The sequence below is a fragment of the Apis laboriosa genome, unplaced genomic scaffold (assembly GCF_014066325.1).
Source record: "Apis laboriosa isolate Shangri-la unplaced genomic scaffold, ASM1406632v1 scaffold15_cov152, whole genome shotgun sequence".
In the NCBI taxonomy this organism is placed as follows: domain Eukaryota; kingdom Metazoa; phylum Arthropoda; class Insecta; order Hymenoptera; family Apidae; genus Apis; species Apis laboriosa.
This window is the reverse complement of record NW_025222086.1, coordinates 48,948-121,036: the sequence shown is the minus strand read 5'-3', so window position 1 is coordinate 121,036 and position 72,089 is coordinate 48,948. Positions and strand designations below refer to the sequence as shown.

The 72,089-nt window shown below is 38.5% G+C and overlaps 1 protein-coding gene across 1 annotated transcript; it reads left to right on the top strand.

The window, feature by feature from the left end:
* Window positions 1–18,415: 18,415 nt before the first annotated feature.
* LOC122710884 (B-cell lymphoma/leukemia 11B) lies at window positions 18,416–60,097 on the top strand. The gene is made up of 3 exons (XM_043929093.1): window positions 18,416–19,633; window positions 42,769–43,221; window positions 55,799–60,097. The coding sequence occupies exons 1-3, from the start codon at window positions 19,597–19,599 to the stop codon at window positions 57,970–57,972; spliced, it is 2,664 nt and encodes an 887-aa protein (XP_043785028.1). The 5' UTR covers window positions 18,416–19,596; the 3' UTR covers window positions 57,973–60,097.
* The last annotated feature ends 11,992 nt before the right edge of the window (window positions 60,098–72,089 follow it).

The window sequence follows — 72,089 nt, the reverse complement described above, 5'->3', positions numbered from 1 at the left end:
AGAAAGCTATAATTATACAGCGTGGAAAAACAAAAATATCTGAAAATTTTCCAAATTTTTAAAACAGATTAAAATACTTTAAATTCCAAGTCTCTTTTAAATAGAATTAAAAATTGCTTCGCACTGGTTCAAAAACGAGCCAATCTAATTTCTCGGGAACACTTCGAAGAATCTGAAAAAATTTACAAACTTCAATTATTATACATTTAAAACATTAAGAAAGACATTTTAACTAAAAGGGGAGAGTCGTACAAATTCCCTTTTATTTTGAATATCCCACGATCATTCAACCACCCCCACACGATATAACAATTCGTCATGAAAATAACGAAGACGCGAGCCAGCCCACTCGCCAGACGAAATTCCAGTTCAAAGATAGAATTGTCCAGATGCTGGTCCTCGTTTCGCCCGATCGGTCGAGAAACGCCACGGGCTAAACGCGACACGATTTATTCTTCTCTGCAGAGAAGGAGGGGGGGGGGGCTTCCTTTTGGCCATCCGCAATGCGCAGGAGGAAAAAAAAAAAAAAAAAAAAAGGAAAGAAAGAAAGAAAGAAAAAAGGGAAGAAATAGCGATCACCTCCGGAAAATTGGTCTCGTCCTTGGATTCTCGAACTTGGGCAACCGATAATCATCGGGATCGTGGTGTGGAATTGGCGAAATGTGTTGCGACCTTTCTCTATTCTCCACCTTTCTCCCTGAATGGGAAACATGCTCGTCATCCCGAGGAAACGTTTGCCGTGTTTCCTTTCTGTCGATGAATCGTCCATCATAGGCAAATATGACAAGCGGGCAGCGCCCCCTACAAAGAAGATCGGGGACCGTGAAAAATCTAGCAGGGCTGACGGTGCAGATTCGGACCTCGCAATCTGGGCCTTGATGCAACGCGATTTCGAAGAAAGAAGAGTGGAACTTTTGCTCAATGGACGGGATTGGTTTGTGGAAACTATGGTGGTGGATCAGTATGGGAATCGGTCCAAGCTACGCTCGACTTCTGTGTAACCGAATTTCTCGCTCTCGTTCGGGTTACCAAGGTGATCGTTCATATGGTTGTGGCGAGTATTTGGTATGATGCTTTGATGTTTTTCAAAATTTGGATACTAGAAGATTTATTTTGGATCATATCTGTAATGAACTAGATTTAACATTTTTATATAATTTTCACTTAATTTTCAATAGTGTAGGTGTCAGAGGAAACTTATTAATAAGGACAAAGTAAAGACAAAGTTAATGAGTATGTGATTCTACATTTTGTTAAAATTCGTTCCAATCCTAGGAAATACCGTAATGCAAATAAGAAAATATAAGAAACAAATCTTCCATTGTGCGACAAAACTTACGGAAAAATTTGTAAATACTTATTCAAATAAATGGACATATACGAGAAAGAAATACGTACGCAAGGATAAATTTACTTACTTATTTAATAAACTTACCAAGTAAATCGGATTAAAATCATCGAACGCGAAGGTCCATCCAGAAGCGACTTCAGTATCCAAGATTTCGGTCGGATTCACCGAGGAGGAAATTATTTTTTTCCATTTTGCCGGCTATTTTTGCGCCCGAGTGTTGCGCCCGAGGAGTGACTGACCTCTGGCCAGTTTCGCGGTGCCACGTTGATCGCCTATTTTTAAGCCGGCGAAAAATGCATAGTCTCCCTTTCGAAAGAAACACAGCCGAGAAAAGTGTGCGAGCACGAAGAGGAGCGAGGGAGGAGGAGAAAGATGGGACAGCGGAGTTGAAAACAGAGAGAATCGTCGTCGCCGTCGTCGTCGTCGTCGTCGTCGTAGTCGTCGTAGTCGATGCTCGGTGGAAAAATTTATTTCGAAACGGCCACATGTCACGGTCAAGAAAAGCGGCCTCTTCTTCCTCCCCCTCCCCCCTTCTCGAATTCTTCAACGTTACCCAGAAATCGTTTATTTATTCACCAGTGTGAAATATGTAGCCGCGGTTGGAGAGGCCGTGACGACGACCACGACGACGAGACATCGGTGACGCGGATTTCACGGGGCAACGAACAAATTTCGTGAACGAAATTCAACAAACGGTGTTAACAAACGGCACGATGGAATCTGATTATCACCAACCGAAACGACATCGATCTATTTTCGACCGCGTTCCTCGACGTCTACAGGACGTTTGAGTCAATGTGTTGTTACGAGGACGTGTATTATTACTGAATCGGAGAGAGCGACATTGGTGGGGCGAGGTTTTTGTTTTGCTTTTCGAAGAATTGATCCTTCGCGTTACTTCGCGTTATTATTACGTCTCAATTGTTTATTGATATAATATATCATTGTGTAGTTCTGAATTCCATATTTTGTTTTCGTCGAGGTTTTCGTAATTTGGAATAAGATATTCGAATAAAATAAATAAAATAAAATAATATTGGAATAAAATAATGCGAAGATAGGATGGTAAAGAGAAGTTATTTTAATTTTTTGAAGCTGTGTTTAATAAGAACGTGTTTTTTATGAGCAATGTGTCTAGGTAGCAGGCTCGATGAGTAATACGTTTTGACCTGAAAAATGTTCTATTATCTGTTAAATTTCTATTGTGTTGAGCAAAGTTTCAATAATATCCGTGATATTATTATCTAAAAATGAAAATTCTTTGATAAAAACTTACCGAATAATTAATTCCTTTGTCCTATTTATGGTCTTAATATGTCCTAATTTATAAAAAAAAAATTAATGACAATCTAACTTTTTAATTAGAATAAGTAAAATAATTTCATTTACAACGAAATTTGCGCATTATTGCAAAACTTTCCAAAAGACACTTTCGTGATCCTCAAAGTCGTTGATTTCACCAACAAAGAACGATTCCACCGTCGTTCCAAAAGATAGCAGCGATCTATTTTCGACCACTTCCTTCGCCACTAGAAGGACACGATTTTCTAACGAACGAAACTCGAACGAAGGCCTCGAACGAAGTTTCAAAATGTCGTGGTTTCCAGTCGGAAATCATCATTCCTGGAATTTATTTCGCACACATTTCGTAAAATAAAGGCCAAGAGTCAAAAAGTTAAAAGAGGATTATTGACCGGTTTCGATTTCCGGAAACACTAAAAACAGAAATACTGACCTACCTGTTCGGATCTAGGATGCCTCTTACCGGTGGCTCGCCAATTTAAAAGTAATTTTCTCGAATCCCTCCGAAGAAAAAAGAATGGAAGCTCTTCCCACGGTTGGTCAGCTGGCCTGCGTCCAGAAGAAGCGACGATCCTCGTTCCGTTCGTCTCCCTTTATCATTTCTCCTTTCCCCCAACTGTGTTTTTTTACGAATTTCGATTTTTCTACCTGAGATCCATTCGTCGGGTCATCCGAGTCCCCACTTACTGGGTCCTTTACAGTTACGCGAGGAGATTCGAGGAGACAGATAAGACGAAGAAAAAGCTTTATTATTCTCTTCACGGGATGACGCTAGACCCTGATGCTTGGCCGATGTCGTGGACAGTTACGGTTCTGTGGACAATTTTCCAAATTAGTGGAAAATAATTTGAGATTGTTGCACGATGATTCGGTTAATAATAATATTACCGAATCATGACTCTTCCTCTTTCATTTTTAGATAATACGACGATAAATTATCAGTCGATGATATTATTATCTAAAAATGAAAATTCTTCGATAAAAACTTATCAAATAATTAGTGTCTTTGTCCTATTTATGGTCCTAATATGTCCTAATTTAATAAATTTAATAATTTAATTAATAGTTTAATAAATCGATGAAAGTTTCGAGTAGATGATATCTCTCTTAAAAATTTTTTTAAAAATATATTTGAATGAAAGAAATATCATTTGAAACTTATTTCTTATAATTACGATAAATGTAATTTCTGATGATACGATAAATTGATAAAATTTATTATCCGAATTTATCCGCACATTGTTATTAGTGCTGTTAAAAATAATAAGAAACTTTTCGTGCAAATATTTATCCTGTCTGATCTGACGAAACGCGCACATACCGTGAAACGCTTAGCATAATGTTCTACGGTTAATTTAAATTCATCAGCTCCCATAATTTGAACGTAGCGGGTTTCGATAAACACTCTATCGGTATATCTCCTTCCAGGCTAAATTTCAATTAGCTTTTAAACTATCAACCGTGCAGTATCATCACGTAATTCCTGTTACGATGAATTAAATGAATGTTCGTAAAATAAAATTGAAATCTTTCAACGAAATTTTTTAATTTTTTAATTTTAGTCATTTGGAGATTAAAAGGGACGATCTTGCTCAATCCTGTTCAAAAATTGATAACGAGAATCAAAGGGTAGGTCGAGCAATTAGAGCGTCGTTTCGATGTCGGCAGAGATGCCAAGCAAAACGATTTCTCGCCTTGCGTTCTTATCGTGCCAACTACGACACATTGGCGTACCACTCTCCTGATCTAAATTTCGAGATATCTTCTATCAGAGAGGAGATAAGATTTTTCCTGTTTTGTAGTTTTCTAAATTCTTCTCTTTTAACTTGTCAACGCAATGTTTCCTTTGTAATTATTGTTCAATAAATCATAATTGGAAAAAAAGGGAATTCCAGAATTTGCTTAATATCTTTCCTTAGCCTTTTCTTTTTAGGTAAGATCAATAATGTTAGAAATGTTTTAGAAGAAACATGAAAAATAAGAAAGAAAAGATTATACGATCTCCTCAAATTTTCAAATTATATGGATTCTATATCACAAAGATTAGAAAATCTTTTTTAACTTTCAAATTCTATTCATTTTCTTTCGAAATAGTTATAATCGAATAAAAATAATTATGAAATTATCCATAATATCTATAATATGAATGCATAAAAAATTTCATAGATCCTCTAATCAAAACGAAACGTCTTCCCTCGATCTTCCAAAAGTTTCAAATTTCATAAGCCTATAGAATAACATAAAACTAATCCATTATCCTTAAATTTCTAAAAGTTCGAATAAAACGAGACGAATTATGCAAACAAATCAAATTATGCAACGAATCATCCTATCGTGTTCCGTATTTCGAATCATCGAATCTCAAAACCATTCAAAAAAATGCAATAATTAAGACGAAACAAAAGAAAATTGCAAAAACAAAAAACCAAAAAAAAAAGATAAATATATCTATACATCACGCGCAGCTGAACACAGTCAATTTCCCCAAGATCGATCAGAATAAGATCACACGATCCTCTGGATCCTAGATCAACGAGCCTCCACATCGGGGAAAGAGAGAATCGAGCGTCACAGATCCGATCGTAAAAATCGATCGAAGGGATGAATGGCCGAAATTCGATCAAAGGACGAATCTGTTCGTGTCTAGGATCGGCTCTCTCTCACGAGAAATTTTCAAGAACACACGTGGTCCATCGCCCCCGGCCCGTACCCCTCCCTTTTTTCCTCTCCAGATCGCTTTTTATAAATTTCTCTCTCTCTCTCTCTCTCTCTTTCTCCCTCTATCTCCTTTTCTCTCTCTCTCTCTCTTCTCCTTTTTTCCTCCTTTTTTTTTACCACGGGGCCCTAGGATTTTTTTCTTACCCCTTGGCCGGCCATCTGCCGCTACGGAAGGGGCGGCCAAGATGCAGGATCCGCAAAAGAGGGGTTAGGGGGGGGGGGAAGGAAGAAGGATGCGCGGCGTATAGGATATCGGGCGTGTAAAAGGAGCGACGTAGATGGAAGAATGATAGAACGGAGGAGATGAGTCCAGAGAGAAGAAGCTTGGGTAACGGCTTAAGTCCCAGTTTCGGGCACACAGGGAACCGATCGGGTGGCTTCCACCCGATTCTGGGGGGAGAAGAATGTCGTCGTGGGACGTTGGAAGTCACGTAATATTGGATCGTTCAATAACCGTGGTATGACGGCGATAAGGGTAGTTCTTTGTGAAATTACGGGTGTTGGCGTGTATTAGGATCCCGTTGCTACCGGGGATATGAATTTTAAAATTTCGTTAAGCGCCCGAGAATTGATTTTTACAATGGTTTCTCCCATGCTTCCACAATATTTTAAACTGTATATCATATGAAAATTTTGTTTATGCTGTCTCTCCCTTCCATTGTGCTCCTGTATACGTCTCGATGAAAATGGATTTTGAAATTATCCAAGTATGCTCGGATCGATATCAATTTTTCCCGGGATTTTCTTTCGAAAATACTCTTTCTATCGCATCATGTAACACACGATAATACTTTCCATTTAGAAATAAATATACCTTTCACACGTACATTTCTATCGATCGTCAATATTGATTTTATATCGCATTGTAAATTCTTAATTTACATCGAATGAACAAAAATTTTATTATATAAAGTCAATAATCGAGATGGCAGAATACTACTACCAAACCCATAAACCGAATAAACCACTCTCCATTCCTCCACAAAATCCGCTACCGGCGAGACCATAACACCGTTAGGTTCCCAAAAGGTGGTCGTTTCTAAATAAACGGTATCGGGGAGCTGGTTCTCACGGGGGCTCGCGAGCGTGGATTTTCCTAAAAAGCTGAGGGAAAACACCTCATCCGGCCTAGTATTTTAATTTTTTTTTTCTTCTTCTTCTTTACGTCCATCCCTCCACCATACTCTCGCTTTTTTCTCTCTTCACCTCAACCTCTCTCGCGTGTTCCGTTGCCGGAGAATCTGTGCCACTCCGGGTACCGTAAACCCCTCCCTTCTTTCACCCTCGAGACCTGCCCCCTCCTCCGTCGTTTTTTTTTTTCTTTACGCCGCACAAGGTGTTTCCGTCCTCGCGTCGAACTTCCTCGAACCCCACGATCCGTGCGTAGTAAAAAAAAAAAAAAGAAAAAAAAAAAACAGGCAAGGGGGCCCCCCCATCACGGAAGTCGCACGTTCGTGTATACGCGCATTTCGGATTCCGATCGAAGAAATCCACCTAGCGAGTCGATGCCAACCCCTGGAGCCACATTTTTTTTTCTCCCTACCCCTCCTGATTCACCCTCCATCCCTGACTGCAACATGCTAGATGCGACCTAGGCTCTGTGAACCGGGGTGAGAACTTTTTTATAAGAAGCTGGACATGGGAAAAAATGCGAGACTGACTGCACTCTGTGGATGGATCACGTCCACAGTGGACCGCAAGGGTAGATGGAGAATAATGAAGATAGAGGAACAGGAAAGGGTTGAAGAAGATGAATTCGTATAATGGAAATTTTAAATTAGATTGGAATTCGATGAATTTAGTGGTAATTTTCTTTCTTAAGTATTCTGGATTTTTTGATAAAAAACCAACCAAGTTATAAGTTGATTAAATTATTGGTACGTATGAATTGTTAAAAGAATAATGAAAGAAAATTACAGGTAAGAGTGAGATATGTAAGACACGAATATAGGAGATCTGTATAATAAACAAAAGAATTTTTGGAACCATCTAGTATGAAGAAAAATCTGATTTCGCGCTGTCCCAATGATGATTTAGAGGATCGATGAATCATCGATATTCGCTTCGCCGAATAATTCGCGGAAGTCGAGAAACCCGGAAGTAGAGGACGTTAATCATCCAGTCGCAGAATTTGCATGGTCCTCGAAAATTTTTCGCCAGATTTCGTGCCAAGGAAAACACGGAAAACCAGCCCTTCTCTCCTCCCTCATCCTCGGTCAGATGGAAACGGTGTCCAGGTTTCAAATGAGACGTTCCCCCGATTTTTCGACGGTTCAACGACCCCCGGAAGACAAGGCGTCAGGACAAGGAGGACAGTGGTGCAGGATAGAACAGCTGCAACTTTCCAGCGTAAATTAATGATCGGCCCTGCTGCAAATTTTAAGGAAACCGACCTTTAAATAGCCGGTTACGAAAATCTCGACGAAAATATCTTGGAAACCGAGGGGAGAGACGATCAGCCGGTCCCACTCGTGTCACGATTTTCCTTGCCCAAGAAAAATCATTGGGTTGGTGCGAGGAGAGAAGAGGAGCGTTGCTTATCCGGACGCAGGACCACGGCTAACCCTTGCGAGAAGGATGGTCCAAACACCCTTGGCAAGGGGTCTGTCTCGATGGTTATATTTGGTATCTGGCTCCGCTCCTCTCGGGCACACATGCCGCATTGGCGTAGCCAAAGGTCGAAAGTAGCGGTCAATGTATTTTCCAATCCCTGTTTTTGAGTTAATAGCTTCGTGGAATTTTTTTACATCGGTTCGGGACGATATATTAAATTTCTTCTTGTCTGTGTAATAATTTCAAATATTTCTTCTGAATTTTTTACGACAAATATCTACTTATTAATAATTTTAATACAATACATACATCCTTGTCTAGAAATTTTGGAATACTTATTATATTTAATAAAAAATAAGTAATAATTAATAAATATAAAAATTCTTATATTAAATAACATGTATAGGTAATGATGTATTTGAAAAATTCGAATTTAAATCAAGTATTTAAACTTTCATTAAAAAATTTCTTTAAAAATGAAAAGTTTTCTGATGATTTTTTAACCATACATTCATATAATTTTTCTTGAATTTAAGTGCAATTTCAAAGTATATTAGTTGAAATTTAATAAGTTTAATTCCTAAATTTATTACTCTCCAAAAATTTCTCTCTTCTTTTTACAAGAAATCCTCAATAACCATCGTCCAATCATACCAAAGGCACACTAAACAGACGTCCCTACACCATCTCTCTCTCTCTCGCTCTCTCTCTCTCTCCGTTATCAGAAGCGGAACTACATCTCACAATAAGACCAGTGTCGACAAAGATGTCCAAGCAAACTCAAGCCAGCGTGATATCAAAGCGTGCCGGAAGACGAACCCCTTTGACCCCTACACCGAGCCCCCTTCGCACCTGCAAAAGATTATACCAAGACGTTTTACCTTTGATCGAACATAAATTCGAAGAAAACATTAAGCCAAGGATGCGAAATACGTTTGAGATATATACCACAACTCCTAATTCATTAATTCTACCATCAAAAAAAAAAAGAAAAAGAAAAAAATAACTTTCAAAAGCAACGCTCTCAATTTTTACTCTCAAACGTACTTAACACCCTATCTACGTACTCTAACCAAGCGTAGGGAGAAAGAATTTCGTATCTAACTTACGTACAAGAGGCAGACAGGAAGCCTGCCTGCAGTGCGGTTTCAACCGACCTCTTGACCATCTCTGGTCACCGATATACCAACGCGACGCGCAGCCGCTTTGGGGACGCGTTCGCTTTTATCTTCGTTCCTCCGTGTCCCTCTTTTCCCGTCCGTTTTACGACGGACGCACGAGAAGGATGCACGGCGCGGATACCGCGCGGGAAGAAGCGAGAGAGAAGCGATAAACTCCCACGAAGAGCTGGACCGCGGGCGAAACGAAAAGCTCACCGAAACATTCGTCCTCCTCCTCGTCGTCTTCTTGGTCGAGCGAGGCACATGTGCACGTCGCCGAGTCGCCAGACAGATCTTTTTTGTCCCGAAGTAAAAATAATCTTTAAAACCCCGAACAGGATGCGTTGTTAGGCTAAGGGGGAGGGAGAAGGAGAAGGATGGAGAGAGAGGCATCGGGCATCGTCACCAAGATGGTCCACGCGGCGTTTTTTCACCCTTTGGACGCTCGTCGCCCTGTAACGGGTGTCCGAAATTAACGCGAGGACCCCAACGTTTAATCCTATGTATGCACGTACGTATGTATGTTGCTCTGTTTCTCTCTCTCTCTCTCTCTCTCTCTCGCTCTCTCTCTCGCTCTCTCTCTCGCTCTCTCTCGAAGAGAAGAAGCTTGAACGCATCTGTCGGAAGTGAAGATTTGATGCTCGAGAGGTTTGGGGATTTTGGTGAGTATTCTTGGTGGAGAATGAGGAATAATGGCTTTGAGACGCCATGATGGTGATAATGTGCAATGATGAGCGTAGGATGGATAATTTTGAGTACGGATATGATGTATTGAAATCCATATTTTGGGGATTTTTATTCTAAAATGGATGGAAATTGAATTGGAGTGTTGAAATAACTGAATTGTTGATGAATTGTTTGGTTATGTTGAATTTGTCGAAACTTGTATAAGGAAATTGATATTTGGATATTTCAATGTTGGAGAATAGTTAATTAAATTATACGTTGTTTTTTAATAAGAAATTGATAAAATCGATGAAAATGAAAGGAACAAATATTATTCATCGATCTCAATCATTGAATTCTAAATGGTATATATACTTTGGTGAAATTGGACATACATTATATGCAATAGTTTTATAATTTTCAGCCAAAGAAAATAAAATTAAGATAATCGTGAAGTCGATATACTATTTTTGGCCAACCAGAGTCGAGTTTCAATTATATTTGACCGAATTCTTCATCTGATATCGATTTTCCTCCTAAATTATTATATTTAAAGAATATAATCAGAATAACATGTACAAAAAGTGAAATTAAATAACGATCGAATATATATCCGATATTTAGATACAATTTAGATGAAATTAGAAATGCTAATAAAAAAAGTTTCTTCTTTTCCAGACATTTAAAAAAATCTTACTTTAATTATTGTTCGAAAATTTATATTGATAGAAAAGTGTTTTATGTTTGCAAAGATTAAAAAACGTCACTAGATATAAACTTATATAGATTTGAAAATTGATAACAGAATCCTCTAGACAAAGACAGAGATATAGATATCACTTCATTATATTTATCACATCTTTAAGAAAAAGTATACGTGTATTAATTTTCTTAATAAAATTTTCAAATTTATCGTGTATATCACACGACAATATTAATACTCGTCGCGATTTAAATCTTAATCTTAATCTTTTACCGCTTCATTTGAATTGCTTGGTCACTAATTCTTTTTCTTTCTTTCTTTTTTTTTCTTTTTTATTGAAGAGAATCGAAGCGGACTACAAGTGGGTTACTGCACGTTGTAAATTGTACGGCGATCATGAGACGTATTCTTGATTCCACGTTATCGCAGCCTGCTGTTTGACTTAACTAGGCGGTCGTGCTGCTAAATGGCACACGTGTCCACACATGGCGCAAGCGGCTCTCGACGCTTGTATAACGTACGAAATAAAGAAATCGAGCGAATAGATTCTTATACGAGTATCAACGAATTTGAAATTGTTATTGTAGTATCCAATTAAGAATTAGAAAACAATTTTGTATAATCGAAGTATCTTAGAATAATATTATTCATTGCGAAATTATCAATTTTTTTTTCTTCTTATTATCACTCTTATCTTCTCAAGATTATAAATACATTTAAAAAAATCCTTTGAACTGTTCCGAGAAGCTAAATTGATCAATTTTGGAAAAAGTTATTATTTTAACCATTTAAATATTTAATTTTTCAAAATTTAAAAGAACATGGTTCAATCGATTTAAAAAATTATCGCACGATTAAATAGAAATAATAATATCTTTTGAATTTTTCACAATTTCTAGAAGCTTAAAATATTTAAAAAAATTTAAGAAGATAACGCAAATAACATGGCCCCAAATTTACTTTACTGCTACTTGTTTTAAAATGAAATAAGGTACTAGGTACTGCAGGGTCAACGTTTATAGTATCACTTATTAAATATATAGCGATATTTATGATACTTTTAGACAACAATGTTGCACGACATGGAAATATTTTGCTCGACCAATTTCCAAGATATTCATCCATCGGTAGTTATACTTTTACCTAGCTCCTCCTGAAATCTAAACTCTTTCTACAGGTCAAAGACCGAGCGATTCCCCGGTTTCCCTCAGCTTTAATTACAGCGTGCATCCATTTCTTACCTCTCTACCTGTTCACGCGCTTCAAACTTACGCTACTAATTCAGAATCAAAACCATTCTATCCTAATAAAGAATAATTTTCGCTAACGAGAGAAAATTATTTCTGTCTCTTTTTCAAACAACCGTACACTCATATAATTTCTTCAAAACTTATCATATATTATGCACAAAATTCTGAATTCTTTCCCTCTTTTTAAAAAGTAAAAAAAAAAAATTCCAATTTCATCAAAACCATTCTATTCTAATAAAGAATAATTTTCGCTAACGAGAGAAATTTCTATCTCTTTTTCAAACAACTGTACGCTCATATAATTTTTTCAAAACTTATCATATATTATGTACAAAATTCTGAATTCTTTCCCTTTTTTTAAAAAATAAAAAAAAAAATCCCAATTTCATCAAAACCATTCTATTCTAATAATAAATAATTCTAATAAAGAATAATTCTAATAAATAATTTTAATAAAGAATAATTTTCGCTAACGAGAGAAATTTCTGTCTCTTTTTCAAACAACCGTACGCTCATATAATTTTTTCAAAACTTATCATACATTATGCACAAAATTCTGAATTCTTTCCCTCTTTTTAAAAAATAAAAAAAAAAAAATCTCAATTTTCGTAAAATTTATTTTACTTCTATTCCACGTATAATATTAAACAAACACATTTCCTTTTAAACAATTAGCCCATCAAGATCGATAATCCAAAATTATAATTATACATACTTGTTTACCGAATACACAATTTCTCATAAAATATTCCCGTATCCTCCTATTATGCAACAACACAACAAGTTACACGCGACGATTAATATTGTAGAAAATAAAACTCAGCGAAACTAACCAACGAAACATTTCAATCAACCTCGATACACGCGAGAACGTGTATTCCACGAGCATGGAATAAGCTAACGCTGACGTTAGGAAGCGTCAGAGAGGCGGAGTGACCGTATAAGACCACCTTCCTGTGCCCAGAGAGTCGTAGAAACCCACGGCGGTTAAAAGACGGCGGCGGAAAAATCGTCTGAACCTGCGGACGTTTGAAACACAGTGCCCCACGCGGTAATGAATGTGGGAGTTTCACACGGGTCAACGGATCGCTGCGTTTTCTAGGGATAAAACACACGCGAACGAAGATGCACTTGGAATTTCTCCTCGTTGCTCGTTGCTCGAGCTATATAGCGTGCACGTCCGTAATAAACAGGCTTGATAACTTATGCATTCCGAATAGAATACGATACGATCTATCTGGCACTGCAATAAATACGAGAAGCGAGGAGGAATGGATAGCCAGCCACCGCTTCGTCTAAACTCGTCCACATTTTACAAATTTTACGCGCTGCCCCCGAAAACGTTCACGTTCGATGAAGAAGAGATTGTTCGCGGGGGGGGGGGGCGGGGGGAGAGGAGAGGGAGAGAAGGAAATTAACCGGACACGCGGTTTACATCTTCCTTGCGTGAAAGTCGAATGTTTAAGAGGAGAGTTGGATTTTAATGGAGGAACGTTGTTGTAGGAGGATGACTTTTGGGATTTGTTGGGTGAGAAAACGGTGTCTCGGGGCACAGGAAGTGGTGCAATATGCGGGAAATTTATGATAGTATCGCGGTATGTAAGATCTTGCTTGGCTTGGGATATGGTGGATCGTGGATTGATTTCCAGATTGGTATTGGTCAGAGGTGGATATTTTCGTTGAAAGGAATTTTTAATGAATGGAATCTTGTTGTGGAAAATGAGATGGTGTTTAGAAATCTTATGGAGAAGTATAGAAACGAATTACAACAATGATGAAATTATTCCAAGTACATACGTTTGACGAGAATTCGTAAGAATACGGTTCAAGAAGTGTGCCCAAACACAAGATTGTCCGAGATATCTCAAACAGGTCCGTGTTTCTGGGACACTGTCCAGGACTCCAGACTTCTGTGTCACAGGAGCCACAACAGATAATTTCTCGGGTTAGTTAAAAGTCACTTCAGATCCTTCGCTGTCCAGGACAGCCCCTAAGCCTGGGAAACATCGACGTTCATTGCCCTGCCTCTTTCTCGTTTCCCAGTCGAAAATCTTTCACGAAATTAAAGGGCGCAATGCGAGCGAAACACTAACTGATACTGCCTCGAATCGTTGCTATCGTTTTCACTGAGAAACTGTCGAGATTTTTGTAATTAAAAAGATATTAATGTTGAATGGATCTTTGTAAAATGATATTTGAAAAATCGAGAAAAATGTATTTTGTCATTGATGAATGCTGCCATTTGTTTACTTTTAGCAGAGTTTGAATATTAGAGGCAAGAGAATGTTGATCTTTGATAATTGTGTTTAAACTACGGATAGACGTATACTTGGAATTTTATACATGTTATATTATGCGGAATATTATAATATATACGTTGGAATATAACGTTGAATGTATTTTTGCATTCCATCATGCTATAACAATTTTACAATATTTTTGCATAATATATAACATAGAAAACTATTCTGTTTCTAAATATCCTCGTATACTTATTCATTATTGGATGCGAATAAATATAATAAATTTCCTCTAATTCCCACAATTATAAAAAAAGAATATAAAATACCCTATTTAATTAATTGATTTACTTAATATCAATATTACGTACATTATATAACAATTAATTAAACTTTATTAATAATTGGAATTAGAAAATCCCATTGATATAACACTAACCTACTAAAAACACGATTTTTTTCAACTTGAAAGGAAAAAAAAGAAGAATACGAAGTAATCAAAAAAGCATTGTAAGCGTTAAATAATAATCAAGCATCCTCCTGAATTCTAATAATAATATCAGTCGATCAAAATTTCATCGTACACCTTCCTCCACCATTTCGATTATCAATTCACCGTTAAAATACAGAACGCCTCGCTCCATCCCTCTCCATCCTCGACACCGCCGACTCGCCCCGTCCTTCTCTAGACTGTCTTTCCGCCGCAGGATCTCGATCCTCGGACGAATAATCCCGTCGAAAGATCCGCGTCGCGGATATCGATCCCACCGCGGATGAAGGGTTTAGTCACGGAATAATTAATGTGAGAGAGCAGGTACCTCCTTGCGTACACTCGTCTACTCCACTTTCTCTGCGACTCGACGCGTGCATACGTGTTTACGGCAAGTTCGAAGGGGACCGGCCGTGCATCGGTAATCGCGGCCAGGATCCGCGAACGACCGATGGATACGAGCTGATCGTCATTGTTTCCCGCGTGAAACGATGATCCTTAGAACGACGTTGCATTACGTGGTGGTGTTACTCCCGTCATTTTTTCATAGAGGTTTATGAAACAGTTTAGGTTTATGAAATTTGAATCTGGGAGTTTCTTCTTTCCCAAGTTATTAATTAATTATAATGATGCTTCTTTTTTTTTTTTTTTGGCTTGTATAAAATTAAATATTTTATGTTTTATGTTTTAAGTGAGTCGTAGTAATTGATTGATTGGGATAGTATATTAGTGATAGTGAATTGTTCGATATTCAAATTTTTCGAATACTATTGATTCAGAATAATTGTTCTGAAAAATCCATTCAAAATACAAGACTATCGAAGAATACTTGATATTCCAAAGTGGAAGACGTATTAGAACATCGATATGCTTTTTTTCTAATCAATCCAACGAAGATGTTCCATCATCGAGTATCAAAATCACTATGTGATATATATTTAATTCAAAGTTAGAAACAAATCTACCAAACCCTCCACGTTTCGAAACTTTTCAAACCCGTTTCTATAATGCAACGGTGAAAATCAGTTTGTTGTACTCCATATCGAACTCCAACTGTTGCACAAAAGCGCGAACAGTTTGACGGGGCCGAAAACACGAAGAGAAGGAAAGGAGCGGAGCGAATAAAATGAGAAATTCGATTAAAAGGAGATATATGCGATGACCGTCAGAAGAGGGATACTCGAAATCTTGGCGTGGAAATTTAGCACGAGGTACGAGTAACGCGAGTATAACAAATGTGACACCGATCGTCAACAAAAGGCTGGCGCCGCTCCAACTCGGCATTAACACGCGTGGAAATTACTCTGGTAATTTAAACGCTTGGCCAGTGTTAATCGCATCGTTTCCTCGGCGACTAACGGCCAGCCAAGAAATTTCCGAAACCATCTTCGCCGGCTCTATCCAATTTACCCGAGCCATCGACCAACAAGAGTCTTCAAAACAAACCTACGCCGAGAACGGACGAAGAAGGCGTAGAACAAAAAGAGCAGATGAGAAATAATGGAGGAAAACCCGAAGAGTAAATTGTTAATTCGCGTTTTTAGAACTTTCTCATCGATGTGATTCCATGCAATTTCGAAAATATTAATTTCAAATCCAAGATATATCGAATATTCGATGAAAATTCATTTGCAGATGACTCAAAGTTTCCATTTAATTATTGATGCAGAAAAAGTCATTTTTTTTTTTAACAGAATAACTTTTAGTAGAATCTTTATTATAAATGCATTTTCGAATTATGAATTTTCAGTTTGATACTCTGAAATTAACAATTAATTATTCTATTCCTTTCATCGTCAAGTGATAGTAATTATTAGTGATTATTTTATTTAACGATGTGTACAATTTTAAATTTACTGTATCGTATTGCTTACGTGTGATTAAGCAAATAATACTTTCGAGTGATGGCACTCACATAAATGTACATATCAATGTTTGTTTTCTATATATATATATATATAAGAATATTATTTAACAGATTGTACAGATAAAAATAAAACTGAAAATTCATTTTCAAATTTCAGAAGAATCGCCTTCCTTTATATACCTGTATCTTATATATCTTTATATATCATCTGGTATCGATATATTATCGAATTTATCTCGTTAAATTTAATCCTATATCTACATCTCTAATTTCACAGAAAGAAATCGAAAACGAACTTCATAATACAATCTCAACCGCTTCTAACAAACCAGTATATAAATACAACGATACACCTTACACGTGCGTATCAACAGATGAATATTACTTTGTCCCATTTTACCCCCGTATTGTAACCGATTAAAAAAAATATACACACATATATATATATATATATCTATACATTACTTCTCGATAATAATAATCCTCAAATCCTATCAATCGAAACGTGTCCGAAACGAACGTTAACCCAATAATCTTTTCCCCCGACCCCCTTCCGAGTCGAATCTCTCTCGAAAAACGGAGAAATAAAAAGAACGGCAACCAAGGAAAAAAGAGGGAAAGGGAAGAAGAAGAAGAAGAAGAAGAAGAAAAAAAAAATACTCGTCATCCACCCTGAAACGGTGCGTAGCCGCGCGAGGATCCCGCGTACCGTCGCGAAACTGTCGGGTCCGTCCGCTCGAGAGACCTCGCGGCCCCCCTATCCAGACAGAGACGAACGATCTCTCGCGGCGGACACAGAGGGGAACGGGAACGCGCTCGAGAAGGAGCGGTCTCGTCGCGGTGGGACAGAGAGAAGACTCACGCGCACCAGTTATATACACACTAGTCTATCCCGCGCGCGTGTAACTGCACGCCTAGACAGGGACAGAACGAATGAGCGAGGAAGAGAGAGGAGGGAGGAGAAGGGAAAGAGAGAGAGAGAGAGAGAGAGAGAAAGAGAGAGAGAGAGAGAGAGAGAGAGAGAAAGAGAGAGAGTCGAGCGAACAGATGCCGACCAAGATCGGACGAAGAGAGAAAGAGAGAGAGAAAGAGAGAGAGGGAGATAGGGAGAAAGAGGGAGAGAGAGAGAGAGAGAGAGAGAGAGATAGGGAGAGAGAGAGAGAGGGAGAGGGAGAGAGTCGGCGCGCGAGGGAGAGGCAGCGTGCACGGCCAGTGAGGTAGGACAGAGAGAGGGGGATCGGCGTTACCCCCACCACAGGGGTGAAAACTACCCCGAGAGCGCGTGGGGTGTCCGGCCTCGGCGCCGAGGCGAACCGAGCGCGTCCGAAGTGAGCGCAGTGCCCGACACACCAGGTCCCGCACGGCACGACTAGGCGCACCGTCCGGCACAGTCCACTCAGAGATACGACCCATGCTGGACCATCGTCGCTCTGGTCCACGCCGGCATCAGGCATCCAGCATCCGCGCGTCAGGCCACCGCACGCTAACACACCCGAACGAGGACGTATCCGGGCAGGACACGCGCCATCCCGGGAGGTGCGGCACGTTGTCGCTCGTCGTCTCGTGCAACACCGGAAGGACGAGGGACCAACTTTGTCATCCTGTTCCGTACGAAGATCGGTACACGTCCGGGATGGTACTGAATGCTCGGGTAAAGAAGACTTGTTGTCGTGAAGGGAGACGATAGAAGTTTCGTTGGTTCGCGTGTGACGTCTCGCGCGCGCCCTTTTTTTTTTTTTTGTTTTCCTCTTTTTGGTTGGTTAACTCGAGGAGAGGAGAGGAAGGAAAAGGAGAAAAGAAAAGGAAAAGAGAGAAAAATAAAAAGGAAAAGATAGAAAGAGGAACACGGTGTGTGTGTGTGTGTGTGTGCGTGTGTGTGTGCGCGCCACGGGAAGCGTGTTCCCCGCGAGCCCCGTCAGTCTGGTGGAGGACAGTTGCCGCGTCGAAGTTAGAGCGTAATTGTTTCTTTTTGTTTTACCTTTCCTTTTTTTTTTTTTTTTTTTTTTTTTTGTTTGTTTCTTTCTCGTTCCCGCCTCTCTTACAATATACACGCTTATTCCGGTGATGAGAACAGGTGATGAGAGGAGAGGTGATGATAAGAGTATGATCGCGAGTTCGTGTGACATTGTGTGACTGTCGCGAGCAACGCGCGACGGGTCACAGCTGGCCGCGACACTTTGTTGCGGCGACCCCGCTCGTCGCCGATACGACGCGTCAAACTCCTCCAAAGGTGAAACTTTAACGTGATCGAGAGAAAGGGGATCGTCTCGGTGGTTGTTTCGGTTGGGGAAGAATCGGTCGAGCAACGGGATCCGACGAGACACTCGTTCGGATCACCGGTGGTTCAGCGGCCGGCGAAACGATCGAGGCCCAGCACCTGTGCACGCGGACAATCCCCAACTACGTGTGTCTACGTTTTCCCTCTGTCCTCGAAGTGTCAACATATATACATACATACGTACACCTTTTGGCTCGACTCGATTCGCTCTGTGTGCCGTTTACACGTCGAGGTGTGCTCGCCTCGTATATGTGCCCGTTGACGTGTGTCGTCGTATCGTCTGGGACTCGCGAACGCGCGGTGCTGAACACCAGCAGAGGAACACGATGAGGACGAACATTAGTTGACGAAGAGGTGCGTCCCGGCCGACTGTCAGTTCCGTCGTCGTCGCGGCCAGGTGCACCAGACGATCGGACGGCAGGTAAACAGGAGGATCGTGATAAACCGGAATCCTGTCGAGATAAACGATCCGAATTAGATAGAAGGGGGGGAAAAAAAAAAAAATAAGTGCATCGAGGGGGGTTCGCAGGCGAGGGTCGATCGACCTCGAGATTTGAGAAAAGGAAAGAAAGAAAGAAGGAAAGAAGGGAAGAAAGAAAGAAAGAAGAAAGAAAACTCGAGAAAAATCGGAAGTAAGTGGAAAAGTTGTTCGAGGTGAAACGAAACAGGTGAAACGTCGGATGGACTCGTTTAAACGAACCGACACCGCGGGGCGGAGGTGAGGGGGAGGAGGACAGAAGGCGTTGACGATCGTCGAATTAACCGTGCTCGAAGGAGGAAATTCCTTCAAGCGTGGTCCTCGCCTCCCCCTTTTCGACCACCCCCCTTGGAAAACGTGCCAAAAACGTTCGAAGGAATATACGCGAGAGAGGAGGATTCGTCGTGACGAATACAAATACAGGGCATTTCGACCACGGAACGAAACCTTCCGTCCTGGACGTTCGAAGAAGGGAATACGTTGATCGGAGGCGAGGATAAATCGTGCGACCCGCCACGAAGAAGATCGACGAACGTCACCATGAGGATCAAAATGCCCGCGGTCAGGATCGCGCAAGGTGAGTGGACACGAAACAAGAGAAAATAATACGGAACGTTCCTCGACGGCCGTCGCTTCATCTTTCCGTGAGATTATTTTTGGATTTTGCATGGCTAGGAAATGCGATCGAATCTAAAAATCTCCGAGCGAACATCTCTCTCGTGATTGGAAAATTTTTCTCTTCTACTCTTCGTTTTCTCTAGAAATTTATTCTTGGAACATTCGCGAGAGTCGATTTCCCTTTTCTCGAAATAGAAATCTTCTCTGCTTTGTTTTTATTTTATAGATTCATTTTTGAAAGAATCACTTTGAAGAAGATTAAGATTCGGTTTTCCTTGGGACTAAAAATCTTCTCTTTTCGTTTTTTTTTCAATTTCGTTCTTCAAAAGGATCGGTTTCGCGTGTTAATTTTGTTTTAATTTTTGGAAACACTCGATTTTTCGAATATTTCCGATTCGAAAGCGGAGATGTTCTATTTTTCCTTCGTTTACCGTTAGACACTTTGTCCATTTTAAGGTCAAAGATGTAACGTTTCTCTGAGTGAACTCTGAAACGAAGATTCTTATTAATCAGTGAACAAATAAAATTTTCAATCATACTTTTGCCATAGAAAAATTCAATTTCTCGCATAATTTTACAAAGTAACGGCGTTTAACTTTCCTTCTTCATCTTCGAAATTACGCTCCAAGCGTAATAATCTCTTTCTAAGCTATACGATAACTGTCTTAGAATTCCCATTAAAGTAAAGGTTCACGGAAACTCTCGAGGAATCGATCAACAAATCTCAGCTGTTCGAGCCGATTGCAAACGGGAAGAAGGAAATTTAAACGTTACAATTCTCACCCTTCTCACCCATCTCGAACCTAAAATCTAAAACTCGAAACTCCATCCTCGCGCGTCTCATGATTCTCGATTCTTGAAAAACCTTCTTGAAAATTAATTTCCAATCTCTAATTTTTAATTCACTCGTCTCACCGGTCGAAGCGCGACCTGTCGCCTTCGGTGGCAAGGGCAAACTAAAAGCAGCTGCGAAAAGAAGGAAAGAAAGAAAGAAAGGAAAAAAAAAAAGTCTAGCCGGGGGGTGAAAAAGGAAGAAAGAAATGGGTGGCGGTCGCGTGGCCACGGCTAAGAAAAATAAAAGACGCGCGTCGTGGACGTCTGGAGGGACTCGAGAGGGGGAAAGGGGGGACGCGCGATGGGCGAGTAGGAGAAAGAGACGTGGAACGAAGAACGTGGTGAAAGAAAGAGAAAGGGAAGGGAAGGAATGAATGAACGGAGCGGGCGGGGGTGGTGGCGGGAAATGCGGGGTAGCAGGCCAACGTCTTCCGAGAACTCGTCGCCGGCTGAATTTTTAATTAGTCCCCGTCACCCCCACCTACGTGAGCTGCAAGCCGCGGCTCGGGGTGGAAAAAGAAAGGTGCGGAGAGAAGAAAGAGAGGAGAAAGGAGTCGTGTTGGCCAAGGCGGAGGTGGAGAAAGAACAGGCCAAGGGAGGGTGGGGTGGACAAGGAGGGGCGGCATTGTCATGCGCGCGTTTTTCACAGACTTTTCCACCCCCGTTCCACCTCTCTCTCTCTCTCTCTTTCTCTCTCTTTCTCTCTTTCTCTCTCCTTCCAGACACCCCCTCGGTCGGTACACACCCTGCCCCGCGTCGCCACGAGCCGGCTGCACCCCCTCGCCCCCACGGAGAGAGAGAACGGGAGCGGCGGTGGCGGTGGCGGCGGCGGCGACGGCGGCGGCTCCGTTTTCTTAATTACAACTGCGATATTCTTTAGTTCGCGCGATGACGCCGCCGCGAAAAGATACCGGAATATTTCTCCACCGATTAACCCCGTGGTTACCTCTTCCGGAATCCTTGCTCTCCATCCTTACCGAGTATCGATCGTTGGAATGTGGGATTCGATCGGGCGGACGCGATCGCGACCACGCGAGGGGCGAGGGTTGGGTGGACAGGTGTCATCGCGCGTTTCATTTCGTTATCTATATGCTACGAAATCGCGCCACTTTGGCCTCGAGGACGTTAAGAGTCTCGAGGTTTTTCGGGGAGGGTGGGCGATGTCGGTGTTCCTCGTCTGGTGACCTGGGCCGAGTGTCGAAAAGTGGCCACCGCGTATATACGTATATATACGCGCATAAGAAGAGGTGGAGCGAGGAAGGCTACGTACGCATGTCTGGTATGGGATTGTGAAATCGTTGGATGGGCGACGACACGCTACTGTTCGCTGTTTCAGCGTGTGCGACTCGAGCTACGATTGGTTTCCAGAGAGAGAGAGATACTCGTGCTCGAAGGTGGCAATGTATCGTGTGATCGATCATCATCGGACATGCACGAGTTTTAATTCGATTCGTTTTAACACGTACGAGACGAGATTTCGTACATTTGCGAGGTGATACGATGTAACATGTGGTTGATTCAGGAACATGCACGAGTCGCGTGACGACACATCTCGTCCAAGGAAATTCGAGAATCGACCGTTGCGATTTTAGACATCGCGTGCATTCCGAGAGGTGAGTTCCGATCGATTAAATCTGGAAATGGTTTGCCGTGTCGTGACAGGTTACCTTGTCCAAATGTCAAAGGCTGTTATCAATCGTGATAATTCACTTTGTTTATCATCGTTTCGATGTTCCCCCCCTGGCTCGACTCTTTTTTTTTTTTTAAATTTTATCATCTCTTGGCCTTGAGCCTCGATCTAACGGACGATTCGATCACAGGACTTTGGTCGAGGATCGCGAGCAGACCTTTGAATTTCTGTTTGCAAATGCGGATTATCCTACCGCCGCTTCGAAGTACGACTCCTGTTTACATCGCGATTATCCGCCTTCCAGCCTGTCCTACATATGTGTAATCAAGTAAATAGATCACGCGTTAGCCTGGCCGTCGATAGGTAAATAGGTTGTATGTACAATTACTTCTCGATTCGACACCACGATTCCTGCGATAATCTCTCTTCGAGATTTTCTATCGATCGATCTTCGAAATAATTTCGTTTTGAAATAAAATTTTTACACGATGATGTGTAAAATATTTTCAAATCGATACTTAAAATTGTTGAATCACGAATGAAATTATTCAATTATTATGGATCTTTGAAAATTTACTCGAGAATATATTATATTAAAGAACGTTTATTTTGATTCTCGACGATGATGCCTAAAATAACTTTGAAAATTAAATAATTTGATTGAGATTTATAAGCATAGAATCGTCGTTGCAAATGAAATTGTTGAATTATTTATCTCTAATTTAAATTTTGAAAATTTTATTCCATAATGAAATATTCTTTTTTCATTCGAAAATTAGATATTACAAATAATTTTAACAACGACGTTGAACGATAATTCGATTTGAATATATATTTCATCTTCTTATCACAAAAGAATTAATAAAACACTTGCTCATCAAATTAACCGATATATTCTAGATAATTGCATATATTTGTAAAAATTCAGTTTTCCATATTAATTCTCTAAAACAAGAATTTTCGTTTAAATAAGCCATCTTTCTCGAATTTCCACTTTTGTGATACAGTAAATCTCTGACTTATAATTTCAAGTGTTGTTTCGTTAAACTTATTATTCGCAACTAACTTTATCAATAAAAATTACGAGCTATTTATTATTTACATAGAATTAATTTCTTTTCTTTACTTCTTTACTTCTCTCTCATCCCTTTTCGTATCCTTTTATTCCTTTTCCATCTTTTTATCCAAGAGAAACTTTAAATTCGATTTTTCCGAGTTCCACTATAAAATTAATTACCTCACGAAGTATAATTCGTTAAAAAGTTTCTTTTCCAAACTTCTCCATAATGATTTATATTTCAAACGAATAATCGGTCGATCATCAAGATCAACAAGTGGAAATGTTCGATGTTGGATCAAAAAAAAAAAAAAAAAAAAAAAAAAAAAAAAAAAAAAACAATTTATCAGCAAATCGATTTCGGGAACACCGTTTCATTTTCGAAGTCACATTGTTTGTACGTAGCCATTTCTTTTCCTCTCTCCTCGAGCAAATTTCTTGACACGTTGGCGATCGACGATTAAAGCGTGAATGTTGCGCGCGACCCGTTATCGGAATAAGCAAATTCCCAATTAAGATACGAATCGTATATCGAGCGTTGTACGGGTGCTGTGACGCTTGTGTTCCGAGGAGCAGAGGCAGCTGTTGTTCGAATACACGAGACACAGTAAGATCGAGACGAAATATCAGCGACAACCAAAGGAAAATTCGCTCAACCAACGAATCGCCAGCATTGCTAATAAATTATCACTTCCCTGTGGACTCGTATCGTTTATGCGTGCAGGTAGAGACGATAAAAAAGAAATGAAAGAGAAATGTTGAAAATATTGCTCGTTTCGTTATGTGTGTATATAAAATTAATTTCTCACTCTCTCGAGGATTATGGTTCGTGAAAATATACTTTGCAAGGACACGAATTCTTTTTATTTTATTCGATCGAAGAAAATGGAATTACGCTGCAATAGGAATCGTTTATTTTTGGAGCAGAATTTCATTTTGTGAAATGAAAATCCCTTCGAAAGAATTTTTATTTTTATCGATAAAGTTTTCAAATATTTCGATTGGACATACGATTTTATAAATCGAAGTAAAAGTTTCTAATGTAATAAATATCTCGGAATATTTTTTCAGAAGAACAGTAAAAAAAAAAAAAAAAAAAAATCATGGATATAAAGTTGATCCAAGTTAGTGCGAAAAATATGTTTATAACAATTTGAAATTTAGAGCCAATATCAATACTCAAATCAGAGAATATAAAAGAAAGCTGTTCCTCGTATCATCAGCCTTCGATAATGAATACCTCAAAATGTTGTGTGTGTAATTTACACCATTATGATTCTTAACAAGCCAATATCATCTTAAGATATCCACGTATTGATATACATAAGACAATATTCCAAATATTCAAAAAAGTATTGACAATAAATTGATTTTTACTTTAAATAAATATTGCGTTTTATTGGATGGATAAACCTACTTTTTTAAATTACTTTTGCATTCGAAACAAGAGGATATTATTTGGACTAATTATGGATTGTATAAGTTGTTCATTTAATATTGATAAAATTTAAATAAGTGAAAATCAAGATTATTGCAATTAATCCTCCCACTCAAATTACAATATGTACAAATATATTCAATAATTCTGTATATGCTTAAAACGCAAGTTATGCTTGTTAACAAACCTACATAAACAATAACGAGGTACTACTGGCACGTAAACGCTTAATGAATATGGCGTTCTTAGATGGAAACAGTAAATCTCTCTCTAGCTTTCTCGCTCTAAACATATCGTGTTATTATGATATCGTGCAAATATTATCTTTTATCTTTTATCGGAATAAACGAAGTTAATTATAATATATTTATATGTTTGATTAAAAATAAATTAATAAATTTATAATTTAACATTGCTATAGTTTCTTTAATTCGAGAGGAAACGAATATTTCATATTTCATGAAACGAAAAAATTAAAAATAATTCTCTATTTATCGAAGAATTATTTCCTGTTCCTTAATCGAAAGATTAATGGGAACGTCATCTTGAAATTCTATTATCTTAGAAAAATCTCTATCTAAAATAAACGTCAAAATATTTTTTGCTATCTAATTAATCTAAAAATGAAATTTTCTTTGAAAATATACTGATTAGAAATAAGATATTACCGACTAGAAACGTTCACTGCTTAAATTCCAAAAAATCCTATAAAAATCTTTTTAATTAAAATATCTACCAAAGTAAATAAAGTTAAAATTATTCATAACATTATTTCCAAAAATCTAAAACATTTCTTAAAAAATCTATCTACACCTATCTCAAACCTTTTAAGATCACTATCCATTAAATCTTACAATTTAAAAAAAAAAAAAACGTTGCCTTGAAATTCTGCTACCTCAGATCCTGATAAAATAAATCAAATTACTCTCAACACCCATAAAATTAACAATTCGTGTGAATTTCAATCGTAAGATTAACATAACGAAAATCGATGCTACCGTACGTCACAAACCACCACGTCATCGTAATCACGAAGGTACTGGCGAGCTCTGGGTAAAAGTTGCTCGTAGGGCACGACGAGTCGCAACCGTTTCTCTCGGGCGAAAGCAATTTTATCACCGGCTCGAAAGCGTGACTCGTTAATTGACGCAATTACGCCCGCATAGCAGGACACCTCCTCGTCCTGCGATGCTCGCCGCCTCGCTCGAGCTCGATATCGGGCCCGAAGCACTCTCTCGAGGATGTTATTTAGCAAACAAAGTGAGTTTTACGCGCCCCTGTCGGCACGTGCACGGCATATGCGCGTTTTCTATACCGTGCGCGTTAAATATTGTCTTTGATGCGGCCCGTCGGAAGCCCTTCTCCTTCCACCTCCTACCTTCCTCCTCCTTCGTCGTCCTTCTCCCTCCTCTAATCTACTCCTCTCTCTCTCTCTCTCTCTCTCTCTTTCTCTCTGTCTCTCCTCCCGACCAAGTTCCAGCAGCCGCCTCGAGCTGGGCAAAAAAACTACTTTGATTTGATTTCTCAGATTAACCTTTCGGCGCGTGGCCGAACCCTTTCCCTCCTTGCTACCTCCTCTCGACTGGTTCTTCTGGATCCTCATTCTCTCTCTGTCTCTCTGTCTCTTTTTCTTTCTCTCGTGATTCTATACGGTCGTTTAGGAATGGTATCTGCTCGCACGTGGCCAGGTAAGAAGTCTTCTCTCGCGAACTGCGCGCCAAGGGAACGCGCGGAGGGCGACTTTTGATCCCAGAAGCACGCGAGCTACGCAAAAAGTCTGTGTAACACGAGTCCCGCTAATGGCGATATCTTTTATGGACCGTGAGGAAAAGTTGTGCCGCGGCATCGTGATATCTGCGGAGGAGAGAGGAGAGTTATTCGTGACTCGGGGAAGTTCTCGCGACGGTTTTAAAGATTCGAGAGGGGATATGTTTGGAGATGGAGAGGAGGAAATTTAGTCGAATCGAGTTTCTACATCTTGTGATTTAACGGAATAAATTAACATTTCTTTCTTACTATTGGCAACGTGACACTTTAGAGTAAATTGAATCATTTGATTTCTAAACTGCTTGATTGATAACGGTTGATTTTCTTAATTTTATGTATTTTAATGTTTTATGAATTATATTTATGAAAAGTTATACAGCAACTCAGATCTGTTATGTTATTATTTAATTAAAAAATGGTTTGAATTTAAAAGGAGGAATTTTCAGATGTTTTGGAATAGAGTCTATTAAATAAATTTAATATAAAAATGATATCATGATATCACGTTGAAAATACGAATCATCTATGAATAAAAAGATATCATATTTTCATTTAAACTTTAAATTGACGTTTAATAAATTCTATTACTATTTATTCGATTTAACCACTGCATTCGCAATAATAATGTTTGTAAAATTATTTCCATCCACATTTCAATAATTTTAATTTTGATAAATTAGTATTGGATGAATTAAAGGGATTTTTAGTTAGATTTTAATTGGTGGAACGTGGAAATAATAGAATGTTTATGGAGGAATCGATGAGAGGGACGCGGGTGGAATAGATGGCGCCACCTGTCGCTACTGTCGGATGTCGCATTGACGTCCGCTACTGGATGGCGAAGATGCTCGCTGTCAATGAGCTCTGTACTACATGGAAAGTTTTAATCCTAGGGTAATCATCGAGGGGAGTACGGTTTGGTTAACTGTTAACTTGGTTCTTCGAGTGGAAGATAGTCGAGAAATGGAATCGAGTACGGGACGGTTGCGTACCTTTTGGTACGATGCAAATGAGCCGTGCAACGATCGTGTCATTTCGATTTTGCATTGATAATGCAAGTCGATCGTTCATATACGCGTTTAACTTCTGTTCTGTGTTGCATCGAGAAAAGAAGCAAAATGTGGAATCAATACAAATTAAAGAAATGTGTCTGAAAAAACAGTGTGATGAAAATATTTGTGTTACACGAAGATATTTAAAATTTTTTAAATTTATTACAGAAATCGTGTCTTAAGAATATCGTGTTGTAAGAAGACTCGCATCAATTTTTGCATCATTTTATATTGAAAGCATTAACTTAATAAATTCAATAGTTTTATATCTACAACATAATGCGAAATTTCTTTTGGATTTTAAAAAGCATTTTATTTTATTTTATTTTTATAAATTATTAATAATGAAAATATACAAGAAATTTTGCATATGCTTAATAAGAAAAGCGAAAATATTTTAATTTATTGAAATAACGAATAAATTATTAAAAATTTGAAATCCTTTTGATGCAACATTGCTGCGAATCTTATCATCCAAATTTAAACTACGAATGCTGAACTCTTTCAATACGTATTGTGTTTTATATATGTAAATTCGATAAAATATTTAAAACATTACTTTTTATATGGATTATGGAAGAAATAATGAACAAAAATTAATAAAAACGAACGATACAGATATTAATTGCGATATAAATCTGCTAAATTGTAAGGAAATATTCAATTTTCCAATAAGATCAAAAATGACATCCATAAATAATGATATAAAATTCATATAAAAATCAAAAACATTCAGATTTTGATATCTTATATAAAATAAAATAGGACTGATAAGATAATTTGAAATATTATTGTTTCATTATACTTTTCATTATTTCTGGACATATTTAATATCAAAATCGCACCGTTTATTAAAGAAAAATAAAAATGGTGGACAGTATTATTACGTAATTATTCACCAACTTTTTGTATCTCGCATCAGCTGATGGTTCAAAAGCATTTTGATCCCCTTAAAAAATATATTTTAATATTTGTAAATTTCATCTTTAGAATTAAACATCTTTAAAATCTATCTATCCTTTAGTTCTCGAAACTTGATTTCCAAATCCTTTTGAAAAGATTTTTATTTTTAATTGTTTAGAATATTTCGAACAATTCCATATTGAAATAGAGATTTTCCAATAGACATTCCAATTTCAATCCAATTGTCCGTGAAAAATGAATCTTTCCATGAATCACTTGTCTACGAAGAGTTAATTATTCCACCAATTTCAATGATCTTGATATACGTGTCCATATTTTTAAGGCCAACATATTTTTAATTTCTCTTGTAAATCCAGTTCGAAGGGTAATTAAATCCATTACGAGAAAAAAAACGGCCATTCGAAGGAGTAGAAATTAATTAGCCATCCAGGAGGGTTTCCTTAAATTCTTCTTCCCCCTATCAACAGACGAAGTCGATATCGAGATTCTCGCTATCTTTCCCAAACGTGGCTGTATATCGTCCGTCCAATCTGCCGTTCGGCAATTTCAGCTGAAATACGATGTCGTCGGGTTCGTTCGCGAAGCTCGACGACCTGGGTTATTGGCCTCCCCGACAGTGAATCCCTCAAAACGGGGTTAAGACCGCGAAATCGTGTAGTACAGATCGCCTCGAGTTCTCGCCTTTCGAATCGTGGATGGATTATCGATCGATTTTTCAGAATAGATATTTGAGAAAGAAGGGATTAATGATAGCACAAGAGATTGATAATATAGATTGCGAGGTTTGAGTTGATTCTTTCCTTTTCTTGCGTTAATTTCGATGATTTAAAGTACGTTTAAATTAATAATAATTTATTGCTCAATTTTTAATTTTCTTCTTCGTCCCTTTTCTTTCTCTCTCTCTCTCTCTCTCTCTCTCTCTCTCTCTCTCTCTCTCTCTTGTTTCTTTTAAATTTTTCTTACGGGATGGAATGCTTTCGAAAATAGTAAATATCATTATCGATACAAATATATTTATTCATTTCAAAATATACTAATTATCTTTCCATTAATCGAACACACCATCTTAAATAATCTCCCCAATTCCCTTTCAGAAAACGTACGTCTCTCAACAAGAAATCACAACAGAAATAAGAGAGGGTCCGAATAAAGGGTACCGAGGTACACACAGCTCGACTTTCGTCCAATAATGGACTTACAAGCACTTCGAAATAGGCTTTTTCAAAATATCTGTCTGCTTTCTCGAAGAAATCACCTTATTATTTGTCCCTCGCCACCAGTAAAAAAAGAAAAAGAGGGGGGGAAAAAAAAGAAGAATCCGGAAAGAATAAGACCATCTGACCCACGAATTCAAAGTTGTCCGAGTACGGAATAATAATGGCGAGGTGCCATAGGAAAATTTATGTTGTTTGCAGTGTCGGTTTCCTGGTTCCATTGTCCGGCATTGTCCGAGTCCCTCCTCCCAAGGTGCGAACACCCTTCGATAATCTGCTCGCATTATTATGCTCTTTGTCGGCTGGTTCACTTGTCGAAGAAAGAGGGGACGTCTACCTGACCAAGGGTCACTTCGAAGCGCCTTGCCTCCCTGGCAAGGTGCGTTTCCACCCCTCGTGGACCATCCTGGACGATGTCACCTCGATTGTCAGAGTGCAACAAGGGTCACAACCTGTCTCCTCACGATCGAAACTCACCCTTCTCTGTCAACTTGATCCTGTACGTCGATCAGTGTTGAAGGTCAAGTAGCCTGGCCCTTTTTTTTTTGTGCGCTTGACCTTATGGGAGAGGAGACGACGAGTGTGGTGTGGACGGTCGATCATACAGATCCTCTGGATAATTATTTGCTTGTTTAGAAAGTGTGCACTGGATGGATGTTGCCTCTTGTTAAAGAGGAGAGTCGAGAAAGAGTCAGATGGAACCACTTTCCTCGAGGAATTTTCTCTGAGCGATTATCTGTTAGATCTGATAGTCAATAATCATGCTGCTGTTCATTATCTTGAAGTTTTGAACGGGTATAATAAAAGAAAGTTGTGAAGATATATCTCTTGTGATTTAAATAAATGGACTTGACATACCGCTTGATATTTCCGTTTTACTTGTCTTGATTCTTGAATTGATTCTTGAATTGTTTAACAGGCGTGAATGCTCGTGGTATTTTTAAACAATTTTGTATGGTAAAAATATTGTATAAATGTAGCCATGGAAATGTATATAAACGTTCAAAAATATGTGAAAATACTTGGATTATTGGAATGTTATTTTTATAATTGTAAAAACCTATTTATGTAGTTTTATTGTGTCAAAACTAACATGCTTTTAGCTCACATGTTTTTTTTATTTACAAATAGTGATCCAATAGTATCACAAATAGTATCCTCTTCTCATCTGATCCAATAGCATTCCATCTTTAAGAGCTAGATGGATCGATTTGAAATGAGTTATATAAGACAGTACTTAATAATTTTGGATTATGGATCATTAAAAATACTTTCATTTTTCCTACGAAGACCTAATTGTTGACGTCGAGCAGACACTTTAAAAGTCAGACGATTTTTCAGTAGCCAAATTTTCGTTCCAAGAATCAATTTCACGTCCAATTAAAAAACATTACATTAAGTCCATCCATTTTCGCGTGTCGATCTCTTCATTTTCTCCGTGTCGATCACCCGTTATAGTTCAATATTCCAGGAGAACGCGCACGTATGTAAACCACGTGGCGCGTACACACGCCGGTTAGACCCATTTATAAATAGGAGCGCCAAGTTCAGGGGAACAGGGTGGAGTCACGTTTTTAGATTTTCCACCGGTTATGACTCGAGTCGTCACAAGCTTGGAACGCAGCGAGACGGTTACTCGTTTGGGAAGTTGGACAACCCGAACATAGCCACTTGACAGCGTGTGATTAAATAGACGAGTGCAGAACTGTGCGAGACGTAATATAGATGAGACAAATTACGTCTGTGCGATTTGCCATTTATCACGATTCATAAGTCTTCGTGTTTTCGTATTTGTGATAATTTGTGCAGATTTGCATCCAATATCTTTAATGTGATTAAGATTTAACAACGATTAATTTTGATTAGGTTGATTAATTTTAGAAACAGAAGAATGATCAATGATTTGATCAATGGTGATTTCATAAATGTTTGTTGAAGTGTTTATTGAGACAGAGTGGATATCGTTTCTAGCATTAGGGGAAGTTGTTTTGGAAGATGGTTTGGAAATAACTTTATTGTTCTTCCACGCGTTATATCCATTCTATTCTCATAAATCTATTCTTATAAATATTGATTTAGAAACACGCTTTTGTAAGTTCTATTTAAGGGAGGTTTTGGAACATCGTAGAACATCAATGCACGCGAAAGATTCAATGTGATTATTGAATATCGAGATAGATATACGTTTCGGCTCTTCGTATCGAGTGGTTAATAAAGACAATTGTGTCTTGCTCTGGAAAATAATGGTTCTCTTTTTAAGCGTTTATTCTTAACAACGAGGATTATAAATATTCGCCATTATGGGTAGATACACGTAGACATATCAATCTTCTTTTCAATTAAATATAATTTAAGAATTATATATTTTATAATAAAGTAGATATGATTGAAATTGTTCGTTAATTTATAAATATATATATATATATATATATTTCCTTTTTTCTAAATTTTGTCATACGAATCTCCAGATTTTTTTCTTCTTCTTCTTTCTCTATTCTTCGAAAGTAGGCCATGTTAAAACACTTAAACGTATCCATTCAACGCATTAACAAAAACGTGTCTTAGCCGAACAATCGTCCATCCGCTTACGTAAATCTCACCTCTCGACTTCCTGTCCTTCGTCAAGCGGACACGGGAAAAGGAAATAACGATTCGAGACGCGGTTTTCGTTAACTAGCAGGATATTTGGTCGATCCACATCAATTCTAATATACGATGATTTTAAATATCGATCTATTAACTCCAGACGAGAGGACAATAAACATTCTTTCCTTTATCATTAAATATCATTATCGTTATCATAAACCGATATGCACAGTAGCATACTTTTCGCGCTCACATGAGATCCCAATTCGTTCCCAAAAGAAAAAACACGGCGACAGAGAAATCCTTCTCGACAATGGGACAACACGAGCGAAAGAAGGAGCGATTCGAAGTCATGTCCGGCCATTGAATCGGTCTATCCGGAAGTCGAATAAGAAGACGTGGAACCGGCTCTCGATGGTCGGCTCCTGTATCGACCAGTGGCGTGCCCGTTTTCGCGTGCCGCTTTCCAATTGGCCGGCCACGACAAAATTGCCCAGCAGGATGGTTTTTTTCTCGCGAAAAAATCAGGGCCTCTGTTCGAACCGGTAGAGTGGGATCGGGTTCGAGATAATTCATGGAGCGCCGTTGGGCTGGACCAATTGCGTGGCCGATCCGCGGGGGGGCTAGAGAGCGGACCAGGTGAGGAGGGAAAAAAAAGGAATCCGGGGGTCAGGTTTTTTTTTTTTTCAATCTTCAACTCGTCGTGATTGGAAGCCTGTTCTTGATACAGATGGGACGTAGACTGATTGCTCTTTGAGATATTCCAATGATCAGAGATCGTAGTTTCTCGATGATTCTTCTTCAATTTCATGATTTAATCGAATACAATTCTTCCACGATGTAACTCGTTGAGAATAATTTAAAGATTTTTAAAATAATGTAATCTCTTCGATTAATTTTATTATTCGCATTAAATTGTTCTAATATTCGTTAATAATAATATTTTTTTTATACGAAAATCTTGAGAAAGATTTAATATCATCTTTCTTAGGCCCATGAATATTCATAATTTTCACTTTGCCGGTCAAGAAATATGCTGAGTGCCTTTCCTTGTTCCAAACTTTACCTTTTATTTAAAATATGATGTATGATGTACTTCGTGTAACAGCAATGATTATTGTATCATAAGCTTGATTCATGATTGTCAGAATTCTTTATTTTATATTCAATTTAATAAAATCTTAACTTCCTCTATAACATAAATTCTTTGAATTTTTATCGAATACAGAATATAACTTCCGAATATAAGATCATTCCAAGCTTATGATGTATCCTCTTGATAATAATTATAATTACCATATATCTATTACATAATACCATATATCTATTACAAATTATAATTAAAACATTTTCCTATCGAATTAATGAAAATCAACCGTTACGACGCACAAATAAAAACTTACTGACTCTTATAATAAAAATTACATGCATTAGAATTCTCTCTGCGCAAGCTCAACTAAATCTATCGATCGCAAAAAACAATTTGACCAGGAATGATCTATACCACAGTTATCTCTCTCGCGGAGTTCTCCAATTCCAATGTTTCCACGTTAAACAATTACACCTTATACATACACACGCACGTATCACGAGTGTATCCTCTGTAAAATTTTCGGAAACTCCGGTTCGAATTCGGTTCGAAACAAGGCAAACGTGGTCCACGTACGTTTCCCTCGACCAAACCATATCCAAAACCATATCCATACTGCCAGGCTGCCTCGACTCGCCGGTTAATTCTCGCTCGAGAAAATTCGCCTCGCGCGATCGTTAATTATTTCGCGTGACATGCTTCGGCACTTGGCGCGTTCGCGCGTTGTCAAAAGTTTGCATTCGGATGTTTTGCGGCACGCCCGCCGAGTTTCACGGGAGGGACGTTTTGAATAATGTAACGACGAACCCACCGCGTGCACCCTCCTCTTTCCTTTCTTTGCCGCACAACTTTCTAATTAACCGGTGCTGCCCTCTGCAACGTCGAGAGAGAGAGAGAGGGAGGGAGAGGCCATCGTTGGAAACACATTCGAGACGAAGGAACGAGAAGCACGGCGCGAAAGAAAGGGACGATGGAAATCAGTCGCGATACCGGACAATACAAAAGGTTCTACCTCTACGCCAGTGTATCTCGTCGCGATCTCCTCGTTTCTCACCGTTTTATTTCCACCCGATGGTCCACACCGAAATTCCTCGTTACGAAAAGAGCTGACAATCGTACCACCCTCCTCCTCCTCCTCTCAACGTTTGCAACGTTCCCCATTTTTCCTAGGATAACGATTCTTTTTTCTATTTCTTTCCATTATCGTAAAAATATCGTACAAAAGGGTGGTAACGATCGCGAACGTTTGCACAAAGTTATTCCTTCTTGCCTATCGAGCTTTTCCCTTTGATATCCGAAAAGTACAGTGTAATTGCTCCACGGTCGAGGAAAACCAAAGTGGAAAAGCATCGTTTCTCGCAGTGGAGAAGGTGAAAAGTTAGTGAAAAGGCGTGAATATATTCACGGAGAGATCCCGTCAGGGGAAGAAGAGACAGAAGCTCGTATTCCTACGTGTCCGGTATATATGTCGAAGGAGTTTGCCAGCTGGGCCGCGTCTAACTGTACCCACATGATTTATTTTGACGAAAAAACGAGGAAAGGGGTTTTTCCATGAAAAGAAGGAGGGTACGACTGAAAAGGGTACAGGTCAGCTCCTCTAGGACCTGTTTGCCCGTTTCTCAATGGACAATGTCCTGCTGCACGCACGGACAAAGGACCCCCGAGATCCTCCCACGATACGCATGTGGAGCGACGATACAGAGAAGGATATAAACCCGAGTGGGAAACCGGGCCGGAGAACGAGATATATATATATATAAACACACACACACACGGTGTACCCATTCACAACCCGTGAGAACCAGATTTCATATTTCTCATAACCGGGTGGCCGACCGCGGAACACGGATAGAGAGCCAAGTTTTCTAGCCAGCTTTCTGCTCTCTGTCTTCTGTGAATTCTTGGGCCGTTTCCCAAACTGGCCAATCCGTTTTCACGATTCCATTCGAAATTGCTTCATCTCTGTCTCTCTCTCCACCTCTCACCACTGGCTGTCCTTGGTCGGTCCACCTTGCTTTCCGCGATTCATTCCGCATAGGCATGGGAAGAGTTAGAAGAGGCTTCCTCCTCCTCCTCCTCCTCCTCCTTCTCCTCCTGGTCGCGAAGGTATATCTGATCGTCGGTCAGAGGGAAAAGCGGTTCCGTGACACGTGAGAAACGCCGCGTTTCCGGAGGACTTGGTTCGAGCTTTCGAGCAGATCAAGTAGAGATTAGATAGCGTGGTTGGTGAGGACAATGCGGTTACGCTGATGGTAGGGAGAACGAGCGTGGGTGGACCGAGATCGAACGTTTCAAGAACGTTTCGCATTCTTTTTCGTCCGTCGGTTTTCAACTTGGGATATTTTTCTTGTATTATTGGTGTTTTTTGCAAAATTGAAACGTTTATTAGGAAATTTTCAACTGGTACAACTGGTGGTGAAATTAAATAAATTTTGTAAATAAGTTGGATATACTAATTATGATTATTCTATTTGATACGATCTCAAAGTTTCGTTTCAGCATTTTGTAACGGGGCAACACTGATTATTATCCGTTATTCGCAGAATAACTCCGTGATGAACATTCTATAGGTAAATTAAATTATATATTTGTCATATCAGGATAAATATAAGTGTGTTGCGAAATATTTTTTTTCATATATCGATTGATAGCTACAAATATAAGAATATTTATCCATCCATTGTCTCGCCCGTGTTCAAACCGGAATAAAAATAATTATAAGCCGTCAAAAAATAGATTTCCTTCGAATTTATATTTTTCATCATTCTAAGAAACACGAGCATCGTACCAAATTCCTCCCACTTCCTCTGCTCCGTAGACCCGTCGCTACACCTATGACCCCGATTCTATTCGAAAACAAGTGGCCGTTATGTTCTCTCCCGTTTCCATCCGATTTCGAGTGTCCCGAAGAAAAATCTTGAAAGGGAAAATGATCATCGGGGCGAGATATAGAGAAGAAAAGCTTTCTTCCATAAAAATAGGCGGGTCGAGGCCTCACAAAACGAGATTTCTTCGACGCGCATGATCAGCAAACGGGTCCGATTTTTTCTCCTTTTTTTTTCCTTTTTTTTCTTCATCATCTGGTCCACGCAGAGGAAAGGGTCTTGGATATAGGGAAGGGAAAAAAAAAACGATATAGCCGCGCCATTTTATCTCCTTTGTGGGGTAGTTTTCGACCCCTGGGCCAGGGTCCAGGGGTTAAAAACTCTTCACCGATGGAAGAAAGTCGAAAGGACGAAGGGGTTTCCTGGTGAGGTGAAAGGAAAAAGGGAGAGATAGAGCGACAGAGAGGGGAAAAGTGGGGATTTCGTATAAAAATTATCCCCTCCACCGAAGGACATGTTGGTAGGTCCTTTCTATTCTTTTGATATCCTGTCCTCGGGGCCCTTGGTAGGCCCTAGGCGCGGTCTGATACACCAGTCAGCATCCGAGCATGCGAGAAACTAGATCTTCCTCCACCTTGATCGCGATTCGTACGTTGGTTAATTAATTAATCGATGGGAGGAAGAAGGATCGGCTATGCGCCGCCGATTTGAGAATCGCGATCGTGTGCATATATGTGCTATCAGTTAAGTGGATGATGGTTCGCGAAGAGGTATTCCACACCGTGGAAAATGTCGCCATGGAGGGACGCGTAATGGCGCACAAAGGTAAACAACCATAACTGACGAGAAGAAATTATTTGGCTTCTTTTTAAAAAGAAACTTGTTCGAAGAATATCCATCGTGTCTTCAGACTTGTTTTGAATCGTTTAAAAATATTTTGATGGAGATTGTTTATTAAAGGGATTGAAAATGGTGATGAAAATTTAATTGTATAGATGGTTATTTTATTTTGAATAATTAAATAGAGTTCGTTGGAAGGGATTGAAGTATCTTCATCGAATAATTTAAAAGATGTACTTTTTTTAATAACTTCTATGGAGATCTTCTATAGAAGATTCTATAATTAGCAAGATTATTTCCGTAATTGCAAGAATTAAATATATATCTAAATCTACATATTTCTAAATGATTATATGGCATACTAAAATAACAACAAAAAGATCCTAAATCTTTCGATGATTTTTTGAATACTAATTAAATTCATTCTATAAACATATACATAAAAATTCTTACAATCAAAAAATAAATGATTAACTCAATTAACTGAATTTAAAAACTTGCCACTCGTTTATGCACCAACAACTCTACCAAAAAAGAAAAATTAATACACACCAATAAACGAATAAATAACCTCAACGAGTTACACCCCTCTCGATTCGCTTGCTAAACAACCGATATATACTCGATGCAAATCGAGATTTTCAAGACTAACCAACGTCGTCGAATCTCAAGAACGAGACGTTTCTTGCTCCACGATGTCGATTTCATCGAGACTTGCGGTTCCATTATCGATATCCAGCACAGATCTCGTGCGTGTCTCGATATTCGAGGAGACGTGTGCCAAAGATCCATCGGTTCCCTGATCCGCCTGTGTATCCCGCGTTTCCCGATGGATCCAACCGGCACACGTACGCGCGTCCGTTACCTCGGTCGTGGAAGGAAATTGCCGCGACCCAATACTAATGGATAATGGAATTATTGGTTACGGTCGGAGCTCGCCCTGGGGATGATCGTAATTCAATTGCTTCGATGTGTCCTGTGGACGTTTTGACAGCACGGATGTCCTAACAAGGAAACCGCCTCGGGATATCCTCGCGTGTACGCCCTCCACCTTCGTGTGTGTTGTGTCGCGTCGTTTGTATCGCATGGTGGGAAACGTGGTCGGAGAAAAGTCGATCGTGTTTCGAATCGTGTTCGTGTTCGTCGGTGATGAGGAATTGCGATCGAGAAAAAAATTAGAAAATAAAATGAAATTAGGGAAGATAGGCTGGGAGAAATGGGAGAGTATATATAAACCTGATAATTCGAATTTTTGAAATTCAATTTTTGGAATCGTATATTTGGCAGGAATACAAAAGTGGAATGAAATATGTGTTATACGGAATCGTATAATTTAGAAAAAAAGAACAATAGTAAAAGTAAATGAAAATTAAAATTAAAATCCAAGATTAAAGATTGAATTACAACGTATAAATCGCGAGGATGAAGATGAAAGTTTTAAATCGATCGTACGTATCAACGACTGAAAATCTAATTATCAAGGAACGAGAATTAAAGATTTGACTGGAACAAACAACTTCTTAGAGGAATAAGAGTTATTCGAACGGGACGATTCAGAATTTAATATCGGGGATCGTCGTGAGTAATCGACGCATAGACTCGATAGATTCCCTCGGAGCGTTTCATCTATCTCGAACGAAAGAAAATTAATGTGAAGGACTAATAAGCCCAGAACGTTTCCTGCAGCGATTCCCATACGCATCTGCCCCCCCCACTCGTGGATGGAAATTACGAAGTCACTCGCAATAAGGGAGCCACACGGTACAGTGATCGAGGCATTACGGATGTATGGGCCAATTTGTAAGCAATCCAACTTACATTCGCTGGGCAATATTGTGTTTTTATGTTATCTTTTCCCGGTTATTCGCAGCATCCTTGTGCACGATGATACTTCTATTCTCGTGGCCAGCACGCTTCCTTTTTCTTCCAGTGTTTACATCGGATCGGTAATCGGCAGGAATCAAAACGAGGAAATTTTCTTCATCCAGAGCATGGAATAACTTTTGAGATTTTGTTTTTGTTGTTGTTGTTGTTGTTTTTATGTATTAGATGCATTATTTGTTCGTATGGTTATTAGGAATTTTTGTTTCGTAAGAATTTCATTCTCTTCTGCAAGAAATTATTTACAAATGATTAACTATTAAATGGTATATTAAAAAAGGATGGAGGCCAATTTTAATAATGTTATTCTTCTGTTATTCTTCTATTTACTGTAATCTGTGATCAAGTATCTTCATAATATTTTATCTCTTCATGGTAATAAATAAAATATCGAAGAAAGATTAAGATCAACGTCATTCGTTGATCAAACAATCGCGATAATTTTATACGGAAGCATGTACAATATTACGAAAATTTCATCATAATCCTTATGATATGAGAGAGATGAAACGTAGAAAACAATATTTTAAATAAATTCTATGTAACGTGAAGATTTACTCGACCGAGATTCTTATTAAATGAAGCAAACAAAGTTAATTCAATATTTGCATTACTTTTATCGTTTATATTTATATTAGCGTTATTCATTTAAATGAATTCCACTAAGGATCAGCGAAACATTCGTATTTTTATCAAACAATTCGTTAAATCAATTTAAACTCTTCTTCTTTACAGAAAAAGAAACCACTTTCGACGTCCATCTATCTTCAAAGTTGATTCCACGTTATCAAATATCGATCCTCACATTCTCAAAAAAAAAAAAAAAAAACCTAAATATAGATGCATTACGTAACTTCGCATTCCTATAGAAATAATTTAATCGATCCATACAGAGATCCATAATCTTCCTTTTCACATTCATAGAGCGTCAAAAATCGTCAAAAATATTTTCTCCATACTTCTCTCATTCGATTAAGAAAAATGGCTATCAAAAAAAAAAAAAACCGCCATGAATTCTTGAAAAAAACCTATTAAACTTTCCCCATCTCGATTCTTGAAACCCCCACGAGAAACCCCCTTCGAGATCTCGCGCACAATTTCACTCGCTCGTGCAATTCCTCCCGGCACGTTCCACTCGCGAGACGCCTCTAAATGAATAAACAGCCGACGACAGAGTACGTCACTCTCGTACGTACGTATCTCTCGTTCAGACCGGTTTTGCGGACAGGTTACAAGCGCGTGCGCGCACGAGGAAGATCCACCAAAGAGAGTGGCGAAGCGGACACGTGTCGGGCAGAGGTCCTCCTTCGCGAGGTCCTCCTCGATGGTCCAAGGCAGAAACGCCAGAGGGGTTGGGTATTGCGCAGCCCTGTGTCTCTTCCTCGTAACCGGGGGTTACCCGTCGCCACCGAGTTTTTGGTCCAACATCTGCCCCCGAAAAAACAAAAGCCTATTGTCGTTAACGACCGGTCGCGCGTCTCTTGTTTCTAACCGAGCGCTTTTCAATCGTAGGCGAATAACGGACCCAGAGTCCATTCAGGCCCCGTTCTCCTTCTCTCTCTCTCTCTCTCTGTCTTCCTTGCTCTCCTGTCTCTTCTCCCGAGCCTTCTCTCCTCCTCGCCTTCCTCGTGGTGTTTCTTTCGAGAGTCTCCCTTGTCGTGCCTCTTGCTCTTTGAGTTTGTCCACCGTTGAAGGTTTGGGATCGAGATAATTGTTCCTATATAGAGTATCTTTGGATTAATTCTTCTGTTGCCTTCGAGAATTTTTTTCTTTTTTTTCTCTCTTTTTTTTCGTTGTTCTTGTAGCTTTTCTTTCGAAGCGATATTTCTTTTTCTGAATCCGGCGTATTTCTGTTTTTTGATACTTTTTTGAAATGGTCGTTGGAATTGAGATAATTTGTTCAAGTGTGTGGTGTGTCTTTTCCTGTAGTTTCCCTTCTTTTCTTTTTATTAAATATTATTCCTCGTTGAGGATTCTATATGTTGTTGCTTTTTTCAGCAAATGTCCATTGAAATGGACATCGAGATAATTTTAAATGTATATTATATATCTTTGAGTTAGACACGATTATGTCTTTAAAATCTGACAAACAAAGAACATTAGAAAAAGAATTCAAACGTATCATCAAATGTTTTCCAAGCAACCAACGCAACATGCTCACCCATGTTACGCTCATTTTACACACCGAGGTGATCAGTAGCGAGTTTGCGCGCTGGCCAGTGGTCAACCAGAGAGCTCCGCCCCGAAAGAATCGAACGGTGTCCGCGCACCTGAAAAAGAAAAGAAAAAAGAATCAGAAAAATATCGTAAAATATCCACTGGAAAACTCAATCAAACATTCTATCGAGAACAACAACATTTCCAATCTTCGTAATTCACGATGAAATGAAATAAACGGGAACGAAGAGGGAGGAAACGACAAGAAGAATATGGTCAGATCAAGATGGTTCGCAAGAACGTTTTCTTATTCTTACGGGCGGCTAGGCCATCCCTATGCGAATGGGTATGGATACTTGACTCCGTCGAGGGAGAGATCGATGCATGAAACTCCTGCCAATCTCTATGTTAATGGAGCGAGGCATAAGCAGAGGGCATAGGGAAGAGCCGCGAGGAATGCTGCCAGGAGGTCTGCTCGAGGACACTTAAAAGTGAATTGTTACGTCTGCGGCTGACCCCGGGACCTTAGCCCCTCGAACCACCGTGAATTATAAGACTCGAGAAGGAAATTAGATCTCTATATCAGCGGCTCGCGTTTTCTCCCCCTCCCCCTCCCCTTCCACGGGCTAACCAAATTTACCCCCAAACCCAAACGTGTTTGTCCCGCTTGGAAAATCGTGTGAACGCGATTTAATTATGAAACGTGGATCATATTTTCGCTTGGGGGATATAATTTATGGTTGTAATTAGAAGTGAAATATACACGTTAGAGGGAATTAGATTGTTTCGGAGAAATTTGGAAGGATGATTTTTTTGAATTTTAAACATTTGTAATATTTGCGTTTTTGATTGAATATTTTGAAGATAAATTGGAAATTATTATTGGTAGAATTTATTAATTTAGTTGCGCGAAAAGAACAGATTTTTTTATTAGGAATCGATGAATTCTTCCTTCGTGATTTTAATTCTAAAATCGAGTCAGAATTTCGTTTCACGCTTTAACAGAGGGGTTAAATTTCCTATTTTAAAGCAAATGTAGCGGAACAAACAAAGTTTTCATTCAAAAAAGTGGAAATTTAAAATGACACGATAAAATATTGCAAGATAGTGAAATTTCTTGGGTGGTCTAAAACACAGGGTTCGAGAGAAAGAAACTTCAAGTGTCCTTTTATCTAAAGTGTCTGCAGCTTTGGGCGAATTCTTAAGAGGGTTTTCTGTTTAGTTTCATGGGAACATGTGTGGGACTTTATGCGGGACGCGTAAAACTGGACACTTTTAGTGCAAAGAGACCCTAGGAGAAAATTTTTCTAAAATCAACCTATAATGCATTATTAAAATTTAAAAGTGAACTTTAAATTTCACTTTTTCACAACTGATACCTAATACTTCTACCGAATTCTATTAAAACAATTATAATATTAATCTCGATCATATATTATTATTAAAAACTTTTCCTAATCTATAATATTTTCCTTTACCCGATTATAAAAAATAATATATAATTCCTCTTATAACGTTGTAATATCAATATTATTTCCTATTTTCAATCACTATATACAAATATATCGACAATAACTAACCTACAAAGAATATTAATATATTCCTCTCTGAGACTCTCTGGAAGGAGTCTATTCCACGCACCAAAGTAAATGAATCTCAATCTCCATCATAAATTCATTTCTTCCATAAACTTCCATTCACCAAAGTGAATTATATGCACTGATCAAAATATTCTTCCATTCATTAAATCCCTCGCAACAAGCAGATTAAAGAGAAAATCGAATTGTCGAATTTTCCAGCGGAAACCTCGCAAGGCACCACATCCCCAGACACCGTCCAATGCGGGGCGTGCAGGGTGTCCTACCCCCTTGGCGAGATCGTTCGGTTCATCGAGCACAAGGTGAACCACTGTCGGATCACTCTTCAGGGTTGCCACAGTCCACCGGCAACCGCGGCTCCGGAAGACTCCGATCCGGAGGACGCGCTCGCCCTGAAGACCGTCGACCAAGACTCGAAGCTGAACTCGGTGCCCAGCATCTCGGCGCCCATTAACAAGAGGGGTGGTGGCAGATTGGAGAGCCCTCCGACGCCTCAGGGCTCCGGTCCGGATGCTGGAAGCCCGATCGAGCTGAAGGCAAGCGCGAGCTCGACGCCTAAGAGGCGGACGGAAGCCTCGAACGAAGACAAGGAGGATCTGCCGAAGAAACAGAAGACGGAGTCTGTCGACGCGGACACCAACACGGTCAATTCTGGTGAGTGCGTTATTTGATTATATAGTTGTTTGTGGCGCGTATTACGTGGCAAATTGGTAGCTGCAGAATCTGAGAATAAACGTAGATGAAGAGGAAGTTGGCAAGCGAGGAGTATAACGTGTGAATTCCCGATGTTCGATGTTCGAGATTTGCGAAAGTGATTTTTAATTAGGACAGTTGAAACTTGGTAATTGGAATAAAGCTCCGTAAATTGGATGAATCTCTCCTCATCGATTTTAATATCCTTTAATTGGAAAAATGTTAATTCTTGTGTAATGTTGTTGAATTTTGTTGAAAGTGAAGTAACTTTAAATCTATTACTGTTGTAATTTTTTCATATTAATATAATTTATACGTTCTAGATGTTTCAACAAATAATCCAATAATTCCATACTTTATATAATACATCCTGTTTATTTGTCTGAAATAACAAAGTTGCTTCATTCTCCATTTGGATCATCAAAATCTGAATTCTCTCCATCTTCTTTTCTTCTTTTATTTTTTGTATAATTGTGAAATAAATTCAATCCTAATAAAGTGAAGAAAGATATCGACAATTTTATTTATTGTTTAAATTGATGTTTAAATTTTTACATCTTCCATCATCTGCCTTTACAACTCGAAATTATCAGAAATGTTTTCTGGAATAAAAGTTAAGCTGGCATTGGCTCACGATATCGAGAGAATCTTGAACAACTCGCCAATGCACATGTTGCTAAAGATGCTTTGCGATGTTTTCGCATATCTCGCTTTGAGTTCTGCGTTGGGTCTACCGAGTCAAGGTAGCCTCTATAAATAAAACGCGAGTGTTCCGGCAACAAATGCTCCCCACAACTTTCGTACTCCATACAGCTTCCGAGACGGGATTTTCGACAGGAAAATAAGAGAGCGAATAACTTGGAGTTTCTCTTGTCCGTCTCATAGTACAATAAAACAAGAACATTGCTTATTTTTTGAGTAAAGACTAACGCTCAAATTTTTCAAAATATCATTACTTATTTTTATATCCACAAATATATCGATTCCATATATATATATATATAAATATGTCTTGAAAAATTTTATTTCTGGAATAAAATAATCCAGATGTCGAATTAAGAGACATTAATTTTTATATTTACATTCAATTTCCTCAAAATTTCTGAGTATCACTTTCCAGTTTTTTTAATTCTCAAAATCATCAAAACTATTTGTATCGATTTAAAAGGGAAAAAATCGAGTCGACAATTCATCGTTGAACATTGGAGCATGTCATCTGCGCGGTAAAAATTCTGGTTTCAGATTCGCCGATTCGAGAGGGGGTGAGAAAGAAAGAAAGGGAGTAGTTTTAAAGTACAGTTACAGGCTGCCATGTGATGTCGATCGTGGTTCAACGGGCACGGACAATACCGCGGTAGATTCGATTTTTGAATTTAAAGAGCCCGCTCGGGGATTGGGGTGAACCTGCCCCCATATCCTATCCCTCTCTCTCTCTCTCTCTCTCTTTTATCGAACGCCACATTGTCGAAAGGTTTAACGTGCGAATGTCCACGCTGGTTTTTCGATGTTTGGTCCACGATGAAAAGTCGTAATTAATTTTATTTTCATAACTTTCGATCGATCTGATTCCAATATTCGAGTGCTCGTGAGGAAAGTGTGTTAAGTGTGAAGGCAGGGGATACTTTTTCAAAGGGATGTTTTGCAGACAGATGGAACTTGTATGGTTGGTTGAATGATTAGGAATGAAATTTTGGTGTGCTTATATATTTTTCCTTCTTTTGGAATAATTAATTCAGGGCGATTATAGCTTTGCAATTTAATTAATTCGATGACGATGATACGATAAATGGATGATTTTTAATCTCCGTTATTTTCACATCCACTCGTGAATACGAATCGACACCAAGTTTACTCCGATTAACTTCAAACTTGGCTACGACCTCTAACGAAATTCATGCGACCCGACGCCCCTGATGAATTGAAAGCACAGCCTTTGAGATTCTTAACTCGGTGCTTACTTGTGCAAATTACCACGGCCGACTGTTTTGCATCGTGGAAGGAAAGAGAGAGAGAGAGAGAGGATGGAACAGAGGAATCGGTATTCAATAAGAATCGTTTCCTCCTTTCTTCTTCTTACAATTAACGTGTTTTCGCTTTTGCTAATATTATCACGCTCTCTCGAAATGATCGTTTCTTAGGAAACTTTTCATCAATTGTGTCTCGTTTAAAAACGATAATTATAGAAGGCTGAAAAAGATTTTGGATCTATTAGAATGATTATTAACGAAAGAGAACGTCGATCCTTTTTTTATATACATTTTTAGATATTTCTACATTCATTTTTCTTCCTTAATTTTTAATTTAATATGAAATATATGATTATGAACCTAATTAATCAAATTGATCATTTTGAATAACTCTGATTATCACGTGTTAGATATAATAGATATCATTCAATGTACAAATAATTGTCAAATAATTTTAAAATCCGATTCAACTATCCTCACACTCGATTTTTACATCACATCCACTTAAATATTCGTCTCATAAATAAAATCATTTCACAAATCATTTAATATAAACGCAATGGAATTCAAAACGAATTTTCAACAACTCGAATTAATTCGTTCCTCCACTTCATCCTCCCCGCTCAAAGATTTTTCACACTCGAAGGGTCGTCGATCCTCCATCGCGAGCAAACCACAGCGAGTGCCGGTTGATTAATGCAAACGATCATAATTACGTAACAGCTTGTTGATCCGGCGCGAGTTCACCGTTGTGTCTCTTTAAAATTTCATCACGGTCCGTGAAACTCGGCCGAGCCCCCTTTCTCCCTTCTAGGTAGCACGAAAGAGAGTTAACCCCATCCTGGCCAACCGAGAGAAAATCCGCTGGTGCTCGTCGTCCCTCGATTCCACCACGTCCACGTCGAGGCTTGTTCTCCGGATAAGCCCCCTTTCGTCGCCTTTTTTGTCCACTTTTTTGTTATCGACCGGCCACGTTCAAAATCCCAATTAGAATCGTCCTATTGTTTGGCCACGTGGTCCGCACGAGCCATCGCTGCACGAGCACGCACGCGAGCATATAGTACGTGTGATGAATCCCTGGGACACATGCACGCGAACTTTGGATGTGCGCGCTTCCTGTATGCACGTATCATGTACGAGTATGGTTTCATTGTCTGTCTGTGTCCTCAGGTAAGGTAGATATGTAGATCGCAGAGACGATCGATATGCGTCGAAGCGGAAGTGGAATCCTCTTGATTATCTGTTTTTCATCCGGCTTTTTAGCGGCGTATCCTCTTGAGCATCTGCGCCTTTCGGAATCAGATCTCTTGGATTGGAATAAGCGGGTGAGACGTTGGGTATTTTTTGCAATGGAAAGACTTCCTTTTGTTTCCCTCTTGTGCGAAAAAATTTTAAGGTTTTTATAGGATGAGTAATTAATACTTCTACGTAAATAAGAAAGATTTGATGATATTAAATCTTCAAGATTTTGGAATAATTTGTCTTACTTTCTTTAGGGTTACATTAAACTCAAAATGTTTTTAGCCAAGAAATTTTCCTGTTCAGGATTCAATTCGATTGTACTGTAAGAAAAAGCCTTTATCATTTTGTCGAAACTAGTATAAATATTTTCACAATGTATATAAATTCTTTTCTTCTTCATCCATAAAGCAACCCTTAAATCAATAATGAAAAAAATTCTCTTCACGGGGCTGTCTCCGGGGTAACAAGAACACGAAAAGATGAGAGTGACGTTACGGGGAGAAGCGTGGAAGATGGCACGGGGATGAAGAGGAGGAATCGAGACAAGCGGCGATAATCCGTCGAAATTGACACCGGTGTTCCCGGTGAGATGCAGATTTGATCTATCTGTCACGTTTGTCTGGAATATTAATTCTCGTTCGTGGCCGAGCTTTTTCCAACGATGGTTCTTCAGCCCCTTCTTCTTCTCCTCTCTTCCTCCGCTCTCCACGCCCCCTTCTCTCCTCGTCACTCACGAAGCGGCCAGCTCGTCTTCGTGGACCGCCTGAGGCGAGGCGAGAATTGCTTGCGAATTGGTTGTATCTCGTTGGGGTTTCGAGGCTCTCGCACCCCTTCTTCCGCTCCCTTCTTCTTTTCCTCCTCGCTTTCACCCCGCGAGGAAGGAAGTCAACGAGGACGATATAAAAGCGATACACCGATGCCAATACAACCAACTGTCTTCGTTTCTTACACCACCTTCTCCTCGGATGCGGGATATTTTTTTAAACTCAAGATACTTTTGTTTTTCTCGTGGATGCTTCTTGCGAATCGTTTTCCTTGGAACGTTTGATTTCAAGGTCTTTTCTTTTTTCTAAATCCGAATTCTTTTCGTTGGCAAAGATTGATCCAACGTGGTGTGTTTTTTAAATCGTCGAATCGTTCGTCTTTTAAGTTTGTAGATTTGTAGATTTTTTTATTACAATTCTATGATTAATCGGAAGGATGTCTGAATTCTATATTTGAATAATATTTGATATATATTCTTTTATGTGAGAAATATGTACAATGTTTGAATTCTAGGCTCAACAGATAAGAAAATTATAATGAATTTCTTTGAGGATGTATCTGTTCCATCCAGATGCAGTTTCTTCTTTACAGAAGACTGTTTCAGTGAGAATCTTTTTATGATATATTATCAACAGTTACTTTTGGAACCTTTTCAACCCCTTAACGCACAATGGGCTAATAATGAATCAGCAGATTTTATCACAAGCCAAATATTACGACTTCTACGCGTCACAACAATACATTTTCGGTATTCGCTCCCTCATATCCATTTATTGTTATTTCTTTGCATCCTTCTCAAATGAAGACACACGCAACATTTGTCTTCTTTCTGCTACAATATCGACAAAGACAATTAAAGTGTCACTGGTGAAGACGAGAAAGTAACAACGTTTCAACGCGCGAACCCATGAAACGCGTTTCAAAGATGAACGCGTTCTCCCTTCTTTTTCTCTTTTTCCTATCTCTCTCTCTCTCTCTCTTTCTGCCTTTCTCTTTCTCTCTCTCTTGAAGCACAATGCTCGAACCACCGTGTAAGAATGAAGTTTTGCCAGGCTGAATGCAATAACACGCGAACACACTAAGAAGAGCAATATTTTTGGCACGCGCGGGCTTTTGAATTTTTTGTTATTTCAACCAGAAGAGCGACGTCCTCCTCACTTCCAGCTTCTTTTTCTTCGTGTTTGTTTGCGGGCCAAGAGAGTTAATGGGCAATGTGGCTCGTTCTTGACGGTTGCGGTTGGACAAGAGAACGACGAAACATAAAGTCTTCGAGAATACGAATCGTGTTGCAAGTTTGCAGTGACCACGAGGAATATGAAGATTGTTGTGTATTGGTGCGTGGGTTTATTTGAAAATACATAGGCTTTGATTTTGCAAAGTATAACTATTATAACTTTGAATTTATCTCTCATGTGCAATTGACAAACATCTTTTCCGGATACAAAAGTAATTACGAATAATTGAATTATTGTTAAAATTGTCGTATGTTAAAGAGTGTTATATTGTATTTTAGAAATGAGAAACGACGAAAAGGAAAAAGGAAAAATGAAAAATGATGGAAAGGAAGCATTACTTTATATTTTTACATGTAAAAAGATTGTTTTTTTTTTTTAAATATACAATCTTGGATCATCGAATTAGGGATAAAGTAAAGAAAAATACTTCAAGTTGAAGTTTCAAGTTCCATAACTTTGTAGAAATCTGGCGAAAAGTGACTGAAAGAAAATTGGCTTAAGGGATCAAGAAGTAGAATGCTAACAAAGTTATTGAACCTTGAACTTTGAACATTTTTCAGTATTACCCGAATGGTTCTACTGGATCGAGGACCATAATAGCTCGATATTTTTCTCAAAACGATATTCGAAACAAAAAGTACAATTTCGATTGATACGTGTTTCAGAAGAATCGTAATAGAAATATAAAAGATACAAAAATAAATAAATAAATTAATCAAAATCAATAAAAATCATCACGAAGAAAATGATGAATGATAATGAAACAATTTTTAGTACACCTTAAATGAATAAAAAGGAAAATCATAGATAAAAAGAATATAATTACGTGATAATTATATCCTTTAATTTTAATTTTAATTAAATAATAATAATAATAAAACATGAAATATTCAAATAATCAAATGATAAAAATTATAACGAATTACAACTAATTATTTAGATCCTAGTTAAATAATTTTCTTCCAATAAATTGCAAACATATTCGACAATTTAATTCGAATAAATCAAAAGTTTAAATTCACCAGTGGTTTACGATGAAACACAGTACAATATGGCCGTATACGAATCGTGGTACTCGCGATAGTGACCCAACGATTTTCCTCAGAAATTGCCCGACAAATTGGCCCACGCGACGTTTACGGGCAAATCGCTCGGAATGCCATTGTTTAACGACGATTCAGGCCCTGGTCATCCTACGAATACTTCCTTTCAACCCTTTCACGGAAGATTTCACACGAAACTTAGCTACCGTCAATCGGGAGGGACAGTTTCCACGAAATAATTTTCCGAATCCGGTATTCTCAATGCTCGTTTTTCAGACATGATCCTCCTACACCCTTCATCGCTTCCTTTCCTCAAGTTCTTTTGTACAATTCTTGCAGAATTGTGAATTTTTTTTATACTATCTATCACACAATATATTCTATCTAATTTATTAATCTTATACTTTTACAAAAACCTACAATTGCGATAAAAAATCCTATATTTTAAATATATATTATTTTTAAACCCTGCGATTTATCTTATCGTTATCTTATCCAGTTAAGACAGATACTAAATAAAATCCTAAAATCCTTTTGTAAAATCTAATACATTCTAAAACAGTTAAAAAAAAATAACAATTGAAATAAAATGAAATTGACAAAATTTGAGGAAATTACTATGGTAACAGAAAAAAAAAAATTAAAATAAAAACAATACAAATTTTTAAAAAGATTATGTCGTCTATCTTTAGATATCGGATCCTTAATTAACAGAATAACATAGCTAGAAATCCCAGACTAAGTGATATTTCTTCAAATAACACCGACCTACGCTCTCATGGGTCACATAGAAATAGCCTGACAGACGGAGACCTATTCAATTCCGCGTATATTCCACGTGTCTCCAAAAATCATCCTTCTCCATCCATCCTCCTCTGCCAGATTCCTCTTAGATCCAAAAAAAATCATTGCTGTCATTGGATCTATTTCCATCCATCCTCTCCCCGTTAACAATGACAATTCTGAGTATCGAAGAACAACTATTTCCAAGATTTATTAATTACGAAACGATAATGGCTGATTATTCATCATCAACGGTTATTCATCATGCTGGCCACGATTGTTCTCTCTCTCTCTCTCTCTCTCTCTGATTTTCCACCCGGCCAATATCACGTGGACGAAAATTTATTAAAACGGTACAGTTCCGCGGAGGAGATCTTCTCGCTTTTCAAACCGTGCACATCTGCCGTCTGTTACGTCATCGCGCATTATGCGCGTGTATACGGAGATACACGTATGTATACACGCATACGCAAAGGCCTTTAATCCAGAATGGCGTGTGACAATATTAAAATATCGATTAGCCAACGTATGCGGCGTATGCACTTTGTCCTACGTACAAGGGTTGCACTTAAAAGGGACAACGCGCGTCGCATCGTATCCAGGTAGATAGATTGTGGGCGATTTTAATCAGGGATCAGATTATGCTTGCTCGACAGAGATTGACCGATTGAAACACGTCGAATAGATTTTATCTAACAGTCTTTCTATCTCTTTCGCGATACGATTTATTAGCTTTTTCAAAGTTTACATTTTACATACATTCTAATTGCTTCTGAAACAACGAATGTAACTTGAAAAGAAAATATAATAACACGGATATTAATCGGTTAATTAATAAAAATAAATTTATCGATAAAATTTCACGTGTAATCGCGAATAAAGCATCGCATAAAATCTAATATAAAAAAAATACGGTATTGTTAATAAAAAATTAATAAAAAGAAAAACGTAAAAGAAAACGTAACAATTATATGCAAAAAAAGATTTGTTATTGATACACGATCAATATATTCCTCATTAAACACATAATATCTTCATTCCTCTCGAACAACAATCTTCCTATATCCGAACCAATTCCCCGTATAAATTTCAAGTTTACAATGATTCCCATAAACGCGTCCGTTCCTTTTCACCTCGCCATTCGCGCCGGCAAGTGGAACTCCATAAATCATGATCGATGCGCTCCTCTATCGTTCGCATCTTCTCTAAGGGCGAACCATCTCTTTTGTATATATATATATATATATATATATATTGAAAGAGAGAGAGAGAGAGAGAGAAAGAAAGTGAAGAAGATCGTGGAAAATCTAAAGAAATAATCCTAACGGATGGCCGGCCGCTGCGTTTGCATATGAAAAGCGTTCGCCTGTGAATCGATACACCTTTATTATACTCGGGCGCTTGCTTATCTTCCTCGACGTCCCCTCTTCGCGAGGGAACTCGACAATATTCCTCCACTTCCGATGAAGGAAGACCGCCCGAGGGACAAACCGTGAAACAATATGCCAAATTTTCACGGTTTGCCACTCGATGACCCCTCATTTGCGCCGTGACTCGTCCCTTTCCTCGCTTTCTAATTCTCCGAGCCGGGGTCACGCGAGTTCGCACCACGAAAAGGTTCGTCGAATCGATGACGCGGTGAAAATTAAGCGATATTTCTTCCCGTTTCTTCGCCGCTTCTTTGTTTTGTTGCCGTCGATAGACGCGTAGCTATTTTACTCTCGAATTATATCGAAGTATATAAATATATATACTTTACGAATTTTTGTCGAACAAGGGATGATTAAAGGGGGAATGTAAGTTTCGTGGATAGGTTCGATTCGATGATTAGATCTTATGCATTGTAAACAAGAATTTCCACGTTTTGTATTATCGATGTTAACTCTGTTCCTCGTCTCTGATATTGATTGAGGATAATTTTAACACTTGGACAGGAAGTTCATTCAATATATTATTATTAGAAGAATAACGTTTTAAAAATTTATTAAATTATTAAGATCGTAATAGAATATTGGAATCATTAAATTTTTAATATCTTTCTTCTTTCTTCTAGATTCACGTTTCTTGTACACAATATACAAGATCTGAGGAAGATAGAGGATTTTGAATTTCTAATAAATTTCATATAAATAAAAATATAAATAAAATATAAATAAATATAATAAATTTTTGAAGAACAAATTTAAATTCTAAATTGTAAAAAGTTTATTATCTTGTATCGAAACTTTTGAACTTTATAGAAATTAATCGTTTCGTTTTTTGAATAGTTGATTAATCGCAATAATTTAAAAAGAAAAGAAAAAGAAAAGAAAAAACTTGAAATGAAACACGATATTAATTAACCACCATAATAATTTTTCCACCGATTTTTCTACCCTGAAGAAAAAGTCTCGTCCACGAAGCCGTCTCGACTGCAACGTTCCTACGTTGGAACGAGGTTATCTGCGAGGGATCACGGCATTTTCCCTCTTCTCCATACCGCGAGCATTTCTTACAGCGACGCGTAAACGCAAGCGTAATCGTGGTGAAAGGTCAGCGAGGCGGCGAAGAAAAATCCGTCGCCCACCCGCCAGCCTCGTTATTCTACTTAGCACCTTGTTACACGCGGCGATATGTGTTCCATTGTGTATTGTCGCGTGGTATATCCTATCGCTTTATGAACGCTGACGTCCCTCGAGTTGTTTCTAATTTAATTTAGGATTCATTGTTTACGTGTCCCATTGTCGCCGGCATCCGTGATTCATTTATTGAACATCGGTGATAGTCGCTTCTGCGTGTTTTCACCACGCTGCTCCAGTGTGCCGATGTACGTGTGCGTATACAGTTTCTCTTGAATAATTTTCAGCAATAAACGCGAGGTGTGAGCAATAAACGAAAGTGTAATTCGTTGGTCTTAATTTTCTATGATATCTGTCGCTCGTATCTCCTTTTCGAAACACCAAATGCGTCACGGTTCTGGAGTTGGATGTAGTTTACGATTTGGAATACTGGATTAATATTAGATTTATGTACTGATAAATATTTTTGTTGAAAATTTAAGTAAAATTTTATTTATTTAGAAAAAAAAAAAACAAGAAAGAAAGTCGGGTTAAACGAGCGAACCGATTTATGTATGATAAATTTTTTGTTGAAATTTATTTTTACGTTGAAAAGAATTTAATTATTTCAGCTTTAAGAAACGTAAATTACCAATGTATCATTGATACTGTGGATAAAAAGAACGAACTGCACGAACTTTAGAATTTAAGATGTGGGGAAAGTTGCTTTTGTAGAAAAAGATTTGAAGAAAATTTAGAAGAAGAGCAAACGATCGACAGGGTCGTTCGTTTGGTGTAACAAACGATTCAATTTCGACGTTGGAGAGGACCGTTTAAGAAACTTAAGTAAAACGTAAGATCTTATTTAGAAAAGGTTCGGCTTTAAGACTTCCAGACTTCCAGACTTCCTTCGACGACAAAGATCTCTCCCTATCTCGAACAGCCATTTAATTAGCTTTTATTTTTCCCAGATCTTTTGTTCTCCGACTTTTCTTTCCATTGCTAAATCAGTCAGTAACAGTATAATATGGGAAACGATCTAGAACTTCTTAATTTTTTTCTTCTGTTGGAAAACTTACGATTCGATTAAAATTATTCTTTTCAACCGTGAATTGTTTGTTCGTGGAAAATTTTTTGAATCGACGCTAAAGAATATATATTGAATTTATAATTCTGATGATTATAAAATACAATCATTGAGAAATAATACACTGACTGGTTAGTATCGATCGATGATACGATTATATACGGAGAAAATCTCCAAGGCAAAATCAAATCATAATTTCAAAAGCCTCGATCGACATTTTCATGCAACAACTTTTTCCATCAATCGAAAAATCCACAATTCGATTCTAATCATACTTAAAACAAAAAAAAACATTGTAAACCACAAACCCTCGTTCCTTCAACATTTCTCTCGACACATAAATTCACCATAAAATCACCCCCAACATCCTGACCCATCACCAAGCCACCAAATATGTTCCTCCGCGTCTCACTTCGTTTCCGCCCGTCCAAGGGCAACGAGGGATCATCGCGACGTCTGTTCCTCTTTCTTTCCATCTTCCTTCTGCTTCTCGTCTTTTATCATCCTCCACTACCAAGAGGGTGGCCCTCGAATTAATAAAATCCCACGAACGCCCCAACATCGCAGAAAGAGCGTCTCCAGAGCGTGAAAAATGGCCGAAAATCTGATATTCCGGATTAAAAACATTGAAATTCAAAACCAGTTCCTCCCGTGGTCGTCTACGGAGCTTGAGGTAGGGTCGAGAGAAGTCGTTAAGGGTCAGTTTCACTCCACGGGCTAAGGCTCGAACCGATCCCCCATTCGCCTCGAGCCACCCTCTCCAACCCCCTCCAGTCCTCGCTTCTTTTCCAGGATATTATTTTTAAGCCCCCGCGTGGCCGCAATTTGACACAGCCGCGCCGTTTGAATTTCGAATTCAATCGGCGGACCCGATTTCTATCCCGATTCCACGAAATTAAGGGTGCCCCGAAAATTGATAGCCGACCCGACATCTATACGTGGGTCGAACACACGTTAGACACACATGTCCCGCGATCCTGCCCCTCTATAATTCCGAGATTTTTACCCGAGTTATCATATATCACAGTGTAGTTCACGGTAATCTTCTGGACCGTTTCACGCGGTTGCAACTTATCGCGCGGGTAATCGTTCCGAATGGTGTTGTTTAGGGTTGTTCTTCGAGGTTTCTCGCCTTTCCACGTGACGTAAAGCAGGATCACTTTACCTGAAAGAAGATTAATTTAATATCGTTAGATGAAGAAATGTTTTTCTCTTAGATATATATAGCTTTGAAATGAATTCGTACACGTTATTGATCTTATAAGTTTTTACGAACGAAATTGTACATAAGAAGATCAGAGAATTGATTTTGAATTGATGAAATGAAAGGTAATAAGAAAAAACTTTCCTTCTGTCCAAAATATTATTACAACTTTTATGTGAAAAAATTACGTTATTATCTTGCTTCAAAGATTATGGCGAATACAAGTTTGAATAGAAGATAGATGTTGAAATTATAGAGGCTTTGAAATTGCGGTCCAATTAGCAGGATTATGCTATAATTACGTTCTAATATATTTGAGGTAACGTACGTTGCACTTCCTGTCTTTAGAACAGTTCACAAGGTACAGCGCGTTGAACATTCAAAGCAGCCAGGATATACTACACAGAATAAGACTACTATAAGAACACCAAGCTCCAACGTCCAACTCAGATATTTAAAAATATATTAGATAAAAGAAAACGCATTTATAATGCATCTTCTTCTACTTGTATATATAATATACAATATAATAAGATTTTCTACAATCCTAAACCGAGATCTTAATCGAATCAAAATCGATCATCGATCATCAATTTTTTTTCAATTTGCTATAAAATTTAAAAGACTGTTCGACTTAAACAGTTAATCGATACCATTCACGTTCACCTGTTTCAGAACCCCGATGGCTCCAATGCTCGCAATGCTCCAGGAGGCTGTCCTCCGCCTGGGAGTTGCTGCAGCACGCGCAGAGCGTGCACGGTGCCAGACTCTACACCTCCCCGTCATCGTCGACGAACTCGTCGTCGAATACACCAGCGCCGAGTCCGCCGACGCCTACACCGACGCACACCCACCACCTAAGCCCGCCGAATCACCTGAACCTTAGCGCCAAGTCCACCGGGAGCTCGTCCGCGGGCAACTCGTCGGGCGGAACGAACTCGAGCGGCAGCAGCGGGCGACAACAACTGCAATCGTCCGCGTCTCTGGTCGGCGATCCCCTTCACAGTTTTCTAAGGCTACCTCAACACCTGGAACGAAGCTTTCCACCCATGTTCAGGCCCGACTTTCTGGCCCTGAATCCGCTGGCGGGGTACAGGGGCCTCCAGGAGCTGCAGACGGCGACCCGGAACCTTCAAAACCTAGGCGATCCGCTCAGAGGTATGGATGGTCTAAACCTTGGAGACCCGTTGGTCCGCAGCTCGTTGGATTCCCTGAACAACGCTCGAAACTTGGCAAACTTGGCCGAATTGTCGCACGGCCGTGGCCTCGCCGGCCAAGCGCATCCACCCCCACTAGAGACCAATCTGGATTTTTACTCGGCGCGCCTAAGGAGCCTCGCTAATCCGTCCTTAGGCGCGGCTCCACCCAGTAGCGGAAACTCGACGACAAATCCCAACCCACCCGCCCCCGTACCACCCGTACCGGTACCGAGCACCACCGTCCAGCAACAGCAACAACAGCAACAGCAGCAGCAGCAGCAGCAGCAACAGCAACCACCTACGCAAAATCACAATCAATCCGTGGAACCACCGAGCCCTGCATCCAACAACCAGACAATTCTACCGCTCAATAATCATCAAAAAGAAAATTCGCCACCCTGTTACAATCAAAGCCCGGTCGGCCATCATAATAACAACAACTCGACCGACAGCGAGAAAACCAGCCCACCCGTCGCCCTCACGCCTATCATCGCCGACTCCGCGTCGGAGACGATCTACCTGTGCGAGGTGTGCGACAAGAAGTTTCGTTTCCAGTCGAATCTCATCGTGCATCGAAGAAGTCATCGGGACAAGGAGAGGCAGTATCAGCAAGATAGCACGCAGGATGGACAGACGACGCCGACCAGGTGCGAGGTGTGCGAGATGGAGGTTCCAAGCTTCGCGGAATTGAGGAAGCACATGAGGAAGGAGCATCAAGAGAACCTGAATCCGCCCAGCCCCCAGGGTAGCGTCGAGACAGCGCCGGACGACGGTTCCAGTTGTGACGAGAACATGGATCTCGACGAGGCTGTGAAAAACGAGCCCAAGACCGAGAGGGAGGACACCGAGGAGAACATACCGGAAGATTTGAGCACGACCCAGGGGCAAAGCGGCGAGGAGAGCGGCGGAAGAGTGGAGCAGAAACCCGTCAGCCTGGTCGGCGATCTGATGGAAAAGTTCGGATTGAGCAACATAGCTCAGTACTCGGAGGCTTACAGACAAGCGTTGCAAGAGAATCACCGGGGCGTTTTCATCAAGACGGAGCCACCGTCCAATCTCACCAACTCTCTCAACAACAACAAGGAGAAAGACAGCGCGTTGTCGCCCACGAATTTCAATTCCTCGACCACGCCTAACATATTCTCCGGTCAGGGTTTTCCCAGATCCTCGGGGCCGGACTTCGGCGGCCTATGGTTACCCAGCCCCCATTACCTCGAGAACAATGAGTTTCGCAAAGTGACCAAGGCCACCACGTCCAATCTAGCGCTCCAAGGTTTGCCCAGCCCTCTGCTCAAGAAGGAACGAACGGGGAGAAACGACACGTGCGAGTTCTGCGGCAAGGTATTCAAGAATTGCTCGAATCTGACGGTGCACAGGCGGTCCCATACAGGTGAGAAACCTTACAAGTGCGAGCTGTGTTCGTACGCTTGCGCGCAGAGCTCGAAGCTGACCAGGCACATGAAGACCCACGGTCGACACGGTAAGGACACGTACAAGTGTCGTTTCTGCGAGATGCCTTTCTCGGTGCCTAGCACATTGGAGAAGCATATGAGAAAATGCGTGGTGGTTGTGCAGCAGTGTCCCAAATTGGGGATGCCGTATCCCGCCAGCCAGGACGAGGACTCCTCGCTGAGTACCAAGGACCCTTGATCTTGGAACGGAAGCCTACCGCCGATCCCGCCACTGTGGCCGCACAGGCCACCTTACCCGGTGTACTGAACAGGGGATCTTCTTCCTCGAGAGTGAAACAGATCTCCGCATCCTCGCGTCGCGTGAAACACGATTGACACGCGTGACCATTATGGTCGACACTCCGGAGAATCTCCTTTGGTGATATATGTCCAAAGTCGCCTCTCGGGATTAGGAGAGGCGGTAGGTCGGTGAATCGAAGCAGCAACCATTAGATGGACCTGGAAAAGGTCAATGATAATATAAGTATAAAATATGTATAAAATATGTGGAACAACGAGGAAATGGCTCTCGAAGGCCGAACTGATGGAAAGGCCACGACTGAACGTTTTCTCCCAACACGAGAAAAAGGATTCAACGAACGTGGAGGAAATTGGAGAAAAGGCGATTTGAAATTGGAAAGCAAACGAATGGTTACCACTTTTGCGAGTCTCAGCACAGCTATTCAAAGTATATCCTTATAAATAGTTATAAATAAAGACGCTATAAATATGAATATATATATATATATATAAAGAGTATAAATATATAAATATATAAATATATATATATAAATATAAATATAAATTGCGAGAGAGATAAAAAAAGAGGAGAATTATACAGAATATAAATATTATACATAGGATAATCTGGAAATAGTAACTTTATTATCGCATTTGAAGATTATTTATTTAATATAACGATATATATATATATATATATAATATATAATATATAATATATATATATATATATTAACACATACTGTATAACGTAATATATGTATATATGTGTGATGGAGATTGTGCGCGTGTATATGTATGTACATTACGTTATATGATATGAAAGAATTTGCAACCACTCTGTATGTATGTACGATGTTTAGGGGGGAAAAATCGAGGAGATGAGGGCATCGAGAAGTGATCGAGAAGGGGAAATCTTTTTTGTACATTGCACGACGTCGCGCCCATTGATATTTCATGTTGACGTCTCTTTTTGTTTTGTAAAAAATAAGAAAAAAAAAAAAAGAAAATGGAAGGGAAACGTGAAAAAGAAAATTTCGAGCTATTCTTTTCCTCGAGAAGAAGAATCCTTTATAGGCGATTTCAACGATATCCTCCGTGTACATATAAAACGAGAAACATCGATATTCGAAAACCTTAAAGAAAACCCCCCAATCCTTGAAAAACCCCAACGTTTATCGATGATTAGGATTCCTAATTAAGGAGAAACGCGAGAGTACTTGAGATACGATTTAATTGTGTACAGCGTGATCCGAATGTGTGCGCTGAGTTTTTTTTTTTTTTTTTATAGATTTTAAGATCTATCCTATGTAAAATGTATCATAGTATATTTGCCTATTATTATTATTATTATTATTGCTATTTTTATTATTGTCTATTATTAATATTATTATTGTCATTATTATTGTCTATTATTATTATTATTATTATTATTATTATTATTATTATTATTATTATTATTATCATTATTATCATTATTATTATTATTATTGCTATTATTATTATTATTCATTGCCACTATTATTAACGCGGTTACAGCTACTGTAAGCGCTGTCTTCATTATTTTATTCCCGCTATTATTAAATTATTATCGAGAAAAGATGTTTTACGTGGTTAAGAAAATGCCAAAGTTGTTTAGGTTTATCGGCGCTATATTATTATGATCGAGATGTCCGTCGAGTGATTTTATCCTCGATGCTGTTATTGTTTTCATGATGGCGCTATGTTAAACGGATTAAATTAAGCGCCGATTATTATTAACGTTCGACAGCTGATCACAAAAATTTATTTATTCCAAAGTGTTATTATCTTTGGTCATCGAATTAATTCGCAGAATTATTTAGATTCTAATAATGTATAGTATTTATATTTATTTTTTATAAAACTTTGATAAAAGAAAATTTGATATAATAAAAGATTTATTATATCTTTATCATATAAAATATCAAATGTATCAATATCTATTGATACATGCCTCAATTTTTTAAATAAATATCTTACAAGATACAAATATGCTATCCATGAATTATTTCTTTTTTTTTTTAAGATGAATAATAATTAAATTTTTCAAAAATACAATTCTAATTTAGTTAAATTTAATGACAATTTACACCTTATTTTAGATAAAGAATTAATTTCATCCTAATTCGATGACTACAGAGTATACAAACGATATGTAAAAAAAAAAAAAAAAAGAAATAATAATACAAAAATAAATTCAAGTAATTATCAGACGAAAAATGTGATTAGCTTTTGCATAAATTGTTGAAGAGAAAATCCTCGACGGTCATTTCCAGTTCATGAAACACGCCGACGCTATAATTATAGCGTATTTGTTCGTTGGTTATATTTATTGTCGTCGCGGATGACCGGATCGCGCGCGGCTTTCGCAGGATCGAGGCCATGGATCGTTGATCCTGCGAAAATCGTGGCTTCCAACAACGTGATGCGCTCTAACAATGGTTGATCAACCGATTTTCCTTTCTCTTTTCTCCGTTATTTTCATTAGAAAAACCCGAAGACTGAGGTATTTGTGTTATTGTATTCGCGCAATTATTTTTTCTTTCTACTTTCCATTAAAACAAGCGTACCAATTTTCGTTTCCTATACGTCCATTCGATTTTTTCGTTTTATTACTTTCCCTTGCCTCGTTTTCCAAAAAAAAAAAAAAAAACGCCTCGTTGTAAACGTTTTCGAAGAGGACTGTTCCTAAATAAATAAATAAAAAAAGATGATCTAGGCAATAAGATAAAGTATAAATCGGATAGTATGCGTGCGTGTGTTCCGTTGATTATTGCGTGCAAAAGGTAAATCGAACGAGAGATATTTCACGATTTTTTCCGATGGTGTGCGTAAGCGTTATGTACGTACGTGTGTGCGAGTAAAATAAAAAAAAAGATGGGATTAAAGGAGAAAAAAATGGAAAAAAACTCATATCAAGATAGTTGTCTCGGTGTTAGACGTGTACGGCCCTAGGTAAAAGGCAAAATGAAAATAAAAAAAAATGAAAATCTCGTTATCTAGTTAAAGAAAAATAAAAAAAAAAAAAAAACGTTTGTTAGATTGATTCTGAAAATACGTACATGCCAGGCTCCGTTTATACGATATATTGTAAATATATGGCACTGCCCGTAGCAAAAAAAATGGGAGACGAATACAGGGAGGTGGAGAACCGGGCGGAGAATAAGGCAGACGAAAAATAATCGTCGGTGAACGTGAGAAATAAATAAATGAAAAAAAAAAAAAAATCATCGTAGTAATATTAATTGCATCAATCTCTTTCGTAAGCACGAGAACTCGTCGTTTCGTTCATCGTTTTTCGTTATGGACGATTCTATCATCCATTTTGAGAAAAAGAAGAAAAGAAAAGAAAAATAAATCAGAGAGAGAGAAAGAGAGAAAAAGAATAAGGGAGTGTTGGATCTTTAACCCTGCAGAAACATATGGCACACAAAATGGTTATAGAAAATAAAATCCATGAAACGATGGTACGAAACATGTAGTTTGGTTCCAAAGAAAAGTTTCTCTCGTCTTTCTTATTCGAATTCATCCCACATAGGACCAAGTTCCCTGCCTCACGAAGCGAACATAGGAAAAAGAAGAGAACACAATCACACACGAAAAATTTTCACGGAGGACGATTCGATCTGGGGGACACGAGGACGGAAAAATTAGGCGAAAGTGAAATCTTCGATGAAACCAAAGTTTCCTCGTTTTGTGAATTAAAATTGATATTTCTCGTGTCGTTTCTCGCGTCTCGTCGTGTCCCGTCGATCGAACGTTTAACGTTTCTTACACAGGGTAAACCACTTAAAATGGTAAAAGATATTCCCAGATAAAAAAAAAATAATAATAAATAAATAAACGAAGAACAGAACGTCGGAAATATAGCGAATTGAAGTATCTAGACAGTTAAATAAAATAAAGGTAAATAAAGAAGAAGAAAAAAAAAATAAGAGGTATTTCCTATAATATAGTAAGGGATGGAAAAGTCACACGCAAGATGAACGGGAAAGCGCAGAAAGGGGTTGAACAAAAAGTGTCGGTAGCAGGGAAATTGGGTTTTTAGTATGAAATATTCTGATCCAGGGTAAAAATAATCCGAAGCTCGGTTTCTAGATACGGTAAGACTGGGTTTTCGACCTGGCAAAACACTTTGGAACACTTTAAAGAAAATAATGAAAACGAAAAAAAAAAAAAAAAGGAAAAAAAAACCGAGGATCGACATTAAGGCAATACGAGAAAGCAAGGCGTCTTCGGGCAAAGTCTGGCCAAAGATCGCGATACAACCCTTTGACCAGCTTTCCCACGGGGATGTCCGTAATTATAAACATAGCAGATACGGTGTATGTCTTGTGCGATTCAAATAAACTACATTGTTTTTAAATAACTAGTATTGCATCACTTTATTCCTGATTATTTTGATCTTCATCGAGCAATTCCTTTCGATTGATGAATTTTTCCTATCACAAATCATTTCCTATTCGCGATCATTCAATGTGATAACAAAGATTTAATATTTAATGTTATTTAATTAACCTTGAGAAAAATATTAAAATAATAAATTCTAAGAAGATATTAAATAATAAAGTGAAAATTTTTATATTTCCCTCAAGATTAAATAAACTTTTTAATCATAAAAACTTGCAAAAAGTACAAAAATTAAAATAACATACATAGCACTGTATACTTACAATTAGAGATATACATCAGAAAAATGATATTTTAAGGAATCAAAATTTCGCGTATTAAAATTATTCCACTATAAATAAACATCTTTATACATTCCTAAGTAAAATTGAATAAAAACTATCTAAATACTTAATAAAATAATTTATCTTTCTAGTGGATCATTATTCAATTTAATAAATTATGAATCTTACTTTAACAATTTCTAATTTTTATAAAATACCAGATAAAATAAAATCACAAAATTATCAGAGAAGAATCCTCACTTATATCTTCTATTCTAAATTATCGCGATTTAACAATACCAGTCGAGGGGTTAATTCCTATCTGAGTAATGATTTTGACGAACGATCGTTTTCACCGATTACGAGAGTGAATTTATGCGAGAATAATTGATCGATCTCACGCCAGATCCCGATACACCTCCGCTGGCTATAGAAAGCTCGTTACATAAATTGTTTAACTTCTCTCAAACCATTACTATTGGACGCTTATTACATTTATTGCATAATGCATTTCGCAACGTGTGGCTCGCGTGTGCGAAACCATCTCGTGAACCCATCGTTTCGCCTCTGTTTCTTCTTGGAGTCGAGCCATTATTTCGGAATTTTTCTTTTTAATCGAATCCATCGAACGATCGTTGAGTTTCTAGCATCGAGGAAGCCGAATGCGCTTATTGGGAATACGCCACGCCATCTCACGTTGAAAAGAGGTATCGGTAGAACAGACTCAGGTAAGAATAGCTCGTAGAACGAGGTGCTCTAACGTATATCTGGTTGCAATAGCAAAGGGAGTCGTGTATAATGTGAAAATGAATATTTGATATTTTGTTTTATATTATTTATAATTCTGTTTTCAATTTAAATATTTATTTCATATATGATCACAAAAAAGGTGGAAATCAAGTATGAATATTCAATATAATTCAAATAATGAAAAATCAAAATTTGTATTCATCTTCTCTGTCGATATTGTAGTTCAAAATAATATTTTTTCTTTTATTAATTCAAGATATGAATTTGTATCTTCCAAATAAATTTATAATAAATCCAATAAAAATCATTAGAAAAATATTCATAAAAAAAGGTAAGGCAATAGAAAAAAAAAATAAATAAATAAAAATCAGGAATTTCAAAAAAACAATCAAGATTATAATAAGATACTAATATTTCGTATGATATTTCTAACTTAAAAAAAAAAATTCCAATAAAAAAGTACACTAAATCCAATCGAGGCATGGATCAACGTACCAACCTTTCAATCTTTCATCGCCTTCACAGATTTTTCCTCGAAATAAAACTATAGCCATAAACGGAACGATTCTCTCGCCATTCCCTACTACATCTTCCGAAGACGTCAAAGCCAAAATTACACGTCATAAAGTTCGAAATCCGGCAGTATAACGCCAAGGACAATCCGTCGCCGTCGTAATCGAAAGCCCGTGAAGCTCTCTTCTGAATGCGCCTCCCTGTTTCGCTGCTAATCGACTACTGTGCGAGCAAACACCAGCCGCCATGCGAATTCGAAGTTAAGACAATGCCGTTAATTTTTGGTCGGCCCCATTGTTCTCTCGGAGCATATTCATCTGTCAACCGGGTACCGACTTCCGCCACGCTCCTCAGAGATACATCATTCGACTATAGATCATCCTTTTCCTCCCACACTGTCCACCGTGGAAATCGTTCAACCTAACCTCAAAGTTATCGAACCATTTTCCATCGAATTTAATTATTTCGTTAATGACGTAGAGCTAAAGAGAGAAGAATGAGGAAGAAATGGGAACGAGGTGACGAATACTCGCGAGGCGTTGGTCAATAGTTTCACCATCCGTTTCTACGCTCGTTTGAATGCGTGTTAACTATGGTGACGTCACCACAATGGCGGACACTAATCTCCACGTCAAAAGCAGAGGTGCCCCCGTGTTCGCTCCCCCAACCACCAACCCTTTCTCGTACGCCGCTATCGTCCCTGATCTGTCGGTTTTCCGGACAAAATATGTCAAACGCTCGAGTCCCGCCACCCCCGCCCACGTTTCCGGCGTCGTTTCGTCCGCATCCGCCGTCGCGAGGGTAAAAAACAGCGCGCGGCTACTAGCAGTTGGAATGATAAAAAAAAAAAAAGAGGAGAACGAGAGTGAAAGAGAGAGAGAAAGGAAGAGAAATAGAGAAGGGAGGATGCATAGAATTCTCCATTTTTATTGTGACGTTTTTCACCAACTATTCCGCCGAGTTTCCTGATTTTCCTCTAGTTTTTCCCAAATTTTTGGAATTTTACGTGCGCGCGCGGTTTGGAGAACGGTTTGACTCACTCTTTGTCGCGATATTTTGTACTATTATACGTAACTCAAGAATAAATATAGTTGAATTGTTTTGGAAAAAAGATAAATAAATTAGTTATTTATTTACGTAGATTTATAATCTAATAAAATTGATGAAATTGACATCTGAAAGATTTTCTTCTTTCCATTTTACTGTATAATTTTAAAGACAATAAAAATATTTAAAATCGTTCGCTAAAAAAGTAGAAATAATCTAAATTATAAGAACTCTTTTATAAAATAAAAACAAGACAAATACGCAATTCAAATTAGAAATTTACGCGCATTCTACGTGACAATTCCTACGATTATTACGCGAATTATATCGATTCTCGAATTCTCTAACGAATATAACCATTAATTGCGCGTACCGAACTTAGCCCTGTCGAATCTGTGTTAAAATTAAACTATTGATTTTAGTCTTCGAATAATCCTCAGCGTTCTCGCAAAATTTTAGCAACGATGTTCCTATATAAAATAATTTCATACTTTCGAAAAATTCAAGCATTATTTCGTGCCCCTTTATTTCTATTTCGTTTTACGCACCTGAGTTACCTGAATCCTAGACACGACGTAACACATGGCTGCCTCCTAATAGGGTACACTTTCGTACAAAATTTTTCCCCACGAACCGGTTCGAGGGTAAGTTAGAGCCCCTGCATAGGAAGAGCTTTGTGAATTTTTATATGTGTAGAATATAGAATGATTTTTTTTAATATAAAAATTAATATTTCGATAGAATATTTTAACATGGAACGTTTTTCCTTTTCTTTTTTCAAGGATTCTTTCTAATAATAAAATTAAAACATTATCCTAATCAATTTTCCCTCTTCTTAATATAAAAATTTCAAAAACATATTCTACATAATTTATTATATTCAAACATAATTCTTTCAAAATATTTTATAATTAACCAATTCATAATTAATCAAACTTTTCGAATTAATTTCCTTTATTCACAAATTTCCCATCTTATTATTTTCAAAGATCAAAACCAATCTAACAAAAACTTTCAATTCTGGTTCGAATCTGAAAAGATTTCAAGCTTAAAATGTTAATAAACTAAATCATTATCGTTCAACCGTTCCTTGCCCCTCCGTTCCTTGATGTTTGCTCGCGAGAACGCGTTTATTTCCCTTTAAATGGCCGCCATTTCGCTATCTCGCCGGAGACACGTATGATCTCGCGGCCGTTTAAGCGATTACGTTGTTCGCGTTATATATCTTAATGTCCGGTATTCACTTCCGTGGAACGAAGGAGAGTAGCGAGAGAAAAACTGTTGGAAACCGGGGGGTTAACTACCCGTGGAGGAGGGAGGCCTCGAAGTTTGTTAGATCGCGGAATTAGTCGGCTGTTAAGCCAGATAAGCAGTCAACATGGACGAAAACAATTGCGCGGGATTAGTTCGGCTGCGTTCACGCCGCTGTCTCGTTTCCCGGTTAAAAGATTAAACGGTGCCCGTTTGTCTTCGCGGCAACGGGAGAGGAGGTCCTTCCTCGCTTCTTCGTTTCGAGGATCGTTTCATTCGATGAGAAGAAGCGTTAAGGATCACCGAGAAAAAGAAGAGAAGGACGAGGAAGGGGGAAAAAAAAAGGAAGAAAAAGGGTAAAGAAAGGAGAAGAGAGAGAGAGAAAAAAATAGAGAGGGAGGGGAGGTAATGCTTTGACGAATAACAGGAACGTGGAACGAAAATCCGAGGCTTAGTTGGGCAAATTTGTTGAATTATCTTATCGTCGAATATCTCGTCGACCGGCACGACGTCGAATTAATTTCAATCTCATTATTGCCGATACTTGGCCGTCCTTCTCAGTTTCCCGATAAAGAACTGGGAAAGTATTGTCGGCTCGAGCTCTTGATCTCTTCCTCACCCTTTACAACGTCCGCCTAATTAAATGGATACTCCTAAATCAATTACTGGAACGTCTCTTTGCACTGGCACCCTGCTACGCGAGACGCTTCGCTTTTCGATTTTCCAATTTGCGGCCGATAGTAGCGACTGGATGTTCTTATTGCAGTTTTTTGTTTCTCTGAATATCGATGGGTGAAGCCTCGTTCGAATTAGACGAGTTGGATTCAAATTGTTTCATCCAGAGTTTAAGTTCTCATATAAGTCGAGATGACTCGATGTTGTTTAAATTTTAATCTTGTGGATGATATTTGCATTTTGTTAAAAAATGAAAATCTCCTTTAAATGAGATCCTTCAAATTATTTAAATTCAAACTGTTGAAATTAAAGAAAACTTCATTTCGAATTTTAATTTAAATTAATCTAGTTTTTAAAATCGTTTGAATAAATAAAATGGCCAACCGAATAAAACGATGTCAGCTATGAAATTTACAAAAATTATTCTGTCTTAACAAATTAGTATTATCTACAAAAATTAAATTGAAAATTAGAATTTTTATCTATCAATTTATAGCTATTTTCAATTCAAAAAACAATTAAATATACGTCATCTTCCCTTAAAGAGGATTCATTTCAAATAAATACACATCTTTAAAGTGATTTCAAATTACTCGAACTCCAGCGATACCAAGGAAAGAACAGAGGGGGAAGAAAAAAAATCGCGAGTTGCGAAAAGAAATCAGTGGCGGCCGCTAAACTATCTGCATACGTTTCATCGAGTTTCCTTTTCGCTCGTTTGCCAGGGGTGCGAAAGATTGCCGATATTTTTCAAGGGAGAGAAATCCACCCCCAAAGGGTCAGTATTCGCCTGCTACAAGGGTCGCGTTGACCAATCGCACGCGTGGGCTTGCCACCCCTTTCTGTTGACCAATCGAGGACCGCTTCGACGTGTCCTGGCCGACTGGTCCCTTTAGGGATATGCCGATGCCTAACGAGCTGTGCAAAGACGGCTGGGTTGTTCGTTAAAATTTCACGCCGCGAACTTGACGCAATCTGTCGAGAAACGTTCAAATTTATACTCGTTTTGATACGTGACACGTGAATTTCTCATCGATCACGAAAATTTTAGTGATTTACCTGACGGAAGTTGCTAGAAGGGAAAATTGGACTCGATATGTAGATGTAGAGGATGATTTTGTATCTGCAATGAAATATTTATTTCATTGTTGATAAAGAAATATTTTATGAAAATTCATTGTAGGTATAGATAAACTGATTTGTATTGATGATGATAATAATAATTTATTGCGACGTGGATTTGATATTGGATTTAAGGATAATTTTTAATGGAAATTTATTTTGTGAAGAAATATTCAACTTTTGGAAATTATATCATATTTTGCTATTTTTATCTCTTGAGATTTCGATGAACTTTTTGGAGATAGCATTGTTGATATTAAACGAATTTATATTTATAACACATTGAAAAATGTAATTCAAGTTCTCAGTTTAACCCTATTGATTTTATCTGTCGAATTAATAATACAAATAATAGAAACAGTTTTTCCTATACAGGTATTTCGAAGAGGTCCTCAGGTTCGTAAACTTCGCACGTTAGTTACGAATTTCTATTTCCAATAACAGGTCAATTTATTCCAATTATATTACGAATTCAATCGTTTTTCAATAAATCTGTACAGATTTTAAATAAAAAGTAAACTACTTCCAAAAAGATACCCAAGGAAAGCTATTTTAGCAAGCATTAAATTAAAAATTTATTGTTGGAATCAAAAGATCTTCTCGTTTTAATAAAATAAATTCTTAGAAAATATCTTATTTGTCCAACTTGGCTTGATTTAAATTAGTTTAAACCAAAAAATTATTTTTAACCAAAAAATCTAATACAAACGATATATTTTTATTTGATTCTCTCTCTTTAACCCTCAAAAACTAACCTAAGTGAACTAAAGTGAAATAAAAATTAAATATAAATCTTCCTCCAATCGATAATATTTCCAAACTCAACAATTTCCCCCATCAGCAAAAACAAAACTATAAATTATGCACATCCCGAAAATCCAATCTCGAATCTCTTCTAACGCGAACCGCGAGTCGATCGAACATCAATCGTTTAACTTTCAAGACACAGGCCTTCCCTCCCCCGTGTATCGTCTCATGATAAGTCCAAGTCTCTTTTGCAAAATTCACGCATTTCACAGGGGTAAGGGTGGATACCGGGCCACCGAGATAATAATGATGAAGTTTGGTGTCCGTGTAGCCGAGTGGATGGCGAGGCCGGGAGGGTTGAAGCCGGCGGAAGGAGAAAGGCAACTCCGTCCGGAGGGGGTGGGTTATACATTTGAGTACATAAATGTATGTAACTTTGAGTTTGTGTTGGAGTGGGCGTCGGCCATCTTGTCCGGTGGGTATTGACCGAGGCGACCGCCAGGCGAGAGACATGCCATGGCGGGCAAACCACCTCTAGTTACTACCCCCGGCGCTAATTGCTCTTATTAGTTAAATCCGTGCGGTATCGTCGCCGACTCGCGTCGAAACACGATATAAAAAAAAAAAAAAAGAAAGAAAGAAAGAAAGAAAAATACACTCGAGAGATTCCGGCTACGTCGAGATCCGATTTCATCAATCGCGCGCGAGTGAAATTAGACGAGGCGATGCGATGTGCGAAATTTTTACAGGTATGAGAAATATGTATCGTTTTTTTCTTTTCATTTTAAATTTTTAAACGTATGAGAGAACGTATTAATAAGGGAAGGTAAAGATACCGTTGAACGTTTGCGTTGGAATGTTGAATGATAAGTGATTTGTTAATTGTGAGTGAGGATGATGTAGAGAGAAAGTAAATTGGATGTTTTGAATTATAATTTTTGGAAATTTGTGATAATCGTGAGTGTAAAATTAAATTTTTGTTTTTAAAATAAATAGTTTGTATAATCTAAATAAATTTTTTCTATATCATCCTCATGTATAAATAATTATGTAATTTGTACAATAGAAATAAGGATTTAAAATTTGTAAAGAATAATTTTCCTACGAGATTTGTTCGATTTTAAGCAAAATATAGAGAAATATAAAGAAATATTTATTTGAGATAATTTAATTAAGATTATTTTATATTTTGTTTTTGATTGATATAATTGTATATCTTATTATTTTTATATTTTATTCTTTTTATATTTTTATCTAAATATTATATTATATTTCTCTGTTTATGTGATTTAAAGTGTAAACAAAATTTCATTTTAAAATTCATTAATCGATGTTTGTAGCATCGCGGAGAACAATTACTCTTAACTTTTTCTCCAAGTTTATCGTTTCAAGGCACGCATTTGCATTTTCCTCTGGAGTTCCTTTACTTTCCACTTTCAGTTACGCTCGCTTATTCGTGGACGCGACTAATGGCGAAACAAATCAAAAAATTCTCAATTAGAATAAAAGAAAGGAAATTACGAAAAATTTTTTTGAATCAAAAAATTTCTACATCGCCATTCTGAAAATGTTTTTTGAAAAAGTTAAAATTTAAAGAATTAAAGTTTTCCCCGTCTATTCTTATTATTCGTTCTTACAACTTGAAAATTTTTCCTCCTCGAAGAATGACGTTATTCAATTTCTTGATATTATGTACACCGATTGAAAATTTGAAAACATTTTTAACACAAAATCTATCGAACGTACAATAATTGAGTTTAAGTAATAACTATAATCAACAATAACATCTAAATACTAGACGATGCAATTCATCTATTTAAATAAAAAAAAAAAAAAAATCGATTTAATTTCAATCCTTGTATCAAAATTTTCGACTACCGTTTCTACATAGAAATATTTCCTAATAATTTAATTCCAAATTGCAATTGCAAGTCGATGATAATACCTATATCAAATAATGACAATCCAACTAAATTAGAAACTACCACAATATCCCTTGTTCGTAACAAATTCATAATCGAGTCTCATACCGACAATCCTCCAGCAAAGTAATCTACAAAGTCCAGCAAATACGAATCCCTGACTACAATAATCATTGCAGCACGTGGAATGTCTTACAATCAACGATTCCCGTGTCCTCGGGAATTCTTGTTGTCGGGGCGCGATGCAACCGTCCATCCAAAGATACGATCCTCGGATACAAGTGGAAACGAGGGAGAGAGAAGCCGAGTTTGCGGCTAGCGAAAATTCCAAAGGTTTCGTCCGTTCACTCGCCGCACTCGTGTATATACGCCTGGACTCTAATTCACGCCCGGTATTTCGCGCGGCGTGTATTTTAAGGCTAGCCCCGACTCTAAAATTCCACCCTTGCCCGTGCGCGCCCATCCTCTTCCACCCCCTGGTCCCTCATTCACCGCCCGCTCTCACTCTCCTCTCGTCCGTGTGCTGCTTCGTGTTTCTCTCCTATGTATTCCCTCCCCCACTCCATCTACCTCTCCTTGTCTCTTTCCAACTCTATGGCCAGTTTCTGTTTGTCCCTTTCCCGATTCCATCTTTGTCTATTGGTAACTGGCACGTTCGTTCGTCTCGCTTCGACTCTCCTCGACTCACCCCCTCTACCCTCAATCTCTCTCTCTCTCTTTCAGTTTCTCCACATCTGTGTCTTCCTCTCTTTCCGTTCTCCTCCTGTTTCCAATGCTTCTCTGTTGCCACCATCGTCCCTCTTCCACCCTCTGTCCGTCTCGTTCTCATCCCCCGCTCACCCTCCCTCCTCGTTGAACAACCTTTATATCTACAGCCACTATACCTACCATCACAACCACGTACCATCTACCTACCTACCTACCTACCTACCTACCTCGGTTACTCGTGTGTTCAAGGGATATAGAAGCTACGAGAGAGAAAGAGAGAGAGAGAGAGAGAGAGGGAGGGAGGCAGAGAGGGAGAGGGAGAGCCGAGTACAGGATATGGAAGAGGATATGAAATGGTTATAGCGAGAGAGAGAGAGAGAGAGACGGAGAATTCTTGGACTCCGTGTGGTAGTGCAAGGGTTCGTTCGACCCTTAAGGGGTTGTGGCTAGCATCAGAACCCCCCCTTTGCCCCAGTCCTCAGCCACCGCTATCCCCTTTACCGACCTCCGCTCGGCTTCTCTTCCTACTCCTTCCAGTCCTTGTCGGCCACCCAGTTAGCCACCCTCGTAGCCACCCCACGACCGGCAAAACTACCCTACCGCCGGCGGCCATTTTACTCTCCCTTCGCCCTGGACTCGCCAAATTG

What these genes read in the sequence shown, in the direction of transcription:
- LOC122710884 (XM_043929093.1), top strand. Translation starts at nt 19,597, where the DNA reads ATGAGGATCAAAATGCCCGCGGTCAGGATCGCGCAAG. An exon ending in CGCGGTCAGGATCGCGCAAG is followed by an intron (nt 19,634 to 42,768) that starts GTGAGTGGACAC and finishes CGAATTTTCCAG; the next exon opens with CGGAAACCTCGCAAGGCACC. An exon ending in CACCAACACGGTCAATTCTG is followed by an intron (nt 43,222 to 55,798) that starts GTGAGTGCGTTA and finishes CACCTGTTTCAG; the next exon opens with AACCCCGATGGCTCCAATGC.